Below are 72,089 nucleotides of genomic sequence, written 5' to 3' on the forward strand. Positions count from 1 at the left end.
TGAAGTGCAACATATTTTGTAATTCCCTTACATTTTTAGCTCACCTGATTCCTCAGGTGAGCTTTTGTGACCGGTCTTTGTCCGTCGTCCGTCCGTTTACATTTGTTCGTAAACACTCTAGAGGGCACATCTCTATTCCGATCTTCATGAAACTTGGTCAGAAGCTTTGTCCCAATGATATCTCGGTCGAGTTTGAAACTGGGTCATGCCGGGTAAAAAAACTAGGTCACTTGGTCAAAAAAAAGAAAAACTTTGTAAACACTGTAGATGTCACATTTCATGCCCAATCTTCATGTAACTTTGTCAAAATGTTTGTCTTAATGATATGTTGGTTGAGTTCAAAAGTGGTTCTGGTCCGTTGAAAAACATGGCCGCCAGTGGGCGGGGCAGTTTTCCTTATTTGGCTATAGAGAAACCTTGTTAACACACTAGAAGTCACAATTTTTGCCCAATCATCATGAAAGTTGGTCAAAACATTGGTTTTATTGATATCTCGGACGAGTTCGAAAATTGTCCAGATCGGTGAAAAAACATGGCCGCCAGTGGGCAGGGCATTTTTCTCTATATGTACATGTATATAGTGAAAACATGTGAACACTCTAGAAGTCACATTTTTGGCCCAATTTTCATGACATGAATAACATGGCTGCTGGGGGGGGGGCGGTTTTCTTATATTTATATAGTAAAAAAAGCTTGTGAACACTCTAGAAATAACGTTTTTTGCCCATTCATCATGAAACTTGGTGAAAAGATTGGTTTTATATATATTTCAAATGGTCCGGATCGGTCAAAAAACGGCGGGGGGGGGGGGGGGGGGGGGTTTCCTTACGTGACTCGAGAGAAACCGTGTGATCGAACACTATAGAAGTCACATTTTTTGCCTAATCATTGTGAAACTTAGTCAATAAATTGGTTTTATTGATTTCTCGGACAAGTTGGAAAATGGCTCAGATCGGTGAAACACACTTTTTAGCTCACCTGATTGCTCAGGTGAGGTTTTATGGTTTGTAAACACTCTAGCATTCACACTTCTCAAGCATTCTTTATGAAAGTTTCTGAAAGATATCAGTAAAGTTTGATAATGAGCAAAATCACATAATTAATGCCATAATTATTGCCCTTATATTGTCCAAATTTTCATTATATTATACAAAATCCTTGTAAACACTCTAGAGGTCACAATTTTGTTTCAGATTTTATGCATCTGGCTCAAAATATTTATTTTTGTAAGCAAAGTTTGATGTTTGGTAAGGGGTTCAACTCAAAATAAAGGTAACCAGGTCAAATCTTACAAAAACAAAAACACTCCATATGCCAGAGTTTTGGTTCAATAATGATGAAACTTGACCAGGATGTTTGTCTGGACAAGTTTGAAGTTCGGTAAAGATTGAATGAACCGACTCCTCTCAGGTGAGCGAACTAGGGCCATCTTGGCCCTCTTGTTTTACATATATGTAGTAACATATTTCATAGGACATTCAAATACATATTTCATTGTACAGTGTTTTAGTATTAATTAAAAGATGTATGTGATTTATAATAGTAATGAAAGTAATATGTTAATAATAATGTTATTTCTAAATGCATGCACATGTTACTATCTACTGGTATACTTTATATGTTATTATTTCTACTTTGATCATGTTGTGTAATTTCTCATACAATTCAATTATGAATAAGTTTAAACTTAGTAAATATAATACTGAAGACACGTATTCTCAATTGTGAAGTATTTTTTAGCAAAACAACAACACTAATTTCCCAATTTTAGTCAAAATGCTGCATATTTTCCCAATCCCCAGTGACCCGGCCCCATTCCCAAAATGATGAAAAAAAAACACTGTATAACATTTTGGGGCTGCCTGGCTGGTCACTATTAAGGGATTGGGCCCTCATTGGGGTTTTGTATTTCTTATATTGTACTGAACATTTTCACCATTAAAAGATATCTGCCTTTACCATACAACTGGCTGAAATTTGAAACTCGTAATTAGTTGTGGATGAAAGAAAGGAAAAAATGTGGGAGGTACAGGGGTTAATTACTACTGCTTTGTTTGTACACTACAATCAGAGATAAATCAATCTGGTGCATAAACTAGACAGAGGGTAAACTATTCGGTATGTGTTTCATATAAATAATATACACACATGTATATTCATATAGCGAACTGGACCATTTATAAATGATGTGTGTTTGCTTCCCACAATGATGAAGCTAAAACCATTTTTCAAGTGCACAATGCAAATACGCAAATGCTTTTTTAACAATCCATGTATTAATCTGAATAAGTTGTGTACACATTTGCCTATACTGGGCCTTACATTTTGGAGTACTTTTAATAACATTTCAATCAATTTCTTTCAATGATTTTGTTATTAAAATGCTAATAGAAGAATTTCATGTTTGTAGAATAAAATCTTGTTTATGGTTTTTATGTTGTGGCCTTTTCCAATAATTATGTTTTATTTGTATAGACTTAAAATGCTTGCAGTTTTACTGTGCTTTGATTTATACCTGCATCTTGCAAAACTTATTTCTACCTGTTTTGATAAGCAAAGGCTTAAAATAAAAACAGCAGCTTAAAAAAAGCGTTTGGAGATTTCTAGTGATATAAATATCAAATGTAGCTTTTGAATCTGTTATTGTGTGCTTTATGGTATTCATCTGTAATATGGACCCCCAGTGCTTTGATAGAAACAATGTAAACTGGTTGCAAGATTTCAAGCATTATGTAATGTGTTTCTGCAGGTTTTCAATGCAATGTTCTGAGTCAACTGTGTAACTGAAGGAACCTCGCTCTGGTACAACTAGTCTCAATGCATAGCGTCAAGTGTCGTCCCAGATTAGCCTGTGCATTTAACACAGGCTAATCAGGGACAATACTTTCAGCTTTTTTTCGTTCAACATATTGTAAACGAAACAACAGTCTAGGGGGCAAAGTGTCATTCCTGATAAGCCTGTGCGGACTGCACAGGCTACTCTGGGATGATACTTTACGCACATGCATGAATCCCCATTTTTCCGAGAGTGTGGTTCAAATGTAAGTGTGTTGTTGCTTAGGTCACCGCCTGTTTCTGCAGTAGTCTTGCTTCCAAGTTGATTTTTTTTGTTGTTGCTAGAATTCATTCGTCTGTTAGACAGCAGGGCTTTTATCTTTTCATGTTTCCAAGGAAACCGTTTTTACCTCATTTTATAGTTGAAACTTAGTTTTATGTTACTCCCAATTATTTCGGCGATGATAGCTACTAGTATATATGATTGCGCAATTGTTAAGAAAGCAATACCATTTTGATTTTAAAAGATTTTTTTTTGAAGTTGTGCAGGTTTTATATTTTAGTACATGTACATTCTCAGCTGTGTTACTTTGTTATTTTATCATCCTGCCAAGTTTTGTACTTGCGTTTTGTTTTATTTGCATTTTGAACGCGTCCCGTGTTCATTATTTCATTTCAATTAGTTATTAATGGTGTACAGTGCGTACTTAACTAGTATATACGTATATCCTCACGCTTTCGAGTCATTTCAAGGCACAAGTGTTGGTATAAACTTGTGTAGTGCATATTGACGTTTGTTCGTTTTGTATAAAATAAATGTGGAACATATTTGCATTGTTGTCATAAATATCTCTAGAAATGAGCCGCGTTCTGGTAAAACAGGTCTTAATGCATGTGCGCAAAGTTTCGTCACATATTAGCCTGTGCAGTCAGCACATGCTTATCAGGGACATCACGTTCCGCCTAGACTGCATTTTGTATAGAAGAGACTTTAAAAAAAATAAATCATAAAAACGGAAAATTTCGTCCCTGATTTGTATGTGTGGACTGCACTGGTAAAGGTGTGACGGCACTTCATGCACATGCAGTATGCCCGGTTTTCTAAGAGCTCGGTACAATTTAATAGTGATGTTGTATAAGTCTTAGTACAAGGACGCAAAACATGTACTTGCATACATTTCAGAGTATTGTATACTCGCTTGTTATGGGAGTAGAGGCATCTTCTTATTAGTGCCAAAAGTGGGGCTCAATAGGAAGTATTGCGAGTCATGTACCCCCTTCAAAAACTACAAACATTGGAATGCATTTCATGAGGAACAAAGCATTATTATGCCCCCTTCGAAAAAGAGGGGGTATATTGTTTTGCACATGTCGGTCGGTCGGTCGGTCCGTCCACCAGATGGTTTCTGGATGATAACGCAAGAACGCTTAGGCCTAGGATCATTAAACTTCATAGGTACATTGCTGATGACTGGCAGATGACCCCTATTGATTTTCAGGTCTCTAGATCAAAGGTCAAGGTCACAGTGACTCAAAATAGTAAAATGGTTTCCAGATGATAACTCAAGAATGCTAAGGCCTAGGATCATGAAACTTAATAGGTACATTGATCATGACTGGCAAATGACCCCTATTGATTTTCAGGTCACTTAGTCAAAGGTCACGGTCAAAGTGACTCGAAACAGTAAAATGGTATCCGGATGATAACTCAAGAATGCTCACGCCTAGGATCATGAAACTTCATAGGAACATTGATCATGACTGGCAGATGACCCTATTGATTTTCAGGTCACTAGGTCAAAGGTCACGGTCACAGTGACTCGAAATAATAAAATGGTTTCAGGATGATAACTCAAGAATAATTAGGCCTTGTATCATGAAACTTCATAGGTACATTGATCATGACTGGCAGATGACCCCTATTGATTCTCAAGTCACCAGGTCAAAGGTCAAGGTCACAGCGACAAAAAACGTATTCACACAATGGCTGCCACTACATCGACAGCCCATATGGGGGGCATGCATGTTTTACAAACAGCCTTTGTTTTATATTTTATTCCAGCTAAAAAATTGAATCAATCTGTTAGTCAGTATAAGTATGTATCAGTCAGACGGATGGTTGGTCCGTAGATCGTTTTGTGTTTGCATGATATTAAGAAAACGCTTCGTCCTACAATCATGTTAATCGATACTATATAGGTTACTTGAAAGGAAAGGACGAAAACTTGATATTGAGAGCAAAGGTCAATTGACCGTGTAACATGAACTTTGGTTTCAGCACGATGGCCTTAGAATGCTGTGACCTACACTCGTCTATAACGGAATGTTGATCGCTTGGGACGAAAAGAAGACGTTTGTAAATTTTGAGGTCAAACGTCAAGGTCACCGGGGCTTGGGTTATGCATATTTTAATATTGTAGATACAAGATCAAGAGACCGTTCATAATCATATTTTAGAATGCTGGTTTGTCTTGATGGAAGGGTGACCTATATCGACTTTTTCGATCAATACAAAAAGGGTAAAGGTCACAGGTCTTCAGCTTTTGATAACAATTGCTGAACAATTGCACTTATTGACGAATTGACCGCAAGTCCAAGGCATATATGTTTTACAAACATCTATTGATACTAGTATTATGTATACACGCTCTTACTAACCGTTGCGCAATGATACGTATTTTGATCTATTGCCAAAAGCTGAGGGGTATTGCTTTTGCGTTGTCTGTCCGTCCTTTTGTCAAAAACTTTTCAGGGCTTAATCTCATAAACTACATGTATATAAGATTTTAACATGAAACTTCATAGGTGTATAGATATCAATTTTGTGAAGTACCATGCACGAGAACCATAGCTGCACACTTTCTCAAATAAGAGTTATTGCCCTTTGTTTGTTATGATGCAACTTTTCAGGGCTATGTCTCAGATACGATACAAGAATTGTTAGGATTCTACCATACTTCAAGCAATTTGCACTCATCCAGTAACACAATTTATTTTTTTGGCGGGTGATATCAATTCAACGTCTTTGCATGTCAGACAATAAATTTCTCAGCACTGATAAGCAAATTGTTCAACAGTATATGGCATAAAGATATACGCGCATACGATGTTAATCGAGAACCTCGAACCAACATTTTGCTGTTTCACAAAACAGGTGCTGAGCTTTAAATCGTCAGAAGGCGCAAGGATATCAGATTACTGACGAAAATCGCGCGTCATCGCAAGGTTTTATAAGAAGATCCCCGCCGAACTAGTACAAAGGTACATCAAATACACGCTGAAGAGAGCCGCGTTATGAAATTGAAGCCGTCGGTTACCGGGGTTGTATAAACAAGTTTGAACTTGGTTGATAAATGAAACGATTGGGTATATGCCGTGAATCCAAGCTCTTAACATATTCCTAGTGTCGAAGTATATGTACATGTATTGGCGGAATTAGTCCGTGAAAATCTTTGGATCAAAATTGGCCTAGCTCTGTGAAAACGGGGCTTAATGCATGTGCATTGAGTGTCAACCCAAATTTGCATGTGCAGTCTGCGCACGCTTATCTAGGACAACACTGTCCGTTGTAATGGGTTTTTGTCTGAAGTAAGTCTTTTCTTAGCGAAAATCCAGTTAAGGCGGAAAGTATCGTCCCTGATTTGCCTTTGACGACACTTTACGCACACGAAAGAAGTCACGTTTTCCCATTAGTAACTGACGTGAGATTTATCATTACGCGCATTCTGAGAAAACTGTGCTTAATGCATGTGCGTAGTGTCGCTCCAGATTAGCCTGTGTAGTCCGCACAGGCTAATCAGGGACGACACTTTCCGCCTTAACTGGATTTTCGTGTAGAAGAGACTTCCTTTAAATGAAAAATACCATAAAAGCGGAAAGTGTCGTCCCTGATTAGCCTGTGCGGACTACACAGGCTAATCTGGAACGACACTTTACGCTCATGCATTAAACCCAGTTTTGTCAGAACACGACTCTTATCATTACGCGCATTCTGATCAGCCATTAACAGACACATAACATGAAAGCAAAGATTACTCAAAGGTTTTTAGATAAAAAGCAACAGAAACAAGCAATAGGCGGACAATAAAATATGAGTATAAGTCAATGAAAATAAAAACGACGACATAAAGTGTGTATTCATACGACTGCACGCCTATAAATCTACACAAAATCGAATATATATCTTAATTTGCAAATGTTACTGAGTAATGCATTTCTACGTAGGATCTGCAAACTAGTCACGTTATTGCGATTTCAGATGCCAATATCAAACATACATGTATTTTACATTTTAAGCCGAATTCAAAATTTGGAACCACAAAGAGTACACAATTAAATACACCCCAACCAATGCCCACTCCATAAATCAAAGCGTTAGCAGTCTTATTCATTTCATTCCATTTGACGCACACACAAAACTCAAAATCGGCGATCTCGATATCGTGTTCCGCAAGTTTATTTTAATCACGGATAAATGCACAGACGCTCCCGGTGTCGCTATCAAATGTTCTCATTTTCTGCATTCCTCCCATTAAAGGCAATATCTTCGGAGGAATGACAGGTCGTATCGATCTTGCGAGGAGATCCGAAGGTATTTGATCCGGGACAGAAAACGACTGGTGATTGGAATGCGTATAGTTCGGTTAAAAAATCCTGGACGGGAAAGTACGGTGATTGGAATGCGAGAATTTCGGTTACAAATATAAACATCGTTTCAGAACACGTTTTGCTAAATATTGATTGTTTATCGACCATTTTTGTTTAAGAACACGTTGCACTTAGCTTTATAGCTTAAATGACTAGTTTTGTTGACGATGACTGTGGAGAATTCTCTTCCCGTCTTCCCAGTGTGTCATGGTCGCAAACTAAAATATATTAAGCCCGAATATGAAGGCCTAGAAAATATTGCAATCTCCACGCAGAGTTGTCGTTTCTTGGTCTCACATATTTGATCCAGCTACTATTATGTTAGTTCCCGTCAAATCTCTGTGCGGAGGTTGAAAATATTGATGTTGCTTGCAATCGATTAAATTGATTAAGATTTTTACGATAATAGCTAAATTAATGTACTGATAATATTCAAAAATACGGCTAACTCAGTGGTTGGTGCAATCGCTTCTCCTCCCTTCCATTTTCCTCTTCCTCAACATAATCCTCATAAAACATGCAAGAAGTTTTTGTTCTAATGATTACTTGGTTGAGGTTGAAAGACCGTAGAAAACACCCCAGGAAACCCGATACCTTGCGGGTCGTGTAATACCATAGGGGACAGTGCTGTGCATTTTGGCATGAACTTACATAGGGTAAGTAAATTGGAAAAAGTAAATTCTTTTCAAAGTCCACTTTGAAACAACTGTGTATTAACATTGATAACAAAGGTATTGGCCTACATGTAGAAAAAATCCTGACAAATTTTCTTTAAAAAATTAGCGAAATGTGGCTCTCTGAAGTAGAAGATCGGGAAAAACGGGCCATGTTCAGGCATTTAGAGGAGAAAAAACTCCTTTAATTTGCAAGCCACTACCATTTTTAAAGGATTTATAAAACTTTCACATGTCTGCCATAACCTCTCAGCAGCATTTCTCCAGAAAACTATTTATTGTGGAGAAATTTGCGTTTTTAATGACCATGTTGGGAAATCATTGATACATGTACCATCTGGGGAAAACCAGGAAACCATATGTTGTTTCAGATTGGACTTTGAAAATTTTAATTTTTCCAATTTACTTACTCTATGTACGTTCATGCCAAACTGCACAGCACTGTCCCCTATGGTTTTACACGACCCGCAAGGTATCGGGTTTCCTGGGGTGGAAAAGAAGGCCACCATATACTGGTAATATGGCAATTCTACGTGAAACCCGGCGAACCCCCATAGAAGACAGTTTTTAGACTGAATTAGTATGAAAATTGCACATTACCATGTTGTAGGATCATGGGACTTTGTGGGGTTCCCCCTTTTAGCTTTAATGGATTTAAACACGATGGTCAGTTAGTGCTTTATTTCAAATAGCTTTTTGAAACAATTTTTCTTATGAATTTCAACTAGTTCTCGAAAGACAGACTTTTTTTGCTGCTTATGGCGATGTGAACTACATCAGAATTACTTCATTTAATACGCCTGAGTTCTGTTCAAAATTCGATTTGTACTACACGGTTATGCTTCACGGAACCTGAAATTTTGTCAACGATATCATAGATACTCAAGGATTTATTCTTTTTCCGTAAGACATCGGTACAAACTGCAAGAACAACTGTCGTTTATGCACTAAAGACTTTTGCAAATGTATTTCAATAACTTGAGATATTTGCAAAAATAAAGTTCTTAACGATGTGATTATATTCAGTCCAGCCCGTGTGTAAATCCCTGAAAACCCCGTTGATTCTGCACCCTGATATTATATGGCAATTATTAGTGAAACCCGGCGAACCACATAGAAGACAGTTTTTAGACTGAATCAGTATAAAACTTGCGCATTACATGTTATAATGCAATATTGGCTTTGTTCTAATATGGTTCTGGAAAAATCACTGAAGCTGCATAGTACATTTAAGTTTTAACAAGTGTCAGACGAGCGAACTGTGTCATTTGGTCGTCTTGTATTCACCTCCTTCTTCTCTCTTTTTCCCCAAATCGGACATAGAATTACAAAAAACGTAATTCACGTAATTAACAGACGCTCACGAATTGCTTCTTGTAAAGCAATGAATGTCGGTAATTTTGAAGTTTAGTTTTTGTTGCCTTGTCAACCGCTGACAAAGATTAAGTCCAATTAATGTTAATCGTACGTGACGTTTTAATAGCACTTAACTGGCTTGATTGCTTATGGTTATGAGCATCTAACTAAAAATTACTGACGCAAATGCCGCTTGCATACCACGAAACAGTAATACTTATAACGATATTAATGATGATAAAAATACCAATAACGATATCATTATAATGAATACTCATAAGAAGCTTAAAAAATATGTTATTATCTACTGTATTAATAGTAATACACCTTAATTTGCTACCCAATCTTTGTCTGATAACGATTTACGTCTGTGAAAGTAAGTCAAGTCTAGAGACGAAATAGTAGTAAATAAGTTGTATCATGAATGACTATTAAGTTATTAACGTCGGGCATCGCTTTCTGTCTTTTGTCCCGCCTCTGCCATACCGTTGGAAAAACATAATGTAATTAATGTTTATATAACAGGCGCAACACAACGAAAGTTACCAACTCGCAAACTTGTTTTACGAGTAAATGGCACATAAGACACCGCATCTTAAATATCACTCGATCTATTTGTCGTGTAGTTTGTGATCTCCCGTGTACACATGAAACGAACACCGTCGTCTGAAACATGCCATTTCTGACTAAGCTGGATACGAAAAGTATCAAATTGTGCATAATTTACAGCATGTCGTGAATTCAACCTGCAAACATGTAGTTAAAATGTAAAATCTACAACAAAATACTCTACATTATACGATGTGAGTGTGTGCATTTCGTTTTATAATAACTATACTGTTCTTAACAATGTCGTATAAAAGCCAATGGCCTTCATCATGTTTTTCATTGCGTCATGGTTTAACGATACTGATGTTTTCCCCTGAACCGGAATGGATACATACTAGCATTGACTTTTCCCTGTCTGTATGCCTTTCTGTCCGTCCGTTCGTCAGAGCGCCCTCACACTTTGATTCCGCACAATATCTTGAGAAAAAATAATTCTAGGGATTTACTTTTTTACATGTTGATTGGTCTTTATGAAGAAAAGGCGACTTTTGATTTTAGGTTCAATTGGTCAAAGGTCAATGTAACATGTGTCTACGGAAGCATATATGGTACACCCCAATAATATGGTCATGCCGGATTAGTTTATATCGACTTACTATGAAATAACATGGTATGTCGCCATAGTTTTGTAGGTTTTCCACCTTAATTTTACTCGCCATAACGACATTAAGTTAAAGTTTCGACGTAAATGTTTCCGGATTTTCCCGAAAAAATATTTGGTCGACATGATCTAAGTCGACAAATCAACAATGATTGGTTTTCACTCTGCTCTTTAACCTAGAAATCTTCAGGTTGTATTAGAGATTTCTATGTAAATGGTCCCTATAGTTTCAAGTTAAGTGTATCAAATATTATTGGGCCGGCCTCTGAATTATTGCTTAGACGAGACTTCCTTTAAACAAAAAAATCATTAAAGCGGGAAGTGTCGTCTTTGATTAGCTTGTGGGGACTGCACAGCTTAATCTGGGACGACATTTTACGCACATGCACAGGTTAATCTGGGACGACTTTTGACGCACATGCACAGGTTAATCTGGGACGACATTTTACGCACATGCACAGGTTAATCTGGGACGACATTTTACGCACATGCATTACGCCCCGTGTTCTCAGAGCGATTCTCATATTTATGAAGAGAGATGAAGGTGGATAGCGAACGGCCTCATGTGTTTTAGCAATAAATTCTCTCGATAGAAGGAATGCGCGGCAAGTGCACAGAGGCACGTTTTATTCGTTAAACAGACGCGCCTGCACGTGGCGCGTTTGAAGCAGACGTAATTCTTAAGTTTATAGTTTTCTGTTTGAATTTACGGAGCTGATTGTCTCATTATTGAACCGTCTATGCTTTATACTGATTATTATTGTGTTCTGAATGATATAATGATATTCACTGATATTTCTTAGTGCGGTACAGCACATCACAGTACATTAAAGTACATCTGTGCACAGTAGATTTGTACATACATAGCATAGCACAACACAAAACATCACAAAACAAATCAGCACAGATAAGCACATCATAAAACAGCACATCACAACATAGCATAGCTCAACAAAACACAGCACAATCAGCTCTGCGCACATCACATATCGGCACAGCATAACACAATACAATATACTACAATACAATTATACAAACAATAAAAAACTAATATAACAATACAAAAACTATTATGCAAACACTGCAATGCAATACTGATTATACTAATTATAGTAATACTACAATACGCAAAATACAAAAAAAAACAATATTGTAAAAACAACAAAAACAATACAGTACAATACAATACAAAACAATACAATGTTATAAATATAATAATACTAACGATATAATATAATACAAAACAATATAGTACAATACAATACAAACAAACTAAAATACAATATAATATCATACAATGCAATACTAACAATACAAAACTAATATTGCTATGCAAAATTATATTATGCAAACACTGCAATAAAATGATGATTACACTAATAGTTTTACTACAATAGACATAGTACAATATAATAAAATATTAGAGAAACCACAAATATAATACAATTAAGTGCAATACAATACAGTACAATACCTTAGAGTAAAAAACAATACAGTACAATGCACTTATGAAGTCGTTAATATGTTTGATAGAAAAATCCTACTCGAGGCGTTCCTTGGGTGTTCCTCACGTCTTTAATAAATCTGTGTGCCCCAAGCGCCTCACATTCAGCTAACATTCACTACTGGATGGCTGAATACATGTGCACGAATAATCGTTTAGAACACAGAAAGCTGCTTAAAAACGTTTATTGTAAAAAATATGAAATAAATACAAGAGCACCGCATAACGGGTGCCACGCTCGGCTGCGGGTGCAGTTTTGAATAAATGAAAGCTTGTCTGATTTATTTTAGAGGTCACAGTGACCTTGACCTTTGACATAGTGACCCAAAAGTGGGTGTGACATGTAGAGCTAGTCAAGGTGCAGCTACATTCGAAGTTTCAAAGTTGTAGGTTGAAGCACTTTGATTTTAGAGGCAATGTTCAAAACCTTGTCAAAATGTAAAGGTTTTAGCACAAAGCGGACGACACGACGACGGATACGACGAGCTGGCTTTGACATTACCTCGGGTTTTCTCCGAAAACAGACGAGCTAAAAAAGTGTCTTCATTTATAATCACCATCCTTTTTACCGGATCTTATAACAACGTAGTCTTGTTCGGGGGAAAACTGGACATGTGCCGTCACAGTTTAGCCTGCACAGTCCTCTAGAACTAATCGGGGACGTCACTGTCAGCTTTTATGGAATGTTTCGGTTAAGAGGTCTTTTTTTACCGATTATCCAGTCAAGCGAAGAGTTTCGTCCCGCATTAGCCTGTGCGGACTGCACAGGCTAATATGGGACGACTATATTTGCACATGCATTATTAATTCTGGTGTTCACAGAACCAGGCACAATTAACTTATCACTACGGATGTTCTTTAATGTGTGGATTTCTGAAATTCATTAAGCATGCTTTGTAAGAAAAAATCATTTAAATTGTTCTATGTAAACTAGCCCAAAAGCGCTGACTGTTATCTACAATACAGGAAACGAAGAATGGTCTATTTCAAACCCTCAGAGAAAATATAACAAATTTGAAAATCTACAAAGGGGGAGAACTCTACCCAATGTAATATTTACATTGTATCAGTGATTTCCCCTGTATTAAGATTCTCGAGTCAAATTTGTAATACATTTGAGCCTCGCTCTGAGAAAACGGGGCTTAACTCATGTGTGAAAAGCATTGTCCCAGATCAGCCTGTGAAGTCCACACAGGCTACTCGACACTTTCCGGTTTAATGGAATATTTCGTTTAAAGGAAGTCTCTTTGTAGCAAAAATCCAGTTAAGGAGAAATGTGTTCGTCGTTAATTAGCCTGACTGCACATGCTTATCTGGAACGACACTTTACGCACATACATTCAACAGTGTTTTCATAGACTGAGGCTCAATTACCCGGTACATGCGGATTTCTGTTACGTCTGACTCACCTGATGTTTTTGCAATAAGTGGCATTATGCAATACTAAGCTTGTTTTGCGGTGAGTGGCAATGTTACCATAAAACGATTGCAAAATCAAAGCACTGGGAGGTAAATAAGTTATTTATGATCAAACTTACTTCAAAACACCTCTGAAAAACGCAGTCAATACATATGAGTAAAATATTTGTCAACAAATGAAACAATAGCATTCCGAATGGTTAAACAGATGCTCAATCAAGTCTCCTCGGTCCTTATCCTGATGCGATATAAAGCCAACGCAAACACTTTATTCGACGAAAGTATTGTTAGATCTCTGACGTTCTTTTTGTGTAAGTTTTTTATTGTGTAAATGCTTGTACGTTACAATAACTGCTTATATCATTATACCATAAACATTATTGAAACATGATCGACTTCAAAACCAAGTAAGGTTAATTAAAAAATTTAAGTACGTAGCCTCATTCACTCTTATAATAACTTATGCTTTGATAATTTCATCAATATATTTCAATTTTTCATTAAATCGACTCTCATTATTTCACATTTCCATTCACGAAGTTGGGTATTTAAATTTCATAAACAATCTATAAAACAAAAAGCCTTTATACAAACTGAAAAATTCTTAATCCAAATTCCCAATATGAATAAGTATTCGATAAATGCTTTTCTTTGTTTCGTAACAATTTATTGTTGGATACTATTACGGGGTTGAAACAGGAATGTATGCCAGTTACATCAGTTGTACGTACGATCTTTCTCATGTAATTCGAACTTTGTTCCCTGAACATATTTTAGTTCCGCCTTAACGTGTAGGTGATCGTAAAGAAAGGAGTTTTGACTGTGACCTTAAAGGAGTTTTGAATGTGGCCGTAAAGGAGTTTTGACTGTGACCTCAAAGGAGTATTGACTGTGACCTAAAAGGAGTTTTGACTGTGGCCGAAAAGGAGTTTTGACTGTGACCGTAAAGGAGTTGTATGGGGATCAAACTATTCTTTAGCGGATTCCGCTCAAATTATAACAGTTTAATATAAGTATTGATGTGATTAGAAAACGGATTGAAACTATTGAATATTTATTATTGTTTGTCTCTAAAGATAGACATACACAATCAATCTTTGTCATTTGGCCTTTTACATCCTCATTGCGGCGTCTTTCTGATTGCAAGGCGATGATCTGAATGTAAAACTATACGATAACATGACTCTTAAACTTCTTAATAAAGACGAGATTTGGTTGATACATTTGGTTTCATTTCACTGTGCCTAGAAAAGGTACAGTGATGGTCCAACAGCTCGTTTGTCACGTGATAACCCCCTCTGACCATACACATATCAAAATCTGCAAATACACTAGTATATGGTGCAAATACACTTGTTGTGTATTCTACAAATACAAAAGCATATGCTGCAAATACACTAGTATATGGTGCAAATACAGTAGTATATGGTGCAAATACACTTGTTGTTTATTGTGCAAATACAATAGTATATGCCACAAAAACGCTAGTATATGGTGCAAATACACTTGTTGTTTATTCTGCAAATACACTAGTATAAAAGTAAATGGTGCAAATACACTTATTGTTTATTCTGCAAATACAATAGTATATGCTGCAAATACGCTAGTATATGGTGCAAATACACTTGTTGTTTATTCTGCAAATGCAATAGTATATGCTGCAAATACACTAGTATATGGTGCAAATACACTTGTTGTTTATCATGCAAATACAATAGTATATGCTGAAAATACACTAGTATATGGTGCAAATCCACTTGTTGTTTATTGTGCAAATACAATAGTATATGCTGCAAAAACGCTAGTATATGGTGCAAATACACTTGTTGTTTATTCTGCAAATACAATAGTATAATAGTATACGGTGCAAATCCACTTGTTGTTTATTCTGCAAATAAAAAAGTATATGCTGCAAATGCACTAGTATATGGTGCAAATACACTTGTTGTTAATTCTGCAAATACAATAGTATGTGCTGCAAATACACTAGTATATGCTGCAAATACACTTGCTGTTTATTTTGCAAATTCACAACTATATGGTGCAAATACACTATTATATGCACAATAGACGAAATTTAAGATCGTCATACAATTTACAGTATTTACATTCTCAAAGGTACACATACTATAAAAATACACAAATTACATTACAGTTAAATACTCCATCAATGACAAACTGCAAAATAAGATAAGTATCATTCATTTGTCTGTAGTTCTGCATCATTGTCATTAAACATATGTATCTACTTGTCGAAGACTGTGCGAATGCTCAGTGTTACAAATTATGTCATTATGAACGACAGGTGTAATTTTGTGAATATTTATCGTAGCCGACCTGATCAGGGCCCGTATCCACAAAGCTCCTTAGTTATTTTTAAGTTATTTACTTAAGTTCGATAATTCTCCTAAGGCAAGTTTTTTTCTTAAATCGTCATCCTCAAAGTTCCTTAGGGAAAAGAATAGGTAAGTTTTTGTCGCGAGCTTATTTTTCCTCAGTTAAAAATAAATCCCCTAAAGAGGCCCATCTACACACAATATCATTGTCAATTTTTATTGTCTCAATAATATTGAACGAATATTTTTTGCCCTTTAAGCGGCCCATCCACACACAATATAATTGTCAATTTCACTGACTCAATAATATTGACAGAATATTTTTTGCCCTTTAGCCATGTTGACTGTATGGAAAGTTTGACGAGACTACATATAGAAATGTATAAACATTGATTAAATATTATTGAAGGGTGCAAAACACTCGTCAATACAATTGACAATCCGTCAATAAATATTTGAGATCTCTGATTTTCTTCAATACATTGACTCAATCTTCAATATCATCCATTCACTATCAATTTTATTGTCAATCTTCATTATTGTCAATAAAATTGACAATTATATTGATTGTGGATGGGCCGCTTAAGGATGTACTTAAGTATGTTGTCAGGGATATCCCGGAATTCTCTAACATAAAAATAGCATCATGATGACGTAATATCGCATCAGGAACTTTGTAGATGTCATCCCAGGGGATGTTCATATTACCGTGGGCAAATATTTAGCTTTGCTCGTCAATTCAACGTATTATTTTGTTGTAGTTCTTGATTGTTTCAATACAACTGTCATCAAATATTAAAAGAATACACATCTATGGTTATTTCAAACGCGTGAAACGGTTCTATCATATAGCGTAGTGCATTTTCGGTCATCGGGTTTTAACTTAGTGTTGGGGTTGAGCGAGTATTTGAATACATACATTTCGTCCATTCCATCAAACACGTCATCTAAGTGGAGATTTTGCGCTTGCATTTTGTACCCGTCTTTCATGACGTTATATTTGTTAGAAGAACTGATGTTCTCTTTAAAAGAAATGAATTCCTGTTGTGGTACAACATGGCATTCTTTTAGTTTGAAGGTTACGGAATGGCTGGATCCTTCATATGATTTCGTCAGCCTGTCTAACGTAACAACGTTAATAGTTACAAGTTCAAAGTACACATAAGTCAATGTTTCCGAAAGTCGTTCGATTGGTTCTTTCGTAAAGTCAACGTGGCATATTTTCAAGCGTTTAAGGTTCTTCAATTCCGGCAGCATGTTAACAAGATCATTTGTATGTTTACATTGATGTACGTGTAGATTTTGCAAACATTCGGAATTCTTCGATAATGCCGCAAACATCACCTTTTCCGTCCATTCCGAAACGCGTTCAAGGCTACAAGTAATCATACTCTCTGTGGACGCGGTCGTTTTCGCCAACTCTTTTTCTCCAGCGATGCAGAGGTATTTTAAATGTCTACATCTACTTAGGTCTATCGCCGTACGTCGCTCTTTCAGTGTTACGTACACAAGTGTGTCATTCGACGATGCAAAAACTGATCTGAAAACATCAATGGTCGGTTTGTCATTGTGATCCTCTAAATATACCGATACGATCCTACTTTCGTTCCTTTCAACAAGCTCCCTCCATACCTCGGTGTTTTTCACGTGTCTGTCAGTCACATGGGTAAGATATAAATGTGCTTCATGCTGATTGCTTTTTGATTCTCTTAGTCCCTTGAGAATCAAGTCTTGTGCTTGCTGAATTATATGCAGATTTTGTAAGTCCTGTACACTGTTTTCTGTACCAATAGCATTTAATTTTGCTTCACAATCATAAGAAACAAAGTTCATGAGAGACGCTGAGAACGCAACTGCCTTTTCGCTGTCAATGCCGCACAAAAATTCGAAAAAAGTTGCGATGTCCTGTATTTTTAGCAAGTGTCCATCGAGATTTGCAAGTGATTTCTCTAAATTGTATGTCTGAGACACCGACGTAGCAATGTGGCGTGCAGCAAGAAACTCTTGGAATGTTTTATGTAAGAATGACAATACTGTGCCATGTTGAGCGTTCGGTTGGAGAAAAGACCTTTGGGTTAAAATCCCAACTTGTAGTGATTTTTTCTTTTCTTCTGAATTTAAGACTTTGTCAACCACAGATTGGTCAAACACAATGGATGATTCTCGTTCATGGTCAATCAGGGTGTCGAACGCTAGTTTTTGCAGTTTTTCTAAAAGATCATCTTGAGTTTTGTCATTTGCATCGTCCCGCAACTGCTCCATATCACTGCCCGATGACAACCGCATTCTTAGTTGCCCAAACAACATATCTATCATGTTCTTATAGATGTCGCAAACGGATGATCCAAGTTTTCCTCCTGTGTACCAAAGATACAGAAGTTGCATGTTGAGCACTGGCACGTTAAGACAGTGTGTCAAATTGTGTTCCTCTACTGAGTTGAAGAAATCATCTGGCAACACATTTCTCCCTGTCTTGTTGTTAAGACATTGAATAACCTTTTCTGCAAGGTCGCGTGGATCTTTCACACCAGTTATTTCGAAACGGTGTTCAATTTCGATATCGGACGACATCCTCGCGAATGCCATTTTCCACGGTCGTGTGGTTGTCAGGACTACACATTTGTCGCGCATTCTTCTCCGTGGAATCATTGTTTGTGCTCCACAAAAGCAATCACTGTTGTTATTATGTCGCCACTCATCAAGTCCGTCCAGAATAATGAGACAAACCTCTTCATCAAGCAGCCTCTGTAGAAATTGATCAGTGTATTTGGCTGGAAGGTTTGTAAGAATGTGGTGGTAAATCATCTTGTCAATATCGCATTCACGGCCACTGAAGTCCCGTAGGAACACCAAGAAAACGAATTTGAATTGACCAAGCGTTTCAGACTGAAAAAACCTGTCAGGGTCTGTAGGGACACGCTTTGAAGCCCATGCCAGTGCAGTTTTTACGCAAAAGGCTGTTTTTCCAACCCCTGGCTCACCTTCGATATAAACTTCGTTAACGATGTTGCCATGGTAGAGTAGAATGTCAGACAGGTGTAATTCGTCTGCTGAGTATGACTTTCTAAATGAATGTCTGTGGGGCTGTGATTCTCTGTTGAATTTTCCGTGGTCAAGTCTGATAACATTTGGCGTAACATAAAGGTGTTCTACCATCCCTTTTACACGCGGCGGTAAAGGATAGATGGGAAGCTGATTTTTGAACTTGATATAAAAGTTTTTCAAATCTTCTTGGAAGTCTGTAAAATAATTTGATCCATACATGCATGGATTGTAAATGTTATAAGTTATTAATGTATGTCAACATATTTACAAAAAAAACAACACAAAAATTAAAGATGATAGCGTTGTTTACAATTGTTTATTGCTCAATGTTAAACAAGTTATAGAGTTGGAATTAATAATAAACATTTCACTTATCTGCATTATTTACAATATACTGTTTGAGTTCAGGGTATTACGTTAAATTGGCACCTTCTGTCAGACGCGCGTGTTTTGTTTCTGGTGCGTCCTTCAGTGTCGCAATTTCGGTACTCATAATTTGGATCTTTGTGCTGAAGTGATGGTATAAATATTCCACTTTGTCCTCTACGTTCAATGACACCAGCTCTTTCCACACGTCCTGTTGTACATCGATACTCTGAGATTTGATGTCGAAATTGTCTTGCTTTATCTACAAACAAATCAAAACGTATTAATCGTACATTAATTGAATTAGAAAGACCGATTTAAATATAAAGAGTTCAATATATGCCACATGGTTAAGACATTAGCTGTATACCTCTATTATCTGTGCTTTTGTTTTTTTTACATGAACAGCGTGTACAACAAGGCTATATGTATGACCCTTTATTGTATAGGTAAATATCCACATGCCATTAAGGAAAGTTTTGCAACAGGAGGTAATAAAACTAATATCCAGATAAAGTTTAGTAGTTTCACTTATCCTTTATTATATAGAGATTCTAACTCATTAATGTACTTTTAATATTTGGTTTAAAAAGAGTTTTTTATAATGTTTCAAGTTTGTTACCTCATTCAGTTTACGTATTGCGTTTATGCATTCTGGAACACTGTCAGAGCGTCTTATATCTTTCAGAAGATTGGTCAACGCATTAATAACGTCATGCATAACGTCATCAGAAACTTTAGTCTGTGACGCATGTCTTATATCTCGCATCTTTTCTCTTACCTGAAAGGGTATTTTTGTTGTCAATATAAATAAGCATCGACATTAGAACGATTTTGCGTATTTTAATTTGCGGTTGAATGTATCACTGCGTAGTTATTAATGAACTGAAACCGTTGTTTGTAAGTCGTCTGTTACAACTAGTTTTCCCGCATTTTCAGCATAATTTGTTTTTGTCGGAATGAAATACAAAACTAGTACAATTCACACACACACAAACTAAATAACTTTCTGACAAACCTAGTATTGCCGTATAATATTTTATTGATAAGTTATTTAATCATATACTTATACGATTCATAATTTAACATATTTATTTAAGATGAGAATAATGACAAATTTTACAGAATATATAAGTCTAAGCCATGTTGAACAGGTCCCATTAAACTTACCATAGTACAAACGTTTTCCTGCTTGCAAAGGTCGTCATCAATTTCGTTGTCAAATTGTCGACAATTGATTATCAAGTTTATTATTCCATTGATATCTGTTTTATCAGCACTGTCTTTATCGTCGTAGCCTTTGGGAGGCAGAAAACATTTTGCGACCTCCCACGACTCTGTCAACCATTGTGTGGCATCCGTATTGCACCAAGATGGGTTTGTGTGACGGTGTAGTTGTGCTATTGCGTTTCTTACCGTCTGACAAACACCGTTTACACACTGCTTGAACTTTTGTTTGGAATGAAAGGAGCACTTTCTTTGATATATATTGCATGTGCCCTTCGCTGGACAATCAATGGCATTCGATGTTGAACAAATACCGCATGTTACATTTTTAGTTTGACGTCTTAGGTATATCTTTACATCCTCCATTACATTCGTGACGAATGGTATAAGAGCGTCCCTTGTTACGAACCCGGCAAGAATGCACTTAATCAAATTAACCATTTTGTGATCCCTGATTTTCTCTTTAAGATCCGCCATTTGTGTTGTGTCTTTGCCTAGCCAACAGGCCGTCTGTATATTTTACTGCTATTTTGTATTCACGTTTTACACACGTAATGTTGTTTCTTACTACCAGTTCTGATATAATTGCATTATATTTTACTGCACATTTCATTGCATGAAACAAGTCCTTGTTGTATGTGAGTTTCGAATGTCAAACTGTTGGATGATATAGTTATTTATGTTCAACTATGGTGATCTTTCCAGTTTATTAACATAATGAGTGATTCAACAATGCACCAAGAGCTAGGGTTGGACAATATTTTGCACGATTACTTGTAACCAGGCAGTTTCATATTTCGCAGCTGTTTCAGCTTGGTTTATTGAATAAGGATTTGTGTTACATATTTTCGCGCAAATATTCACTGCGCAGTAGCTGTTCGATTGAGTTCATTTGTTTAATCGTTCTCAAGGTTGGTAATGTCTGCAAAACAAAAACAGATTCGTTGAATATTGTTCATATTTAGAATGTAGCTTACAATTATACAAGTGAAGGCTATTACAGTATTACCAACTGAACAGTATCGGCAACACTCACAACACAAATAAAATGCATTAAAGCAACAAACCTTCCACTTTTTGTATGATATTTTTACTGTATTACGAAAAACTTTACAAATAATAGTGGTTTTGGCGAACAATATAATATTTCCATAAAATGGGTATTTTTCTTAATGTGTGAAATGAAAATCATATTATTTCAATTATTATTATAGTGGACGAAATAACTAAAAAGCCCTTAAACACTCAAAATCAAAGAATATTTCGTACACTTTTTCGAAAAATAAATTTAACACATAACAAATCAATGTTCCTTATAGCAATGACCAAATTATCAACGCTAGATGTGGTTTTGTACCTTAGACTTAACAAGATACAAAATTATCATTTTTTCTTTTTTGTGGGACAACATATTCAACACATATTCATGTACGATGTTTGTGTTCGAGTGTCGTATCAATAGATATCGCTGCAGGAAATTAAATGATATGTATTGTGTCACAGAAAAATAATAACTGGCATTTTGTATCGTGTTATGTTTATGTTTCCATACCACATAGAGCGTTAAAATTTTGGCTATTGCTATAAGGAACGCTGATGTTTTATGGGTAAACTTTATTTTACGAAATATTTTACGAAATATTCGTTAATTGGGTATTTATGTTTCTTAAGCTTCTGTAGGCACAGAGCACATGTGCATCGTTGTGTTCTTCTGATTCGACTGTGTAAACAGTGGCAGTTTGTTGAAAGGGAATCATATGACATATATATAGCAGCATTAACTCAATATGTTTCAAATATGAGTACATGTGCAAAATAAAAGCAGTAGGGTGTACATATTTGTAAACAAGGTGGGTAAAGTGACAGGGATTTGTTTAAATACTTCAACTTCTGATAAAATTAAAGAATTTGCAACTGATAAGCCGCGTAAAATGTTGAGTTTATTATAAAACAGTTAACTCTTTCTTGTTTCAACATGTTTAGTGTAGGATAAGTCACTCTGTGTTACTGTATGTGTCTATGTCTCATGTATTAGGGTTTATGTCCCTTGTCTTGTATGTGTCCATTTGCTTCTCTTGTGAGATTCAGTCCCTTGTCATGTGTGCGTCCAGCCATGTACAGTGATGTCATACTTGTTTTGTCCAGTGAGAATTTGAATTATCAAATAAACAAGATTTGTATTGGTCAGTTCCAAAACCCTTGTAAAATTCAGTGAAAATTACAGACCATGCCTTCATTTGCTTCTAGGCTGTCAAAAGAAACACTTGTTTTAACACTATTGCTGTGTTTTCTGTATCTACCAACATGGTGAGTTTGAAATTATTTGTATTTGCATCTATTTATTTGTCTGCATTGCAAATGAATCTAATTTATATGGAATATTGTATTTGTGTTTGTAAGGTAGTGGCGTGTTGTAATTCTGTTATTTTGTTTGTACACGTAGGTTTCTGTATTATATATTCTATATATATAATTCCCGATATACTTTCGGGCTCATAAACATCAGAACCTTGGAAGGGCGTTAGTTGTTTCCAACCACTATCCCACTACATAGAATTCAGCTGATAAGTCATAAAATCTTAAACGTGTTTATATCTCAACATGTTCAAATCTCGGAAAAAACAATCATTTAATAAATTCAATTTCAGTTTCGTTTTTTAACAACCATCAATATACTGGCCAATCCGTGCGTTCGTTATTTCATTGATGCTTGCAATATATAACCTTTTAATGTGAACACATCATATTTGGAAATTTTATTAGTTGTTCTTGTACACGGAAGATAAACAAGAGCTGTCAGAGGACAGCGCGCTCGACTATTCGAGTGCTTGACAGTATAACGTAAGCCATCATGGGATTATTGTTCATATTCAATAAGGTCAAGGTAATATAGTCATATTCTTAGTAGAAGAGGACCATAATTGAAACATATTGATCGCTTCTGTTTTAAATAGTTGTACTTTACGGACGATTCTGAGTTCAGGTATATTTTTTTCACAATATCTTGAACATTTGTAAAGACAATTTAACAAACTAATAAGATCCTTTAAAAATAAAGTAAATAAATATTTGTGGAGTTTTTGTACCATGTTTCAAAGAGAAAAAATCTTTCTGTGTGGGTGTGGGGTGGGGTGGGGGTGGAAAGGGGGTATAATGTGGGTGTTTGGTCATTTATAAGATGATCTTTCAAAAATAAAAAAAATGAAAAAAAAATGTGGGGGGAGTGGATTCTGGGCTGGGGCGTGGGGAACGGTTTGGTTGGAGTCCATTGTGGTATGTCAGGTAAGTGTTGTTAAAGTATGAATCAAATCTACTCTTTAATAAAGAAGTTGTGTCAATTTAATTAAAATCTATTAATTTGATCTTGAGAGTCAAGGTCATTCAAAGGTCAAGGTCAAATTCAAGTTGCCATGTACAGTACCCTCATGGAAGTAAGAAAGTATTTGACGTTTGAAAGCAATAGCCTCGATATTTAAGAAGTTAAGTGGATCTAAACACAAAATTTAAACAAGAGATGTGTTTGTCAGAAACACAATGCACCCTAATGCACCGCTTTTTTTACCTTTGATCTTGAAGGATGACCTTGACCTTGACCTTGACCTTTCACCACTCAAAATGTGCAGCTCCATGAGATACACATGCATGCCAAATATCAAGTTGCTATGTACAATATTTCAAAAGTTATTGCAAAACTTTACTATATTAAAGTTTTAAATTTTCGACCTTTGACCTTGAAGGATGACCTTGACCTTGACCTTTCACCACTCAAAATGTGCAGCTCCATGAGATACACATGCATGCTAAATATCAAGTTGCTATGTTCAATATTTTAAAAGTTATTGCAAAACTTTAATATATTAAAGTTTTTAACTTTTGAACTTTGACCTTGAAGGATGAACTTGACCTTGACCTTTCACCACTCAAAATGTGCAACTCCATGAGATACACATGCTTGCCAAATATCAAGTTGCTATATTCAATATTTCAAAAGTTATTGCAAAACTTTACTGTAACCTTAAAGTTTTGGGAGAGAATGACAGACAGACAGGCCCAAAACAATATACCCCCGATCTATCGATCCGGGGGCATAAAAATATTCAAAGTTACTTAGACATAAAAGGGCCATAATTCCGTTAAAATGCCAACCAGAGTTATGCAGTTTGCCCTGATAGTTAGTAAGTGTTGCAAGTATGACAGCAATAGCTTTGATACTTTAGGAATAAAGTGAACCTAAACACAAAACTTAACCAAAGTTTCAATTTTTTAAGTGCAAAAAGGGAACATAATTCTTACAAAATGCTTGATACAGTTGTCTGCTATTGTTTATAGGTTGGGGTCATGTTGGTAAAGAAGTATGCAAAATATGAAAGCAATATGTCAAGAGATTAAATATTTGAAGTGGTACGCAAACTTTAACATAGATTTATTAATAATATTCATATTCTAAGCGGGAGAAGAGCCATACTTCTTACAAAATGCTTGTTACAGTTGTCTGCTCATGTTTATAAATTGGGGTCATGTTGGTAAAGAAGTATGCAAAATATGAAAACAATATGTCAAGAGACATAGAAAATATTTGAGGTGGTACGCAAACTTTAACATAGATTTATCAATAATATGCATATTTTAAGTGAAAAAAGGGCAATAATTCTAACAAAATGCTTGATACAGTTGTCTGCTCTTGTTTATAGGTTGGGGTCATGTTGGCAAAGAAGTATGCAAAATATGAAAGCAATATGCCAAGTGACATAGAAAATATTTGAGGTGGTACGCAAACTTTAACATAGATTTATCAATAATATGCATATTCTAAGTGAAAAAGGCCATAATTATTACAAAATGTTTGATACAGTTGTCTGCTCTTGTTTATAGGTTGGGATCATGTTGGTTAAGAAGTCTGAAAAATATGAAAGCAATATGTCAATGGACATGGGAAATATTTAACGCTCACGGGAACGGGAACGCCGACGCCGGGGTAAGTAGGATAGCTCCACTATATATATTTCATATATAATAGTCGAGCTAAAAAGCTAACTACTGATCCCGATACGTAACCACAAATAAACCGACCCAAATGTGTATTTAATGGCCATGTTGAGGAAATGGACGCTTACTATTTGGCAAAAGCGGTGCAGTGACGAAAGGAGTAAACAATATCTTGTTAGAAATATTTAGATGGCCAACCGGAAGCTATGATCTATGATTTAATGATTGCTTAGGAATTTGTTGTTGTAAACCGCAAAGCATTTTAAGTTGTTTCTATAACTGTATGGCCAATTTTGTAAACCGTTAAGTTGTGAGGTAAATTAAAGACAATCTATTTATTTGAAATAATGCTTTTTGAGGAATCTCTATTTGAAATTTGGTAAGCACAATGCATCTAAACTTAGCGCAATAGTTCAGATATATCCGACATTTCACACGATTCGTTCTAAAGATATCTAAATCACAACCCTGTTTTATATTAAAGAAAGACCCACGGTAAACGCTAAGTCATTTATTCATTACGTTATGGCAGTACAGCATTCGTGAAAGATAAAGTGAGCCACGGAAGGCAAAAAAGGGTCTTAAGACATGATATGCGGCAAACGTAGCTCCAGACCAGCCTGAGCAATCGTGCAATCTGGTGGGGAGCTCTCCGCTATAAACTTCTGCAAGGTCGCGTTGTCTAATTAGCGGACAATGTAGGTGATGGAAAGGAGCTCCATTACCACGTACGACATAAGACCCATTTTCGCATGACGCGTCAAATGAACAGCCGTTGTTCGAAAATAAAGATTAACTAGAAATGGCGCGGCAGAGGCCGTCGCGTATCCCCACGCCGCATGTTTGACCCAGGGACGCCCCATGGTTGGTATTGGGTCCATGCATAGTTGAGATTGACCGTATTGTCATAAGAGAAGTTCAGTATCAATTATAATTTAATCGGTGTAGAAATGAAGGAATTATAGTAAAAGACAATTGTGGGTGGGTGTGGCCTATTATGGGCGAGGAGCCCCAGGGTTGGTAAAGGGGCCATACAAAGTTGAGATTGACCGTTTTGTCATAAAAGATGTTCAGTATCAATTTGGAGTTAATCGGTGTAGAAATGAAGAAATTATAGTAAAAGGCAATTTTAGGGTGGACGTGGCCTATGTGGGCGGGGCGCCCCAGGGTTGATAATGGCGCCATGCATAGTTGAAATTGACTGTATTGTCATAAAAGAAGTTCAGTATTAATTTGAAGTGAATCGGTGTAGAAATGAAGATATTATAGAAAAAGGCAATTTTGGGTGGGCGTGGCCTATGTGGGCGGGGCGCTCCAGGGTTGGTAATGGGGTCATGCATAGTTGAGATTAACTGTATTGTCACAAGAGAGGTTCAGTGTCAATTTGAAGTGAATCGGTGTAGAAATGAAGAAATTATAGTTAAAGGCAATTTTGGGTGGGCGTGGCGTATGTGGGTGTGGCCTATTATGGGCGGGCGCCCCAGGGATGGTAATGGGGCCATACATAGTTGAGATTGACCGTATTGTCATGAGAGAAGTTCAGTATCAATTAGAAGTGAATCGGTGTAGAAATGAAGAAATTATAGTAAAAGACAATTTTGGGTGGGTGTGGCCTATTATGGGCAGGGCGCCCCAGGGTTGGTAATGGGGCCTTACATAGTTGAGATTGACCGTATTGTCATAAGAGATGTTCAGTATCAATTTGAAGTAAATCGGTGAAGAAATGAAGAAATTATAGTAAAAGGCAATTTTGGGTGGTCCTGGCCTATGTGGGCGGGGCGCCCCAGGGTTGGTTATTGTGCCATGCATAGTTGAGATTGACTGTATTGTTATAAAAGAGGTTCAGTATCAATTTGAAGTGAATCGGTGTAGAAATAAAGAAATTATAGTAAAAGGCAATTATGAGTGGGGTGGCCTATGTGGGCGGGGCGCCCCAGGGTTGGTAATGGGGCCATGCATAGTTGAGATTAACTGTATTGTCGTAAGAGAGGTTCAGTATCAATTTGAAGTGAATCGGTGTAGAAATAAAGAAAATATAGTAAAATGCAGTTTTGGGTGGGCGTGGCCTATGTGGGCGGGGTGCCCCAGGATTGGTAATGGGGCCATGCATAGCTGAGATTGACCGAATTGTCATAAGAGAGGTTCAGTATCAATTTGAAGTGAATCGGTGCAGAAATGAAGAAGTTAATGTAAAAAAACATAAAAAAATTAGTGAAAATCTCTGACCCGGCCCCGCCCCAACACCCATAACTTTTGACCCAGGGGTCAGATCAAAATTCCGTCACCGCCACCGTCGCACATATTCTCATAGCTACCATGTATGTAGGTTTCAAGGTTCTAGTGCTAATATTGTAGGAGGAGCAGATGGCCAGGACGGACGGACGGACGCACATCAATACAATGTCCCCACTTTTTCTCCGAAAAACGTGGGGATAATAAACATGTAAATATTTAATCTACAAAAGCACATTTGAACACTTTAGAGACTCTGAAACATAACGCAGTTTGTGTATTTGTGTAAAAACTAACAATCAATACTTATGATAATTAGGAACACGCTTTGAATATTCTAAAACATATATCACTGTTGATAGTAAGAATACTTACTAAACGAAAGTACAACAACGAGATTCTATTTCGATGATTTTTTTCCGTTTGTCTTAATGTAGCAACCACCACATATTTTTTATGTCGCCATAATCAATGGCAAATTATACATTTTCTTAAATAATTAGTGAATACTAATCAGAAAATATACACGTTGTACCCTATATGTAAAAGAGTAAATGTTTAAATATAGAATAAAAATTGCAAAATTCAGGGGAGGTAATAAATGGATATACATTTTTGAAAGAAAATCTAACCCCACATTAAAAAGTACTATATATTGGTTTATATGCCAGAGTTATAGATTGCATTAACATATTTTACATATATTAAACATTTAACACAGAGAAGGAAACCCGGTTGGCTGCAACAGTGCTGTATACGAGTTATTTAGAACTTCCCCCTGCTGGATTGCACGCTGTAATGAATTGAAATGCACATTTTTTTATGATAATAATGAAAAATACTTTGTCTTTTTTGCAAAAAAAAACAAACCTCATTTGGAAAATGTAATGTAATAATATAATAATTTAAAGTGCATTATTGTGTAATGAGTATTTAATTTATTATACCTGCACAATATAATTTCATGACATGAAAGTTCATTCATATGACATTTTATGACAAACCATTTTTTTCAAATGGTTATATATGTAAAATAAATAGCACATGCTAATCAGGGAAGACGCTTTCCTCTTTTATTGTATTTTTCGTTTAAAGATCTCTCCCCTTAACAAAAATCCAGTTTTGGTAGAAATTGTCGTGCCTGATGAGCCTTTGCGGACTGCACAGGCTAATCTGGGAGGACACTATGCACAGGCTAATCTGGGAGGACACTTTATGCACAGGCTAATCTGGGAGGACACTTTATGCATAAAGCTCATTTTACCAGATTGAGGCTCATATATTTTTTTTTTAAATAATAACATTGTGTACATAATTCGAAATTGGGACTGTGAAAATACTAAATGTAAATAATATACACTAAATATATCAATAAAACCCCATTTGTCTACACTGTTTTCTTAGTCACGGATCACCATAGGATGGAATATAAAAATAATAATCCTGAAATAGATATAAAAATTAAACAAGGGCTGTTTGTAAAACATGCATGCCCCCCATATGGGCTGTCCGTTGTAGTGGCAGCCATTGTGTGAATACGTTTTTTGTCACTGTGACCTTGACCTTTGACCTAGTGACCTGGAAATCAATAGGGGTCATCTGCGAGTCATGATCAATGTACATATATAGTGTCATGATCCTAGGCAAAAGCGTTCTTGAGTTATCATCCGGAAACAATTTTACTGTTTCGGATCACCTTGACCTTTGACCTAGTGACCTGAAAATCAATATGGGTCATCTGCGAGTCATGACCAATGTACCTATGAAGTTTCATGATCCTAGGCGTAAGCGTTCTTGAGTAATCATCCGGACACCATTTAACTATTTCGGGTCACCGTGACCGTGACCTTTGACCTAGTGACCTGAAAATCAATAGGGGTCATCTGCAAGTCATGATCAATCTACCCATGAAGTTTCATGATCCTAGGCATATGCGTTCTTGAGTTATCATCCGAAAACCATTTTACTATTTCGGGTCACAGTGACCTTGACCTTTGACCTACTGACCTCAAAATAAATAAGGGTCATCTGCGAGTCATGATCTATCTTATGATGAAGTTTAATTATCCTAGGCATATGCGTTCTTGAGTTATCATCCAAAAACCATTTTACTATTTCGGGTCACCGTGACCTTGACCTTTGACCTAGTGACCTCAAAATCAATAGGGGTCATCTGCGAGTCATGATCAATGTACCTATGAAGTTTCATGATCCTAGGCCCAAGCGTTCTTGAGTTATTATCCGGAAACCACCTGCTGGATGGACCGACAGACCGACCGACATGTGCAAAGCAATATACCCCCTCATCTTCGAAGGGGGGCATAATAATACATGGTTTAACTTTATCCCACAGTACTGCTGCATTAATAATGATGACAAATATTGAAAATGAAATAAACATTTAATACGTTTCGATTCATTTAAATACAATTTAAATGCAACTAGTAATAGCGCGGCAGAGGCCGTCGCGTATCCCCACTCCGCATGTTTGACCCAGGGGCGCCCCAGCGTTGGTAATGGGCCATGCATAGTTGAGATTGACCGTATTGTCATAAGAGAAGTTCAGTATCAATTAGAACTAGAAGTGAAACGGTGTAGAAATGAAGAAATTATAGTAAAAGGCAATTTTGGGAGGGCGTGGCCTATGTGGGCGGGGCGCCCCAGGGTTAATAATGGGGCCATGCGTAGTTGAGATTGACTGTATTGTAATAAGAGAGGTTCAGTATCAATTTGAAGTGAATCGGTGTAGAAATGAAGAAATTATAGTAAAAGGCAATTTTGGGTGGGCGTGGCCTATGTTGGCGGGGCGCCCCAGGGTAGGTTATGGGGCCATGCATAGTTGAGATTGACCGTATTGTCATAAGCGAGGTTCAGTATCAATTTGAAGTGAATCGGCGTAGAAATGATGAAATTATAGTAAAAGGTAATTTTAGGTGGGCATGGCCTATGTGGGCATGGCCTATGTGGGCCGGTTGCCCCAGGGTTGGTAATGGGGCCATGCATAGCTGAGATTGACCGTATTGTCATAAGAGAGGTTCAGTATCAATTTGAAGTGAATCGGTGTAGAAATAGAGAAATTATAGTAAAAGGCAATTTTGGGTGGGCGTGGCCTATGTGGGCGTGGCCTATGTGGGCGGAGTGCCTCAGGGTTGGTAATGGGGCCATGCAAAGCTGAGATTGACCGTATTGTCATAACCCATTCAGCCATAGTGTCGTATATATGCGTCCAAATAATCTACAGTGGAGTTCCTAACGTCGTATATATGCGTTCAATAATCTACAGTGTGAATTCCTAGCATCGTAAATATACGACAACTTAGATGTAGCTCTGAATGCCTAATGACTTAAAAATACATTTGTTCATATTGGCATTTAAAGAAACAGCTATTTATTTGCAGTAAGTTTTTCAACCTAAAAAAATTCTTGTAACAAATACTTTCTTAATTTGGAAAATGATTTTGTTTTATCAAAACCCTGTGAAAAAAATAAGAAAATAAATAAATTAAGTCGTGGTAACTCATGTTTTTTTATAGTTATTTGTCTTCTATTTTTGTATTTTATTTTATTCTACATTTTAATTAAGTTTTAATATAAGCATATTAAGATGTTCTCATTTTTTATTTTTATTTTCATAAAATTACTTGCAATTGAAACATAACTGTGCTTATTGATGTTTGTTTTTATTATTAGCAATATCTTATTATTGTTTATATGTCATTTAATTATTAATTTTGTTTTATTTTAAAATAATTTTAAAAGATTGTTTTTATTCATTATAACAATTTCTATTTGTAAAAAGTGTATACATAGATAATAATGGTATTGGATAAATTATTTGGATATAATTCAATGTTTTTTTATTTGATAAGTTATGCAAGATTTCGAAATTTTCATATATTACTACATTCATTTTTAAATTGGAAATATAATAATAAAACATCTGTCACATAAACCGTCAACAAAGTAACAATACTTAAAAACACTATATACCATTTCACACCACTAAAAGTAACAATAATCTGATAATCTGTCAGGCATTCAGAGCTGATGAGGGTCCTAATTAGCTAGGGGTAGATAAGGCTACTACTGATAGGGGCTGCCTAGAGATAAGGCTGTAGTATGGAATGAGATAATAGAGGTTAAGTAACAATTTGAAGTGAATCGGTGTAGAAATGAAGAAATTATAGTAAAAGGCAATTTCGGGTGGGCCTGGCCTATGTGGCCGGTGCGCCCCAGGGTTGGTATTGGGGCCATGCATAGTTGAGATTGACCTTATTGTCATAAGAGAGGCTCAGTATCAAGTTGAAGTAAATCGGTGCAAAAATTCAGAAGTTAATGTAAAATAACATAAAAAATGAGTGAAAATCTCTGACCAGGCCCCGCCCCAATCCCCATAACTTTTGACCCAGGGGTCAGATCAAAATTCCGTCACTGTCACCGTCGCACATATGCTCATAGCTACCATGTATGTAAGTTTCAAGGTTCTAGTGCTAATAGTGTATGAGGAGCAGGTGGCCAGGATGGACGGACAGACGAACATCACCACAATATCCCCACTTTTTTATGAAAAACGTGGGGATAATAAACATAACTTATATGCTATATTAAATCAAATTACGTTAGAAAAGAAATAAAACGCATCGAAAAAAGTATGCGTTGTCGGCAGGATTCGAACCTGCGCGGGAAAATCACAAAAGATTTCAAGTCTATCGCCTAAACCACTCGGCCACGGCAACTTTACACTGGCTCTTCAGTCTTCGAAGAAATCGCGGGAAATCATTATGGGTGCGCGTCTTTGAAATTTGCGAATTTTACAAGAATACATCTAACAATTCAGTTTTTACTGCAAATAATGCATTACCAAAAAGTGGCAGATGGAAAACAACTTATATATGCTCAAGAACTTTAAGTGTTCTAGTTTTTCATGTTGTTTTTTTATCAAAATGTATTCATCGTTTTCAAAACCTATTGCAATACCAGTTAACAGTAGTGCAGAAATAGATATCATGGTTAGCATACATACACAGAATAAGTTTGTAATTTTAAACTAAACAAAATGATATGTAACATTAAAGTTATTTCTATTTTAGTAACATTTCAATAGGTATGACATATCTTCTATTGAGCTTGCATGACGATTAAGCTGAACGGAATTCACTGGAGAGGGATATCAGGTTTAGTCTATTTGAGGCGTATCAACGCTCACCAAGTTCATTTCTTTGTTTTATCAATGACAGGAACAAAGAAACACTGATTGTTTTTTTAATGATAAACCTATTGAAGAACAATGTGCTTATACGCTTATGGCTGCCTTTTGTATGCTGACATTTCTTTTAAATTTGAATTTCAAACTACTAAGTCATTTAAAGTGACAAACCGGTACCTTCAATGAATATGTAAAGCTATACTTGTTAAACAATAGATAATATTTTGAACCAATAATGCATTGACAATTAAGATAGACATTATAATTTCATGTGTTAAGCTATTGAGCGGAAACAATATTTTACTGCAGTAATTTTGAATTGCAAAACAAACACCATGTGCAATGCAAAGTGCCATTATAATAGCATAAATAAATATCAATTTATTAGGCTTAAACCAGTTGTGTATTATTCATTACACTTACCATATAGACCTTGAATCCAGCCATCAAACCATTATTTAGTCATTTTAATTTATTAACTATGATATAAAGTTTCACATTTTCAATGATCACTTTTAAATGAATAAGCTCTTTTTTGTTTCATTCAACTGAGTAATTCAATTTTGGGTGGGCGTGGCCTATGTGGGCGGGGTGCCCCAGGGTGGTAATGGGGCCATGCATATTTGAGATTGACCGTATTGTCATTAGAGAGGTTCAGTATCAATTTGAAGACAATCGGTGTAGAAATGAAGAAATTATAGTTAAATAACCTTAAAAAATGAGTAAAAATCTCTTACCCGGCCACACCCCAACCCCCATAACTTTTGACTCAGGGGTCGATCAAAACTCCAAATAGTGCAGGTTCGCTCATATGCTCATCGCTACCATGTGTGTAAGTTTCAAGGTTCTAGTGCATATAGTGTAGGAGGAGATAGTGGCCAGGACGGACGGGCGGACAGACGGACGGACAGCGGAGATAACCACAATATCCCCACGCTTTTCAAAAAGCGTGGGGATAAAAACAATTTTGGTTGGGTGTGGCCTATGTGGCCGGGGCGCCCCAGGATTGGTAATGGGGCCATGCATAGTTGAGATTGACTGTATTGTCATAACAGAGGTTCAGTATCAATTTGAAGTGAATCTATGTAGATATTAAGAAATTATAGTAAAAGGCAATTTTGGGTGGGCATGGCCTATGTGGGCGGGGCACCCCAGGGTTGGTAATGGGACCATGCATAGTTGATATTAACTGTATTGTCAGAATCATATTCATACAGGTCTTCACTCATAGTTCATTAGTGACTGTGTCATCTATAAAATATACAAAATTTCAATCAATAGGTACGACTATCTGTATCAATGATATTTTCAATAATTATGTAAAATAAATGAAATTTGGTACAAATAAAGTTTGGTACAAATCGTCAAATTTTGTTTCATAAATAAAACAGTTATATTCGATTGTTATCCTTAATGTTTACACAAAAACAAGTTCAACACAGGTGTAAGCATTTTAATTATATTATTAAACAAACCAATAAACTTATCAAGTGTTACAGCCTAGTTGTTGTTGTTTGTTTACAATGTAACAGTTACCTCCCTTGTTGTATTTTACCAGGTAATTCTAAAATAACAAACATAACATATACGCGCAAAATATTTCAGTTTTTTATTTTTTATTATGTAAAGTATAAATTTTTCTTCTAAATAAAACCATTAAATACTAAGAATTCGTAATAAAACAAATAAATAATTTAAAATGAAAACTTACCATTAAAAATTGGCAAAGAAATCAACGCGATCGCGAAATATGTTGGTCAAATTCTTCAAGTTTGTTCATCGTTCTATTAAATCCATGTACTTTTTATTTGCTAAAACTACGTTTTCAACGAGTAATTGACGCGTATTTTGGCAACCTACAGTGGGGTCGGTTTTCCTGAATATACAAAAACTTATCTCCCCTGAATTAGGTAGGTGCGGTGGTTGCTACTTAATGCGATCAATATGCTTAGTTCATCAATTAATAATAACATCATCACTTGTTACCACGAAACGAAAACCACAATCAACAGGCAAATCACACACTTTCTAAACTACCGCGTAAATTATCCAAAATTAGAAAATAAACTTACAAAATGAGTAAAGCACGCTGTCGTTATTCGTCCATCTACACCACAGCACGACCACATAATATGTTGTTTTACTCTTTGTGTTCAACTCACATTAAATGATTGGTTTACGCGTATTTACCAACGTGTTCTTTATTCACTACCCGTTTACTGAAAATCAGTTTATTTATTGCGCAATCGTGATACATCGACTATCTCGGAAATCGTCTGCTTATCGAGAAAGATTGATTGAGTTGTTTATATAAAACTTTCCGTTAATATGCAGTCTATGGCAGCGTGGAAGTGGTAGCGCATTCATGCACGTTGTTTAAGAACGGCTGGTTTATTTACTTTAGAATGATAAATATTTGTCAACGACGAATAAGCCGATACATGGCGCCAATTATGTACCAATAAAGTTATATCAGCAGCAAAATCTGTTCCTAGTACTATTGATATCATCATGCTCATCAAATCTGCAAAGTTAACCCATTTATGCCTAGTGGCTCTCCCATCCTTTTAAATTTAATTCCAAAATAAGGGATGGCTAGTATATTTATTTCTATATTTAGAATATTTTTTACATAAATTCCTTTAAGCAAACAGCGCAGACCCTGATGAGACGCCGCATCATGCGGCGTCTCATCTGGGTCTGCGCTGTTTGCCAAGGCCTTTTTTCTAGACGCTAGGCATAAATGGTTTAATGCAAAATCCTGCCTTTCTGAATACAAAATTAAATTTCCTGGCAATTTCCGACGCTTACGGGCATAACCACAAAAATTAAAAATAAACGCAACGACAGCAATAGCTGCTGTTGCTGCATTTATAAAGAACAACAACATCAACAACACCAGGTAATACTTATAAGTACCCCTGGTACTCTAAAGTACCCTAAACTGTACGCTTAATAATGACCCGGCCATATTCCGGGGTAATTTTAGCATATATTCCGTACCCTAGGTACCTTGTAGTATACTTAAGAGTACCCGGGGAACGTTTAAGAAGTACCTGAGCCGACAATTACCAATCGAGCTCTCGGACCACTACTAATACTACTGCTTCGACCACTGCTAGAAGTCATCTTAGTCAACATTGACTTCAACATGTCCCAATCACGCTTCCATAATTTATTATTATTTTTATCACCGTTTATTTTAGGGAGTTTCCCGTGGAAAAGGCGAGTACTTGCATTTCCGTATTTGCAATATGTTACCAGATCAACTGTTTTTATTATCGTTGTGTTGAATAAACTGGTTATACAAGGTTTGAAGATGTTGCATGTTCAATGGTGCGGAAATCAAGATTCCCTCGTGCACAGATTTTTAGGTTTGGTCATTCGACAGGCAAGCATGGTAGAGCGTTGACGTGATTGAAATCGTTATATTTTTTTATCACTTTATGACATTATATATGTATATATATATATATATATATATATATATATATATATATATATATATATATATATATATATATATATATATATATATATATATATATATATATATATATATATATATATATATATATTGGAACCAGTGTAAGTGCGTGTGTTTCAAGAAATAAAATACTATGCTTGATAAATAAGTTATTTTTGTGATAAAATGTAATGGAATATAAAACATAATTACGTTTATTGTTGATTTGATGTGTAAAAACTCACAGTGCGATGTTTCCTATTCGATACGAACGAGATTTGTGAAAATAATCACCAGCAAGTGAAGTATGAAAATGAAACTCACAACAGTCAGTGTTATTACCGGTGAAAATTAGATTACACTTAAGTTTTAATAACAACATAACAGGTCACTATCAACATAATCTAACGATTAAAATATGAATTTGTATAGCGTTCGCTAACTCCACAAAACATACATTTGTGTTCAGGGCCAATGCTCACGTCTTGATTAAGTATTTTCACCGGATGAAATCTACAGATTATACCTTATATAATTTTCAAGATATATACTCGATCAACATTTAAATGTAATATATTGTTTAAGGCATAATTCAATGTCTTTTTTGTAAAGCATTCGCATTCATATTCATAACTTAAAGTCTGATTAGCCATGGGGCATTTTTCCCATCTTTGTAAGGCGGCCTTTGCCCCCTCATTCTGTTAAAAGATGAGTCGCGCAATGTTTAAATTTGTGAAAACAATGAGTCTTAAACTTCCGAGGTCCGAACTTCTTTTAATTGTGTAAATTTAAGTTGCGAACGTCTCAACTGTGAACAACTGCCATTCTCTAAGATTAAGAAGGAAAAAGCCATCGATCTAAAATAAAACAAATAAAGTTTAAAGACATTCGTAATTATTGTGTGGATACAAGTGATGTATTTTCATCTTATTTAATTTTTAATTATAATAGTTCGTATATTTTGTAATTTGTTCCAGTTGTGCTATTAAAATCTATTTTATAAAATTTATTTTGATTTTTTAAAAATTATATTTTATCATAATAATTTTTTTTATGGGTAGTATCCGATAACTAGCGTTTATTTCGTGGTAAGTTATTTTAGGCGTATCTGTCCGCCGTGCGTATTCTAAACGAGTGTAAAAAAACTCTTACAGAAAAAAATCGCAGGATAACACTTAAAAAATCATGTCAGCGTCTCCAATATATTTGTGCGCTAGTGGCATAAACAATTATTCGGAGTCTTAACTATATGTCTATCTTGAAAAAATATTTCAATTATTATCATTTAAAATATGCTTAATTATGTATACTGAATTGTAATTCTTTTTTGACGATACTGTTTCAGCATCGTCTAAGTTATGATACCATGAAAAAATCGTCACAATGGCACCCTATGTAAAAGACCGAGGTAGTCCGATTAAGATAATGCTCGGTTCGAGAAATACCGATACCCCGTAATTACGGAAATTATATATTTTAGTTTTTTCACTATCAAACTTGGATAAAAACAATGTTTCATAAGTGATTTTTTATTGTATTTTGCAATATTCTATATAAATATCCGCATTATTTTGATAATTAATCAATTTTAAGGGGGATTTCGGAAGATTTCTGGGGTTGCGGAGGATTTCGGTAATTACGGGGATTTCGGTATTTCTACACACCCCTCAAAGTCATACAACAATGGCGGCGCCCATGAATGTTCATACTCGTGTCAAAACTTTCTTACAGCATACATCGGCTTGTTTGGCTATTTAGAAAATGTCATTTAGGATATATGAGTGATTTGTTAACTAAATTTCCGCTAATGTCAACAATGGATTGAATTCGAAGGATACATTCGATGTGAATGTAGGACTTCCTGGATCTTAAGACTTGACATATTTACTGGTATTTTTAGTTATCAATTTAAGTCACATTTTGCTTTGGAAATTGAATTCGAGCATTTTGCGACTTATTGAATGACTATGATACTCTATATCAATTTATACATGGGATTTGCAGATCACAAAGATGTCCTGAAAACATTGATTACTAAGTGAGTAAGTCTTTACTTATATTACGGGTTTGTATTATTTCTTTTTTCTATTTTAGTACAGTCGATTGGTGTATAGCAGATTTTAGTGAGTAACGGATAGGTTAAAAGTTTTTTGCAAAATACTTTTATTTATGTAAAGATTTATAGTGAATACAAAATGCCTTTCATTGTTCAGTCGATTCATGTTTTAGTTGACGTTTATCAATGTTTAACTTACAATTGTTTCATTTTTCGAAAGCAAAACAAGGTCACGTTATGTACCCACCATTTTTGTGACGAAAGGAAATGTGAAGACGTATGATTTCCTGAATTTTGCAGATTTTGTTTGGTAAACATTATGTTCATTGATGTAATATTGTAGTATAATGTGTCCTTTCTAACAGTAAGAATGCTAAAAAAAAAATTGATGCGTACCACATAAAATAAGCATGAGAGCTGCAACTCGTGATTAAGTCAATAACGGACATGTGGCGACACATATTCGGGAATGTGGGGATTGTCTGAAACTAAATGAAAACTCAATTGAAGTTGTCCAATACACATGTGGGTTGGCGCGTTGCTATGATATTTATTAGTAAAAACATCATTTTGAATAAAAAATAATAAAATTATAACGAAAAATCGATTTCTCTGAAAACATAGTTTTCACTATCAAATCTATACATATAACAAGGTATTCAACTCAAAACGAACCGAATATAGGGTGCATAGCTTTAAACATGCATTACTTCTTCAATTGTGCAGCAATTTCCACGAACGCGGTCTTATTAAACGCAGAAATGAAATTCCTTTTCTGGAAATGTACATATCTTGCAATATGTTTTACAAATGCTGGGTAAAAATTCAAGAAATAACACGATACAATGTAATCCGATAAAAACCTAAGCGATCCGGTAATTGCTGAATCAGTTTACCAGGAAATTTGCGCTGTAAACAGAAAATATTTGTCTGAATTTTAAAACCGCTGGCATGTTTCAAAAGAAAAGACATTTGTCTTTCGAGGTTTAAAGGTTTAGTTACTGAATGCATGGTGTTTACGTTGAAATGAGACTCGAAGTCCTTAGCTATCAGTTATACACCAATCGACTGTATTAACTATTATTTTTAAGTCAAATGAACTGTGTCATAGTAAAAGAGACATTAAGGCGATTGTGGCCAGTTTGGATCCAGATCAGCCTGCAGTTGCTTGAAAGCTGTTTGCTTAAAAGCGGTTTTCTGACAATAACAAATAGTTTAATTGGATACTGATTAGACTGCCCTTTCCCTGTGACCTGGCTCAAATAATAGTATTGTCATTAATCAAATGATTTTATTTCATTAATCAAGGTTTTTTTAGCTCCACTGGCCAGAGGCCAGCGGGGCTTATGTCATTGTCCTGTGTCCGTCGTGCGTGCGTCCGTGCGTTTACTTTTTTAAAACATATTCTTCTCCTAAACAACCATTCCGATTCTGATAAAACTTCTCACAAAAGTTCCCGGGGTGAACCTCTTTCAAATTTGTTTAAATTATGCCCCTGGGATCAAATTTGACCCCGCCCCGGGGGTCAATAAATTGAACCTTATGCTTATATAAAGCCTTTTTTGTGCAAACTTTAAAAATCTTTATGTCAATAACCATTGGGCCTATTGCTACCACATTTGGTATGTAGTGCCATCTAAATTATGCCCCTGGGATCAAATTTGACCCCGCCCCGGGGGTCACAAAAATGAACATATGCTTATATAAAGCCTATTTTGTGCAAACTTTAAAACCCTTCTTTTCCATAACCGTACGGCCTAGGGCTACCAAATTCGGCATGTAGTGACATCTAAAAGTTCTCTAATTAGATTGTTCAAATTATGCCCCTGGAGTCAAATTTGACCCTACCCGGGGGTCACAAGAATGAACATACGCTTAAATAAGGCCAATTTTGTGAAAACTTAAAAAACCTTCTTGTCCATAACCGTATGGCATAGGGCTACCACATTTGGTATGTAGTGACATCTAATAGTCCTCTACAAAATTTGTTCAAATTATGTCCCTGGGGTCAAATTTGACCCTGATCCGGGGGTCACAAAAATGCACATATGCTTATATAAAACCTATTTTGTGTATACTTTAAAAACCTTCTAGCCCAAAACCGTAGGGCCTAGGGCTACCAAATTCGGTATGTAGTGGCATCCAATAGTTCTCTACTTAGTTTGTTCAAATTATGCCCCCCTGGGGTCAAATTTGACCCTGCCCCGGGGGTCACAAAAATGAACATACGCTTAAAAAAGGCCTATTTTGTGCAAACTATAAAAACCTTCTTGTCCATAACCGTATGGCATAGGGCTACCAAATTTGGTATGTAGTGACATCTAATAGTCATCTCCCAAGTTTGTTCAAATTAAGCCCCTTGGATCAAATTTGATCTTTCCCCAGTGGTCACAAAATTGAACATATGCTTATACTGGACCTATTTTGTGCAAACTTTAAAATCTTTTGCCCATAACCATTGGGCATATTTCTCCCAATTAATTTTATCATAAACTGCATGGAATTCGAAACTGAGTCTGATGATAACCACACACAAACGACGAACACCTGTGAAGGTAAGTTCAATAAATACCATACGACTATGCATTTCTAACAGTAATTGTAGAAACATTTCTTGATCTATAATTTTCCTTAATAGATGTTCGTGTTTAAATAACAAAAAACAAACAAAGAAAGTATTTTAGTATTTTTGCTATGAATTTTAAACTGCAATCGTATCGATTCAGGCAAGAGACGTGTTACGAAACATAAGACATGCTTCTGAGACGGATATGCCAGATTGTGAGATGTTTCACGTCATTCAAACGCTGAAAAGTCTACTCAGTGACAAGAAGTGTTTGATTGGTCTCAACGAATGCCAAGCTGCACTTATTAAATTAGACCAGGTGGGTGTTACAACCTTGCATATACAGTTATATTCGATCAAATATAAACATTTAGGAGTGCGTTTCACTAAGCTGCGTACGCAAATAATTTCCGTAAATATTTGCGTACGCAAATCTTTGTTCTCAAAAACGCGTTTCACTAAACAGCGTAAATTAACGCAGTGCGTAAATTATGTCGTAAATTTACGCCAGATATGTATTTCGCGTAAATCAGAAAAATTGGCGTAACCTCCCGTTGTAAAGAGGCTGAAACCTGCATATTAGGGAAAGCGTACCCTTCCGTCGTTTTAGCATTGTGTGTTGTTGATGTTGTACTGAGATTCTTAATTCTCATTTGAATTTATTTCAGCTAATATGTATACATCTGGTTTCGATTTTGTGAGGGCTATTCTGCAGCCTGATGATCACAAGGTGATATCATAATTCTCACAAAAATCTATTCCAAATATTTGGTAGTGGTATTCAGTATATGAACCATACATTGCTATTCATCATGTTTAATAGTAAATTGAATCTACTCCAGCTTATATGTAGATGTCTGGTTTCAATTATGTGAGGGCTATACTGTAGCCTAATGATCACAGTGTGATATCGTAATTCTCACAAAAATCTATTCCAGACATTTGATAGTGTTGTTCTGGGTTATAATGTGTGTGTTGTTCAGATTTTATAACCAGGTCCCACGCCCCTTCACGGAGTCATTTTAGCTGGACCTTTCTGGGTTATAGTTAGACAAGATACAGGTTATATTATTCTTTGACTGTTTTGTCCCTAATTTCCTACATGTATATTTATCCTGATTACCTATTTACCGGGGATGTAGTTAGTCGAGATGTGTGTAGATAGTTTGAGTTTTATTTAGTACGTCATTGGAGAACAAGTGGCACGGGCACGCGGTTTATTATCACGCTTTGCAAGGTACAGGTTTTGTCTGTATACGTATTTTTGATATTCCGTTATGTTAAGGGAGGTAATTTATTCAAGTAAACGCGATATTTTAGAATGCCTTTTTATATCGCTTATTTTATTGCTTAAATGTGGATATGCAGCTAGTTTTAAATTTAATTCCACCAGAAAAAAAAGTTCGGAGAAATAAATATTGAGATCTTGTTGTAGGTAAATATGTACGAAATACATTCGTCACAAGCGCTGAGAATCGGCTCGGGGCGCCATTTTGTCTTTGCTACATGTTATGAAATTCGTCTTCAATGTATAATTTGTTTTGCCTATTTTGTGTTATTGTAACATATTTTATCAATATATTACAATTTAACACATGTAAACAATCGTATAATCTCGCTTTACAGAAGATACTGTTGCAGACGATTACTTTCTTACGCGTCTGCGCGCACCTGACAGGCTAAACAACACTTAAACGCAGCGTAATTTTTGCGCACATTTTAGTGAAACGGCGTACGCATTAATTTACGTTCGGCGTAAATTCTGTGCGTAAACCTAAAGTTGCGTAAATATACGCTATGTTAGTGAAACGCACTCCTAGATCTGCATATCACAGTACGTATTTATGCAAACCTGTCTATGCTATTGTATAAATTATGCATATTTGCCATTAATTGAACTATTTCCATCATGCATTGACAGCAATATCGCCGGGCTTAGATTTATCGAAGTATGTTTAGTATGGGAGTTTATCATAATTCTACAGCGAATGCTTTCGTATAAACGTTAGCTCATTATTGTCGTTAATTTTAGCACGCATAAAGTCGAACGATATTTGCAGAACGCCATGTAATTCAATGCAACGCCATACAAATTGACGATCTTTGTTGTAAATAATAAATCCAAATCATAGCTGGGAACCCAACGTTTTTGTTAACATTTCATAAACATAAAGTACATGATCAGTAAGACGAAGATTGGATAAATAAAATATCTTATGGTCGGCACAAACGTTCAATTCGGTCGGGTAAGTAAAAACAAACAACGGCTTAAGGCCCTATTTCACTTTAAAACAGATTTATCCTTTCATCAACGTAACAGTGGAAAATGATTATTGAAATTTTCTTTATAGATTAAAGACAGCGGTTTAAATATCAAATCTGAGGATCAAACTCGACAACAAGAAGTTTTGCAATAGTTGAAAAACATCGAAAGCAGACTGGACGATCTTAACGCTATAGTCGAGGAGCACGGAAAAGACATCGAACAACTCAAGGCCGTTGCTTCTGTAACCCATCAAGAAACACACGAGAAAATCTGTTACGACATAAAAAGTATCCCTTTAACTAGCCGTAACTATTGCAAAATACTGCAATGGTAACACATGACTAGTCATAAAAACATTTTCAATCATGTATACAATTATTTTGAATCTTTAGTTATCTTTATGTTTTCAGATTTTGAAAAAGATCAACGGGCATTCTACAAAAAATTCAAAAGTTCCATTCCGATGTTTCCGCTTGTACCAGAGGTAATCGAAAAGATAGAGGATATATATGTCACACCAAATATAATACAACTCCGCCGCGGAAAACGAGAACGAACGCATTTTTATTGTCGAAAATCACGAAGACGAGTCGAATCAACAGAAAATGTGGCCCTTCGTGACATTCTTCTTCACAATGAAAGAGTTGTTTACGAAGTGTATATAGAAGGAGAACCCGGTGTAGGAAAAACATCGTTTTGTATTCAGATAACGTCCTTATGGGATTTAAATCAAGACAGTTGCACAAGTAATAAGTTCTTCGATCATGCCTCACTGGCACATTTTAGGTTCGTGTTTTTGCTGTTTTTGCGCGATTGTAGCGATAGGAAATGTAACATTGGGACAATGATCAAACGTTATATAATGAGTAAATTAAAACCAATTTACTCGTTTGAATTTCTGCTGTAAAGTATGAACGAAGAACGATGTTTAGTAATTCTCGATGGACTTGATGATTGGTGGCATCAAAATAAGGAAACATGTGAATGTGGTGCACAGAAAATGATACCCTTTCGAAGGATGATGGAAAAATGTACTATTTTGACGACCACAAGACCCTGGAAAATGGCGTTCGCACGAATCTCTGATAATGTAATTGATAGGCAATTCGAGATAACTGGTGTCAAAAATCCGAAGGACCTTGTAAGATTGGCTATAACATGTTTCAACAAAAGATCAGACGAAAAAACGCAGGAGCAAGATTTTATACAAATAATTGAAAGTCGCAACTTGATCCATTTGACATCCTTGTTTTTAACATGCAAATACTTTATCTTTGGTGAATGGTTTTCAACTTGGGGATTCGGTGAGTAAGCTTTACAAAGGCATGATAGATATGTTGTTATGTCAGGTTAGGCTCGGGAGTTCAAGTGGCAATTTCTTAGACTGGCAATCAGAAATAAACGAAAGCACAGGTGCGCTGCTAGGCAAACTGGGAAAGTTAGCGTTTGAAACATTGGTCAAACATGAACGAGAATTGTCAATAGTATTTGACCTGAAAGTAGTAAATGCAAACTTATCAAAAGAGGAAAAGATATTGGCTCTGAGGATTGGAATTTTAACCCAACGGCCATTCCGTCTGGAAAGTGCAGTTTTCTCATTTTTACATAAAACATTCCAGTAATACCTCGCCGCGCGACATATCGCTTTTTCGACGCCGACTCCTGATAGCAAAGTGAAGACCCTTGCAAACCTTCAGCAACAAATGATCAACATAAATGACGTTGAAGTATTTTTTAAATTCATCTGTGGTATCAATGGTCATGCAGCTACTGTATATTCGGAATCGCTGATGGAAAGTATTTCCAGAGAATGCGGAAAAATATTTCAGACAATTGGTACAGTAAACAGTGCTCAAGACTTACAGAATATTGGTCTCATTCAACAAGCGCAAGATTTGATCCTTAAAGGGTACACAGAAGCTGCAAGCAACAAAGTGGATGCCGAGCTCTATCTAACACACTTTACCGACAGAAACATAAAACAGAGTGGCACCTTGGAACTTTGGAAAAAGCATGTGCAGATGAACCAAAACAGAATTGTCTCCGTACATTTTGAAGAGAACCATGAAACGGAAATAACTGATATTCTGATATCAGTTTTTGCGCACACGTTTGGCTCTTTGGTCTATGTAAGTTTAAAAAAACCAGCATGCAGAAATTAACTTGAGTCAGTGTACAATGGTGAAATATATCTGTATAAAAAAGGATGCTAAAACATTGGCAAACTCAAAAAGTATGCTGTCTCAATCGTGTTTCCGAAAAAACAGAAATACACATGTTAGCTTCATTGAAAGAGTCAAAGCGCTTGCAAAATCTACACATTCATCAATGTAGAAATGTCGACGGACTCGTTAGCATGTTACCGTCTTTGGGAACATTGTTACGTTTGAAAGTTTGCCATGTGGACTTAACAAAGAGCCGACTGACTCGTCTCTCTAAGATACATTTTATTTCAAAACGTAACAATCCATGCAGAAACTCTGGAAACAGTCACAAATATTTTATTAGACTCCAAACACTCAGTAACATTCAAACGTAAGAATTAAGTACAGTTATTCCATATGATCAGTTTGAGGCGTTCAAAACAATGATCAAATCTTCAGAGAGATACAATGTTTAAAAAGACGGGTACAAAATAACTAATGTAAACGATGTTTTCGCCGGTGACGATGAGATACGCACCTTTAAATACTCGGTGAATCCTTACATAAGTGAACAATTTAACCATGATGAAGAAACTGATATTATGGATACACACTAGTGAATATTGTTTTTTGCTGACGCTAGAGTACTTTTAATATTATACGTGTTAAAGGCGTATTAGGTATGTGATGTTATTTTGATTCCTTATTTACATTTAACACAATTAATGTATGTCATGTTTAACAACGGTAAACACTTAAAAGTTGCAGATTGGACCTTTATGTGCTTCAAAATGTATACCTAAACGGCAAAGTCGTCCAGAAATGTTTGAGTGACTTTACCCAGAACGCGTTTGCGTCGTGCACGACGTAAACAAATGATTAATCACATGTTCAGCAATATGAACATTAAAGATCACTGTTGAAGATATAGGTGGCCTTGCCTTATCACAAACTGAAGTTGCTGACTTAGCAAATCGGCAACACATGCATTTATTTAATCAGAAGATGCATGGAGACAAATGTGATAAAGATCTATGGAGACTAGCCGGAGCATGTACAGTTAAAATAAATATGTGTCTAAAGATTAAACGTATTTGCATATCTAAAGATGTCTTAACTGAGAAAAAGGCACGTGGTGTCCTTTTTGCATTTACATTTGTTCAGGTTGAGCAATTAGAATTGCTATAAATATTTTTAAAATTTGACGTGTGTACCTGCATATAGGGGAAACTACTGGTACAACACAAATATGCCCTTTCGTAGCGTTATTCCTATAAGTAGAATTCGTAAATATGTTATTTTTATTCTGCGGTTTTGAAAATGACCATGATTCATTTTCTGTTTTGTATATACGAGCCTGCGTTTCAAGAAAGTTTGCATCGAACAATTTGAGAATATTATTTTTGAACAAAGCATGCTTATTGAATGTCATTAATCCACGTCATTGAGAACACCCGATTAGTTAATTGATATAAGATCAAGAAAAAGAGGGTGGTGATTATAATGGAGGAGACATTTTTATTTCCTCGGTATAATGTTAGCAAACTTTTCAAAATATATTTCTAGTTCTAAATGAGTTATTGTTTGCATGTTTGCTATGTTCAGCTTATTCGTAGTGATTGTTATGTGTTTTTGGCACAAACAAAATGATTTAAGACGTGAGGAATGACATCAAAGCGCCTCAATTTTGACGTCGCTATCATACATATTTACAAACTCGTATGAATTTAAGTTTTATTAATAAATAATGTATTATTAACTGAAGGAATGCGTTGGTGAATAAAGCCCGTATACTTGTATTTTAAAAGATTTCATTACAAGTAATTGTGTTGAAAATGCTAAATATAATTCTTTGAACAAAAATCCCATCTGATGAAATTTCCCATGTAACTTCACTATCTAACTAGTTTATATTTTAAGATGTCGTAAAGTATCTTGTGTTTACACCAATACATCGGCCTTTGATGAAACCAGCTTGATATTAAAATAGCAAGTACTGTTTTGAAACTATTTGCAATGGATCCTGATGCTAATGTGTAACCAATACTTCTTACTATGAAGTGACATAACTTTTTCAAAATACCTTAAAGCCACATAAATACTCAAAATCAACGAATTGTCGCAAAATAGTTCGTGAAATAAAGTTAACCCATAGAATCAGTGTTCCTTATAATAAGAGACACAATTTCAACGTGAGATGTGGTATGTGAACATAGATGTAACGAGATACAAAATACTCGTTTTTTTGCCACAATATTCCATGTCAATTTCCCGCGACGATATCCGATCATTTACGAGCGAGCGCGAGACTGGCTTTGGGCAGCGTCGGAATAACGATGTTTTAATGAGAAGCGTATGACAAGCACCGTTTGACAACAGTAAGTTGTTTATTGAATTATGTCTGAGTTATCATTGTTAGATGGTTAACATCAAGTTAAAGTTTTTCTTATGCATGAGAAGTTGACCACAAGAGCATTCGCTCGACATTTTAAAAATGTTGTTTAAAAGCCATCATAACGACAAAGATTTTTTTAATAACCGATATAAGACGGTAATGCGAAACTTGTTTCGATTCTGTCATAATTTCCTAAATACCAGTTTACTTAAAATGAGAACTATATTTAACTAAGCTTTTCTCGGGCACGGGACTACTTTTTGCGTTGTTAATGAGCAGTGGTGCAATACATTTTCAAATCAATTGAAAGTAAAATGCACTTAAACATTCTAACTCTTTACCCCGCAGAGCTTAAATCACGTGTACTCAATGGACCTAATAGAGATAATATAAGCAGAAGACAGAATTTTGTATCATTTATTAAATATTTTACTAAATATGAATGCCCGTTGCCATTTTAATCGCCACATTGTCACGCACTTATCAGTATGTGAATTTTACCTGCGTTGTAAAAGAAACTCAAAATTGTCATTGTTCAGGAGTAAGTGTTTAACTATGGAAGCATTCATTACCCTTCTCCTCTTGACGATTTGGACGGATGAGTCCCAACAAAATGTCTTGCAAAATAACGATACCACTGACCCTTTTGTTGAAATGATGAGCAAGATGACTGAAATGACGCGCAAGCTGACAGATATGCAAGAAAGGATGGAGGATTTGGAAAATTTCATTCAAAACGGCTTGATTGAAATGCAAGAAAGGATGAAGAATTTGGAAATTTTGTCAAATCAAAATGGATGCCATAAAACATGCGACGACAAGGATCAGAAACAACTACCGATTCGAGGTTCTTTAAATATTTTATTACTTAGTTCTCATAAATAAAGACATTATAATTAAACACAATACGCGTTTATATAATATATTGGTATATTATAAAGTGGCACATTAAAGCAAAACATATTATCACAGTTTTAAATCATTTGAAGAAATATGAATGACTGACAACATACAACAGAGTAATTTTAATTTTGGAATTAAAAGCATGAGTACATCTGTATAATATTGTAGTTTTTCTTACTGTTTGATGGAACACTATATTGACTGTTTGATGGAACACTATATTGATACATGACCATGCTTTTATTCTTGAGTGTACTCAAGGAACAAGAGCCGTGAGCCTTCCGCCAGTTGCTTTCAGTGCGTTTCTCGATCACAATATTACACTGGGTCCGGACCAAATAATTATTTTCAATCGAGTCCTTCTTAATGGAGGAACCGCGTACAGTGGCAATTCTGGTATGTTTGCCTACCATTAAATGTGTATGCTGTCGTGTGTATGCTATCGGCCACCACTTTAAATGTACTCTATTTAACACGTTTATCTGACTGTTTAGATAAATTTATAAATCGAATATTCTTCTTCGTGATATATAAGAAATAGAAAGCCTAACTGAGGGCCCTATGGCAGAAGAGTGACCAGCCAGGCAGCCCATAACAATATATGGACCGAAACGAACATTTGTGTGCAGATAAATGTCAATAGAAATAAACAAAAATAATATAAATTCCATCAATATTTATCAGTTACTATTAATAATATGTACCGATTTAAAACAAGAATAAACAATGTACATTTAAAAACACATTTTAAAAGACGACATTTTTGTAAACAAAGGAAACAGAACTCGAAAAATCTTTGCGTTGTAAAACTTGTGCAAATGTTACAAATAACTAACATTCTAGCGGGCAATATAAGATGCGCGCGCATCTAGTCAGCGGGTGCTATACTGTTAAGCGCCCGCTGACTAGATGCGCGCACATCTTGACCGACCGGGCCCTATTCAAAATAACGGACCTGTGTAGTGTATATACGCAAAGAATAAACAAATTTATGTGAGGTTTAATATAAATTAATAAAAAATACCCGGTAGTGCTTAAACTGGCGGTTTTATCTTATTATCCCCGCCGAAGGCGGAAGAATGCAGTTGTGGCACGATCCGTCCGGCTTTCACACAATGTTTACGATTATATGTCAGAAATAATACAAGATTTCAACATAAAAGTTGAACGCTACGCAATCGACCTTTTTTATGCATACGTCACCCCAAGTTAGTTTTGACATAAAAGCGTTGGCCAAGTTTAACGGCAGCGCATCAGACTGGGTATAATACTCGATGCTGCGAGGTAGCGATTTGTTTTTCCTGCAAAAAGGATGTCGGTATGTAAAGGTAGAACAGCACATTTTAAATAATAATAACGCATTTGTTCACATATGATGCGCGTATTTATAAATTTAATGATGTACAAATTGCAAAACCTCTGCGTTTCCATGACAACACCATCTCTCTGAATACTGTACCAATCTAAGAAAACGAGACAGGCAAAATTAACAGAGACACTTCCACCCTTTAGCCAATTTAAACGAGACAAACCTATTCGTTTTCACGCGAAATCTTTCACTCCGAACTTCTGAAGTAGAAAGTGGACAAACTTCATTTTTCCATTGGAATTGACCGAATTCGTTTCAAGTTTCGATATGTCTTAGAGTGTGCATTACAGACGTCACCGCATATCACAAATAACACGCATGTAAATTGTATCAGTAATACCTGAGATCAAACGCTTTCTTTCATTAAAAAACAAATCAAAAATTCAAAATTTACCCATTCAGGTGAGATTGTGCGTGTTGTTATCTATGTACGTTTTATGTATGTTTAGTTTACTTGTGAGTGTGGGCATGTGTGTATGGGAGTGGGTGTATTTGTGTGCGCGTGTGTGAGTGTGGATGTGTGCGTATGGGCGTGCGTGTGTATTATTATCTTTATTATTATTATTTTTTTTTTTGCATTTTGCTTTGCCTACGTTGTTGTTAATTTTATTGTGAATTTATGTTGTCCTCATGTGCCTACTATGGCGTATTGGATAGAAATAAACACCTATATATATCAAAATACTCATGCTAAAAAACAAGGAATTAATCGATTAGCATGATTAGTATTGTGAGACTGTTGGCTGAATATTAACGTCTCAGGACGACGTGAACATCTCAACCCGCCTATTCAAGTATAAACATTAAAGCTTTGTTGATCTGTATATTTCAAGGATCGGAATTGTAACACGCGCATCAAACAATTATTCCACTTAAAATGTCATATATTTGTGCGACTTATGATTTTTAAATCAACCCAAAACGAATGTGTTACACCAATTAAATGGACACGCACAAACACACACACAAACACACACACGCACACACACGCACGCGCGCGCGCGCGCACGCACGCACGCACGCACGCACGCACGCACGCACGCACGCACGCACGCACGCACGCACGCACGCACACACACACACACACACACACACACACACACACATACACGCATACACACACGCGCACGCGTATGTACATACAGTATGCTAATTTAGTAAAACAAACGCTTAAGCAAACAGTCAAGCAACATGTGCTGATTACATCGAGTCTATTCGTTTAATATCGCTTAATGATATAACTTAAAAACAACAACAACGGAAGCTGAACCAAATACATGTACAAAGTTGCATGTTGAGTATAGAATGTGTCATATGCAATGCAGCATTAGTTGACCCAATCGGGAAAGAGATGTCTCTATTATTCAATGACAAAATGTAGAGTAATAAATAAATAAAAATGGGCAAGACCGCATTTAATATAATGACCATTAATAAATCATGTTTGATGTACTTTAACTTAATCTTTACTCCCAAAACCAGATTTGTGATAGGCATCACATTTAAGGAACACATCTATTCCCAATCTTTTCGCACATTCTATTTTTCCTAATCTATAATATTCGTAATACAATCCCATTTCTGGAGGTGGTCCATTTTCGTTAATAACGGTTCTGCCGTGAGTTGTTGCGTTCATATTCTGCTGCTGGGAAGTAGTACCATTGGCAGGATGTGAAGCTGCGACTCGGCGAGATTCACTCAAATTAGAATTGTAAGTCGGTCCTATGTTTTGGCTACCCGGGCTTTCTGGCTGGCGGTACGTCGGAACGACTGAACCAGAATCAACAGACTGTGTTGTTAAAACGCTATGTTTTGCGCTACTTGGAATGTTGATGACAGTGCGTGCGCTACCTTTATTTGAATCACCTTTCACAGCTTGTGAATCTGTGTGGCCAACGACTGCATTCCTTTTAACATGCGCATCTTGAAATGAAGGTGTGTCGTTGCCCGCGAAACCGCTTGAGGTTGTGGCAGAATCATCATGGTTAGTCGACACATTTGGCTCACCCTGATTAGGCCTACTTTCCGTTCCAGCTCGAGTACCTAACTCAGGTTTCTTCACTGCTTTACACCCCTGTGCTATGCCTTTAGCAAGCAATGCTCCTCCTTCGTTCAGTAAAAGTACAGGCCAGACAAGATACTGCATGGTTACTCCTTTTTGTGTGAATGGCTTATAAAGGTCAACATTGAACTCTGCATTTTCTTGTGGTGTTTCGCCAAATACTACCGATGGGTCTTGTGCGTTCATCAACCAGCAGAGTCTGACACACTCCTCAACGTACTTCAAGATTTTTGGATCTTCGGTATATATTGGATACTTCGAAGCAAAAGCCTGTTAAGAAACAAAATATCAAACTATTAATTTAGCATAAAGAAACAGATGTCTGAAGATAATAAAACACGAATATTCTTTTTTTTTTAACTCCGTTGGGATTTATTTGATTTTATGTGTGTATTACCTCAAAACAAAATTTTACAAAAATAAATAAAATGAATATGCTATTTTTAAACTCCGTTGGGATTTGATTTCATGTGTGTGTTACCGCTAAAACCATTTTTAAAACAAATGTTATAAAGAGCTGTACATGGTATTAAATTACTTATACAATAATATATATAACAATCAGATTTTGCAAATGAATATTATATAAAAATAATGTAGTTCTGAATATACCTTGCAGACATTGTGTACGTTTATCTCCGTTGTATGTTTTCTGATCACCTTTATCATTGCTTTCAGTTCAGCGGCGTCGGAACGTTGCATTTCCTGTAACATTGTAACATGAGATAGTACATCCACCAGAGGTTCGTGACGTATGCTTGCATCGAAAAAATTAAGGGTATATGAATGGAAAAAAAACAATAGTAAAAACTGCATTCCCGGAAACTATTCTAGAATACGTGAACATGTTTTTTTCTATTATCCTGTATACTTTCGTTTACACCGACTTAAGTACTGTGTGCTAGTTTTGCATCTATATATCGATAAGTAGACTTTTTTGTAATTGTAATGTTCTCGTTGATTGTCGAACACTCGTGTATTAAAGTGGCAAACCGTTGCATCAACCGTGCGATACAACCCACCGGTACACCATATCCATGTAAATGTCGGTTTCTTTTACACTCACGTTTTTATAATATGTTCACGAAATGGTTCACGAAACATAAATTTGAATTTAGCAGCTACTTTATTTCAAATTTATACATCACTTGATCCTCATCAGCAAAATTTTATTAAACGACGTCACAAAATCCATACATTAAACTGCATATTTAACGATCTAACGATAATACATCTGTGATGGAATAAAACAGGATATGATGAAGGGCCACAAAGTCTTCTTAGCCCAAATCTATTAACATAAGACAATCACCTCCGTTTGCTGCATGTATGCTACTTGCTTTAATTGACGGACTTGCTCAGATGCTTGTTCTGTACAGAATCGATGCACCCTCTACAAAACAAGTGAATGAAAACATAAATAATTCATTTACACACTTATATTGACATGGTTTGCATAAATATGTTTTTCAAAACCAAAATCAAAATAGTACGATTGTGTTTGCGCTGTCATCAGGAAAATGTAAACTATTTGAAAAGTATGGTATTTTTTCCTTTAAACAAATTTATTGCTAAATGCGTTTTTCTCCACCCTTTGGCGGCCATATCTTTAAATAAACAAAAACACACTTGAAATGGATGTCGTAGTGGGTCATCAGAGAATTATTGTAATACTTAGATTCTGAGTATTGCAGGTTCAAGTTCTTCAGGTTCAGGGCAAACCAATGAACAATCCGTTTAATTTTTGTTTACATTCGCCGGACGGGTTTACATATGCGTGAGGATGAAGGCCTTTCACATTAACAAATTGCAAACATCGACGACGACTGACCACGAAGACATTCCTGTTCAGAGTTCCAAACGTGGGCAATAACGTGACATATCATTTAAAAAGCTCAAAACATTAATTAATCATCCGCAATAGAAACAGTTAAAATAATAAACTATTGGGGAATACAAACCATTTTTTGTTAATTGGTCCATACAACACTTTGACATAAGTGATGATTCTGAGACAACGTGTCTGTATTGTTAATAGATTTTTATTGTAGTCCATATCCATATTTTAGTTTAAAATTGCGAAAAGAAAATGTTTACATTAAAATCGTGTTCGACCGTTTTAAAACCAATCATCATGTAAAATATGAAAGCTCTAAAATGAATGGTAATCAAGATATTGAACGGTCAACATGTGTGACAGCGAACAGACGGATGAATAGACCGGAAAAAAACAAAGTCGCCCCAGCTGAGGGAAGATTATTCATCTGTACTTGGATGCGAAGAAGTCTGAACTTTAAAAACTGTCGGACCGGAACAAGTGGACAACGCGCTCCACATCTGGTTAATAAATTTAAAGCACCAATACACAAAAACTAACAGACATGTGTGATCCAACATTCTTCTGGTTGAATCAATATATGCAATTTCTATATCAACTTGCCAATTAACTTGTTTTGATATCTTTTGCTTTCAGAGCTTAGCTCATGTTTAGGTTGAATGTTTTAAACTAAGTGTTATGAATACCCTAGAATGTGGCATCGACCAACCAAGGCCAGTCTAGAGTTTGGAATGTGATAACCATAACCATTACGTTTACAACACCGTGTGAATTCAAAACGTGAGAAGTTTCGTATAAATAAATTAAAAACTTAAGAAGACATTACACAGCTGTGACGAATCCCCCCCCCCCCCCCCCCCCAATTCGCGCCACATGTAATATGTAGTAAGCTGCGATACCGAAACAAGATGGCTAAAGGCTCTAATGTGCTCCCAAAGGAACCCTACTGTTCTGATGGTGAACCCTTATAAGGCAAATTGTCACCCAACCACCAGCAGCCATGTTTTAAACTGACCGGAACCATTTTCGAACTTGACGTATTGGCGTATTATTAGAACAAATATTCTGAGCAAATTTCATAATGATTGGGCTAATAATGTTGATATATAGTGTCGAGAAGTGTTTACTATAGCCATGAAAGGAAACTTCCCCGCCCACTGGCGGCCGTGTTGTTCAAGGGACTGGAACCATTATGGAACCCTGTCAAGATATAATAAGAGAGAATTTACTGAGCAAGTTTGGGTAAAAAATATTATTTTACTATATCTATATAAGAGAAACTGCCCCCCCCATTGGCGGCTATGTTTTACAACGTACGGAACCTTTTTGAACTTGGATGTTTAACAAAGGACGTGCGAAACATAAAGCGCATTTTATAAAGTATTTGGACGGCGTTTTCTGTCGTAAAACGCAACCAGTTGATTATATTATGTGGGACTAAACACACCTTGGTACAAAGTTCCTAATTGATTTCAAAATCACAGGTTTTGAAGAAAATATTGTTTAGACATATTTGTATACAACGCTCTAGATGCAATCTAGCAGTGAAGCAGACAACTATTTTATATGTATTTGAAACAAGAATAGCCAGAATCATTTGTGAGTCAAATCGATATTGATCAAGACTATCACAGGAATTTGAAACTTGTAAAGCATTTGTTTTATAAATCATGTGGTTATTTGGTGCTTTTTCAGCGGATGTATTGCAATACATTTCTTAAGGTCCATCAAACAAATGTGTTTGATTTTGTTTGTACAATCTAACCTTAGGTTTTGAAGAAACTTTGTTTACAAAAGGCACCTGTTCTGTGTTTAGCTATGGTGCGCATCTTTACAGAGCTCCCCATGTCATAAATATTGACAAAAACTCGCCTTGTCAACCGAAAGGTATCGTTAAGCTATCAGTCTATGTCTGTTGTTGAAAATCTAAGTGAAACAATATTTGTCGATAAAAATACAATATGCTGTTCATATGTACATGTTATATCCAGAGATGTTATAATAGAAAAATCAAAAGTACCATCAGGCATTTTAGGAGTATTTGTACTGAATCCGTGTCATCAAATTTTTTCTGGAGCTCTTCGAATGCGTCTGTCCACTGATTGTCATACAGTTCCTACGACAATAATAGCAAAATTATAAATATTATATTTAATTTGAATCATAGTCAAAAAAGTAAAACTGGTTCTTAGAGGTAATGTAACCCTTCTTTACATGAATATTGTAAGCCGATGTTGCCATATTACATTGTTGTCTTTCAGATATTTTAGCAACAGGAAATAAAAAAAATATCCATACATTTTAAAAATAAAAAATAAACAAAATGTAAAACGATGGAAAGCAATATGAAGTGTCCTAATTGAAAAAACGCTAGTCTCATATAACAATGTAAGAGAAACAACCACATATATTTTACGAATAAAGACAGCTTAGATCATTAATTAAATTGAGTGTAAAGCGGTATTGCAGTAAGATTACTGACCAATCATAAATCGGTTACTGATAGGATTCAGTATTTACAATTTGACATTACCTTAATAAATTGAAATGAAAACAATTACTTATAAATAAGGTAAATTGATGTGTCATTTTATTTCATATCGTATAATTAATAAATGCATTCTATAACTGCAATAACTGTAACAAACGGTGACTGTACCGAGTGTTTCTCAGCCAACTTCGTCGGTCGGTTTGAGTCACTAAGATCAGCAATCTGTGGATTGTTGTCAGTTAACCTGTCGCTCAGCAACTTACTTAACCTGTAAAACAAGGTTAACATAGCGCTATAAAATGACAATCTTTTTGAAAAATACAATTTATACGAACAAATGATACTTGCAAAGCAAATGCTGTTAAAGAATAATATATATAAATATGTGTGAGAGCTGATTTTGCAAGATAGTTTATCCTATAACGGTTCTGCACTGTAAACATTTACATGTACCTTGATTTGCATTCCGACAATTCTTGCTTAATCGTGTTGTTTTCTGTGTTAAGGGCATCAATCCTTTCCCGCAGATTTACTTTGTCGCCAGATAATCTGTCTACATCTCCTTTGGCAAGTTTCAAGTTTTCATTTAATTGTCTGCAACCCTCTTTGTATTTCGAAAGTAACTGATAGGCAGTTTCGTATTTTTCTTTGTAACCCGCTTCTGAATTTCGATGATGTTCCAGTAAAGCATTTAAACTCTGGACGTTTGCCATGGTTTCCTGCTTTGTAGACTCCAGTGTTTTGTGCAATTCGTCCACAGTCTTCAGCAGCTGTTGATTGCCTTGCTCTGTTTCAAGTAACTGTTTTAAAAGTGGTTAAATTTTAGATAAAATTATAACTTTTTGTTGACAATAAATATCCAATCGCTATGCATGATTATCTTTATGCGCTATTAATATTAGTGCCATATATAATTATTTCATTAAACCATATCGGTCGTTGTTTAATTATCTTTGAGACTACTATTTCCTTGATCTAGTGAGTGGTCGGCGCCTCGGGCGACTATATATATATACTATAAATACATTTCCCCTGTTTTTCGTTAGGATGAAAACAAATGTATACTGGTTCTTCGTTTTTAACAAGTGGCGAGTGTAAAATATCATACAATGGACAATGTCAGTTTATATCGTAACGGAATTAAGAGAGGACGGATTAGTTAAAGAATATATGTTGTGTCGGTGGATTTCAAATGCGACAAAACGACAATACACAAACAAGAAAAAACGACAATGTCATCCTTGAAGTATTTACGCATATATTTGGCGTTCTGTCTTTCTCTCACGTTTGAACCCTAAAAACCCATATACACGCCAAACATTGGTGAAAGAAGGAAATATTGATGTGTCGTGTTGTCGTTCTGGTGGGTAAAATCTTTGCGCCTTTGATTTGTAGTTCTGGCGTGTTGGCGGGTGTGAAAGTCGCCAATAAGCGGACACTTAAAAGACAAGTACATTACTTTGTTTTTTCGGTGGGTTTATAAGTCACTCAAGCGTGTTTTTGTGGTTGCACCCTTCAAACTCGCCAACACGCCGGAGCGATATAACATAAATCAGCCACCATAGGAAAATAAACCAGTCATACTACTACAGCAAATTTCCGCCTCGATTGAAAAATGGCTTGATACCTCTCTGGTAATATTTTTATATTACAATGGAATAAGATGGGTTTCGTTACCAGTCGTTGAACAACCAGGCCTCTTTGGGAAAATTAGCAAGTGGATTAGATTTGATGTTATGCTGTATGCGTCAATTACATAGTTTTTTAAAAAAATAAATAAAAATAATTAATTAAAATGAAATAAAGTACTTTATCGTACCGATTTGATATCAGACTTCGCATGGTCAAGCAAATCTGACAACTTATCTACCGCGTTTAACAGATTTTTAACCGGTTCTAGTTGCAATACACTTCGTGGACTAGTAGAGTCTGCATCTACCAGATTCGCTGCTCCAGATGTTTGCCCTGTCGTTTCCGGTTTTGAAGAGAAAGTTACTCCCATGTCTGTTTGCTTGTTCTTATCAGCTCTGCATAATATAAACGAAAGTCAAATAAGAAATGCACGCCGCAAAATAAAAATAAATAAAAAGTTTTAAAGCTGTTTCTTTGAGTCACCTAAAAGAACATTTCCACACATTGTATACAATTACACGAGTAATAAAATAAAAAAATATGTAAACTATATATCATTTAAATCTTTGTCATTAAAAATGAGAGAGGGTATATGTTTTTGGGTTTTCATTAATGTCATTAACAGGGCATGTAATAAACTCCTCTAAGCAAACAAGATTTTTTTTTGTTAAACATGTATACCCCAATCTTTTAATAATTGTTAAAAGAACTCAATCACTCAGACTTAGAAAAGCAATACAAGTCACCATATGGCTGGAACATTCTTTTAGTAAACACCATGTCAAACAGTATCATATATTTGAAAACAAATCTACTTCTGCCACTTACATAATCTTGCCAGTTAGAAACTTAAGTGTGCAATTTTCGGATTGTGTTTTATCACAATTGAAAAACTTCCTAATGAATGTTTTATGGACGTTAACTGTACTTAAATGAATGTTATACATATTAAATTCAATGTTTCAAGCCAACTTGACATTGATAAATGACCTGTTCACCTCAAAATCGATAGGTGTCCTTCTTTACTCACAAGCAACAAGCCTACACATTAGAAGATGGTCGTTCTAAGCGTTCTTAAGATATCGTTCGGAAACGACATGGTGTATGGACCGACCATCCGACCGGTTACGTATCGACAGACATGTGCAAAGGAATATAGCTCCGCTTCTTCGAAGGCTGAGTGGCATAATTACTGAAGTTAAACCAGTTTTCAATTGACAAAATAAAATACCTTTTGTCTGATGACATTACGTAAAGCAGATTTTGTCTAGTTGCTTGGTCCTGCAAAACTGAAACAACGAAACTTTTTTGAAAATAATCTCTATAAATATGCTACTGCTTTCTAAACATATGTTTTGGTTTGCATTACTGTTGTCGTTAAAGAGGCTACATATAATACAAACTTTTTCAACGTAAACCTAATACGGAACGTGAAAATAAATTTCATGCAAATGCATATTTATCATGACTAATCTTGAAAAGTGGCAGATAGAGTATATCGGGCGTGCGTGTTCTCGTTGATAAATATCGCCACGCTTTGTTATCTTATACAAGGTAAAGCTAAATTAATATACGAGTATGTATTAAAATTTAAAATCGAAAGAGTTAGATGCATAGTTAACTAAATATGTTTACAAATCACTTACTTTGGTTGTCGTTTCTATAGCCAAAACAGCTATACTCATAGAAACACTGAACATGATAACACCTTGCTCTTACTTTGTATCCTATTTTGTGGACAATTAATGCAAAATCATGTGAATGAACTAATTAAATATCGAATACCATTCAGTTGTGTATTATTTATTTCGAAAAACATTTGAGTACGAGCAGATATTAGTCTTATTCATAAGACGTGCAAAGAATTTAGAGATACTTTTTATATGGGCTCTATTCTTTGGAACGTCTTATCGGCGAAGGACCAATTACGTGGTGGAAACCAGAAAGTTTAAATTTTTATCAATTTGCGTAAAATTGCAAAATAACATTACCAACTCGTTAAGTTTTAGTTCAGAAGTCCATCTCTACCTCAAATATCATCGAATTGAAGTTAGAAAGGCAATTATTCTTGAGTTAAACGTCTGCTTAAATCGCAACACAATTACTAACCTCACGCAATGTTTTGAAACACATTTAAATATCAAACAATCAGAAAAAATGCGGTTTGTCGACACCACAGTGTAACGTGTACGTGTAATTTGTCTATAAATGTCATATAAGTAATTCATCAGCGAGTGAATTCGGAATGAATACGCGCACGTCTACTATCGTTTTTTACTTGAAACATGTGACAAATAGTTCTAAAGTTATATGTTATTCCATAAAACTGAAATGATAATACATTTTAGCGTTGCTACGTACAAAAATTGCCTGGTCACCGTGTGTCTGAGATAGAATACTGAAACACGGACACTGACAAAAGTGTTTCGGTTAATAAATTCAATATATAAAATATAAATATAAACACACGCATATGTTCAAAACATATAACGTGCAGTATCTAATCACTCTTCTTAGTTTCAGCAGCTTTGTATGCATGTCTTTTTCACACCTCTGTCTGTGTTGTTATATGTACTTACATTCTACGTTACACAGGACAGTATACTGTACGATCTGTATCACTATTATTTATTTACCGTATAAAAATAAAAGATGTTATTTATTTCAGAACTTGCAAAATTTTAATTGTCACGTTAGAAAAAACAAGGCTTGTCACCATAGGATGACATATGTCCGCTTTTTCCACATTTTTCTAAACCTAAACGCAAAGTGTTTTTCCACATTTTTCGAAACCTAAACTCAAAGTGTGACAACATTTCAGACAGACATACGGACAGACAGACAGACGGACAGTGCGATCACTATATGCCCACCTTCGGGGCATAAAAAAACAATGCTTCAGAAAAGAATAATAACATCGCTTTACTATATAACGCTCGGCGCTCACAACAGACGAACGCAAACTGTGTTTTCCGCCGTTTATTCTTCACACCTTTAAACCGCCGCATGGTTTACATCCAGGCTGCGTTATCGATAAATCTACACAGCGAGCGAATCGAGAGATATTGAACATTTGAATAGTGGTTGCATTTAAATTGCTCAGGCGTGCAAAATTCAAAGTGTCATTACATAATTACATTATCGAGAAATGAATTATCTACACAGGTATGTCAATATTATTTCAATCCGTTGATATTAACTGTCTGATATCGGGGCTTGAATGTTGCCCACAAAATACTTGCGCAACAATATAGACAAAGAAGGAAAACGTTCCACCATTGTTTTGGGCTTCCCCCCGTTGTACGCTTCAAATTTTACCCATATAAAAAGTAGCTATATATTTGAGAGCGTCAACAAGTTGGACTAGAGCAGATATTGAAGTAATGCTGATTGCATAAACGCTTTTGAAAACGCACACATACTAAAACATGAATGGTAAACATGAATTAATACTCTGAACAGTATATTTATTTGATTAAGAAAAGGCAACTTACACAATTCACATACCTTTATTATTCAACGCAAAACACAATACGTGCTTTTTGTTATGTATACGTTTTTCAAAAACCGTAAAAAATCGAAAGAGAAAGTATAATTTGATACATGTCAATTATAATTTTTATAAATATGAATTTTCAACTGTTGGCCAGATACTAATAATTGCTTCCTATATAACATTTGTCATCTCTTTGTATTAACCTGATAATTTATAAAACCTCCATCAAAATGAGTATACAAGAAATATGTTAAAACGAATCATCTCTTGAATATCTGATGCACACCACACTCATCATTTTAAAGTTATTGCACGTTTTCGTATGACAACGTTTAGATAAAATAAAAATGTTCGTTGGTTCAAATTGGTAAAGAATGTATTTGGTATAAAAAGACAACGTTAAAATCGAATACCTCTTATTAACCAATGCAAATGGGAACACCCCAAACAAAGATAAATATCGAAAAAACGAAAGAAGATTGCTTGTTTACTCTCGGGTGATTTCATAGAAAAGACTCTCTATCGGAAAAATGAAAATTCAATGCATATCCAAAGCTCTCTTATTACAAGGGTCGTTGGTTTAAATTTTAACTCTGTAATGATTGTGATAGTCTGTTGTACAAAACATAATGTGTAATTATATCGTAGTTAAACTACTTGAATCCTGTTAACCAAACGATTCGAGTATAATTGTTATGGAAAGACAACGTTTAATTATAATACCGAGAGTTCTTTAAATGCAGTTATTTACTGTATCACAAACTTTTCTCGACGTATATATCTTCTGTTCCTCTACTTATCTGCTGCAAATGGAAACAAGTTACGAACAAATAGGCCTCAATATCAAAATGGAAAGAGGAAGTAAATTATTTGTTTGCTCTCGGGTGATTTCATGGAAAAGACTAAGTATCGGAAAAAAAGGAAAGTCAACTCATATCTAAAAGCTCTTTGCTTACATGGGTCGTTGGTTCAAATTGTAACTCTGTACTGATTGCGATCGTCTGTTGTCCAAAACGTAATGTGTAATTATGTCGTAGTGAAACTGCTTTAATCAGGTTAACCAAAAGTAACAAGTAAATTTGATATGAAATGACAACGTTAAATTCTAATACCGAGAGTTCGGTAAAGGCATGCATTGTACTGTCACATACAATCTTAGGTACATAACAAACCTTTTTTTGACCTTTGTGTTATCTGTTCCTCTAATAATCCGCAGCGAATGGAAACACGCCCGAACAAAGCTACATATCGAACAAATAGACCTTAATATCGAAAACGAAAGAGGAAGTAGATTGCTTGTTTGCTATCGGGTGATTTCATGGAAAAGACTCACTATCGGATTTAACTGAAATACAATTCAATTGTTTACGTGGGTCGTTGGTTCGTATTGTAACTCTGTTACAATTGTGATCGTCTGTCTTACAAAACAGTATGTGTAAGTATATCATAGTTAAACTGCTTCAATCAAGTTAAACAAAAGTAACGAGTAAACTTGGTATGAAAATATAACGTTAAATTCTAATAGCGAGAGTTTTGTAAAGAAATAATTGTTATGAGTCTAGAAAAGAAATCTTTGGTAAATTACAAACCGTTTTTGACGTATGTGTTCGCTACCTCCAGTTATATACAGCGTATAAAACACACCCGAACAAAGCTACTTACCGAACAAATAGGCTTCAATATTGAAAACGATTGCGGAAGAGTGATTGCTTGTTTACTGTTGGGTTATTTTACGGAAAAGAATCACAATCAGCAAAATAAAAGTCAACGCATATCCAAAGCTATCTACTATATGTAACACAATTTTGCGATTTTAGCACACGTAAGCTCAACGTACTCATGGTGAGCTTTTGTAATCGCCTTTTGTCCGCCGTTCATCATTGGTCTGGAATCGCCAACATTTGCCGAGCGAACGTTCTACATGGCACCATCCGTTGCCCAATAATCACGAAACTTTGTCATAACATTTGTCCTAATTATAACCCAGCGGAGTTCGAATGCGTTCACGTTTGGTGAAAAACTAGGTCACTAGGTCAAATTATAGAATAAAAGCTTCTTCATACTCTTTAATCCACAAGTTTTGCCTAGTCTTCATTTAACTTTGTCAGAAAATTTGTCCTGGAGATATCTCGGTCGAGTTTGAATCTGAGTCAAGAAAAAAGTCACAAGTCAAATTAAAACAACAGCCTGTGAGCACTCTTGAGGCCACATTTATCGCCTAGTTTTCATGAAACTTGGTCAGAAACATTTTTTCCCAACAATACTACGGTTGAATTTGAAACTATGTTACGTGGGGTCAGAAACTAGGTCACATGGTCAAAATAAATAATAAAAAAGCTTGTGAACAATCTGAAGGCCATAGTTATTGAAAACTCCTCATTAAACATGATCAGAAATTGGTCATTAGGTCAAATTAAAAAAGGCTACAATTATTGTTCAGTCTTCATGAAACTTGGTTAAAACTTGGTAAAAACATTGGTCTCTATGATATCTCGGCCGCGATTGAAACTAAGTCACATAGGTTAAAAACTAGGCCACTACGTCAAATAAATAAAATACTTATGAACACTCTAGAGGCCATATATATTGCCCAATCATCATGTACCTTGTTAAAACAAATGTCCCTATGATATCTAAGTCATGTTCGAAACTGGGTCAAGTGGGTTCAAACTAGGTCACTAGGTCTAATTAAAGAGCATCTACCATAATGATATATTGGATATATTCGAAACTACTTCTCATGGCACCAACAATAAGACCGCTTAGTCACTTTAAATAAAAGGCTTGTGGACACTATAGAGACCACATGTAATAGTCCGATATTCATGAAAGTTGGTCAGATCGTTTGTCACAACAATATGTTAGCCAATTTTGAAACTGGTTCACGTTGAAGAACACAACTAGTTTAGTATGTCAAATTAAAGAAACAGTTATTGAATACACCAGAAGTTAGATTTTCTTGCGCAATCTTCATGAAACTTGTTCAGAAAATTTGTTTGAATTATTTTGCCCCTAGTGCGAAAAGGCTAAACTCAATTAAAAAAACATTGCCGCCATAAGGCATGACCGTATTCCTTATGTGTGGCTTTGTAAATCAATTTTAACACCTTTGAAGACACATTTTGACCCACTTATCGTAAAACTTGCTCAGAACATAAAAACATTTGTGCTGTTATGATATCTGGGCTGATATCGCAAACGATTGTTGTTAATTTAAAAACATGCCTTCCCGGTGTTTGGAAAGTTTCCCTTAAAAGTCTGTCGTACAACCTTGTGTACACCAACTGCTCAGAACAGTTTAGTTCCTTGGTGTCTCAAGTGAGAACCTTAGGGTATTTGGTCTTCTTGTTTGATTTTGTACTGAATGTTGTTTTTTTAATGTCACTCAACACAGAGCATAATTGTTATTTTTTATTGATCAAAATGTATTCTTAGTGTTGTCCCAGATTTTCGTATAAAAATACATAGCTCTGTAAGTAGAAGCACAATTATTACACATTTCAACTAAAATACAATACCATTTTGGCATTTGAATCAGATTTATGAACGTAAAAATTGTGTTTCGTAAGAATTAGCCTTTCTTTTTTCGTATAAATATAACTAGATCTTATTATGTAAATATTGTCTCTGATATTCTGGGACAACCCATAAGTATAAAACATCGTTTTTAACAGTCAAAATATCATATGAGTAAAAGTGTTCAAAATAAATATATCAACATTAATCTTCTAAAACGAAAATGTTAGGTAACATAATGTTTGTCCTATAGTGCCTTATTTGCGACATGCGTTGTTGAATGTAGACGTAGACATTAATAAATTGATGTATCAACAACCAAAATTCGTTTTTTTAAACCTAAAAAAACTGTTTCACCTTTTCGTATATTAGACATAAAATTATTAAATTTTAAAGGTTTATACTATAGTGTATGAAATCCTGATGTTTATACACAGTGTGGTCATAGTTCACCCATAGAGTATCTTTCAGTAAAACAAAATCAAATATGTTCAATATATTTACATATGATATGTATATCCCTTCATCAATGCAATAGGTAAGGGTAACTCTTACTTTTCGAACATTTCCGTTTGAAAAAGTAATTCTGTATCCATCGGACACGATATTGTTCTTTGTTTGTCCGTAATATTAGAGTAGTTACGGAATATGGTATTTATTAAATTGATTAACAATGGGGATTACCATAAAAATACCCACACTAAAATACCAAAACTCGTTTACATTTTTATATCTATTTTTAAAGGGATACATAATCTTTCCTGAATATGATTCATAGACATAAGTTTTTTATGTAATACCCACTTTTTACCGAAAGGCATTTTCGTTATGGACGCTTATTAACTTACCATGTACATTTTAATTTACATTTATCATATACACCGCATTTTCAAACAGTTTTCAGTGGGGTGTGTTTTTAATAAATTACCAAAGTAATTAACAAAGATACTCCTTTTAATAAGTAAAAGGTACAATCTGCATCAGAAGAATAGTTGTATATTTTCTAAAAAGCAGTACCTTTGAATAATGTGATATTGTGATAGGCCTCATCAATGGCCACTGGACATCCTAAGCATGGAGTCAACCAGTTTTGTCTTCACCGAAGCCTTTGCGAACAATTCTTCAACAAGGTCGTCCACATGGGCATTTATAACACGCTCGTTAATTTTACCTGATGGGTCAATCATATCACGTCTCAACTCGTTGTCTGTTTGATGGCTTTTGCAAACTGCTCCTGTATATTGTTCTGGAGAATATTGATAACTATCAGAACTCATTTGTGAATGCGGTGTAGATAATAGTTTTTGTCCTACGATCTCTTCATGCCTGTCATCGTAGACCGGTTTAAGCACTTGTTTTTCTCGCCCATAAGCAATACCCGTGGAATTGTTATGTTCTTGAACATTTCTTTTATATGAAGAATCCGACGGTACTGAATCTGTCTTTTGCTGTCCTGCTCCTAAAGCCTGTCTGACTTCAGGAGGTTATCTGCTTAGATCATATGGTAAAGGCTGGCCCATCATCTGCTAACCAGGCGCTTTCTGTTCTCTATGAATGGACACGTTGTAGTTTCGAACGGAATACCCCTGCGCAACACCCTTCGCGAGAAGTGGACCTTCTTGTTGTAGCAACAATGCTGGCCAGACGACATATTTAACATGAGGTCCGGAGGATGTGTAAGGTTTGTAAAGTTCAGTGCTGAAATCTGAATTTGAGGCTGCGGCATTGGCAAAAACTACCTAAGGGTCTTGTGCACTCATAAGCCTACATAGCTTCACACATTTATCTATGTATTTTCGAACCTTTGGACTGGAGAAAAGGTCTGTATTCTGTGTACGTGTTTTCAGAGCAAAGTCCTGAAAGTTAATATGTAGTAGAAAAGAAAACTATCAGAAATGTAGCCAGTATTTGCAAGAAATGGCACAATCAATAAAAATCTGACTTCTAACCTGGCAGACAGCTTGTATACCGAGCTCTGCTGTGCGTTTCCTAAAGTCCTTAATTTGTTTTCTAAGTTCCGATGTCTAATTTTTCCGTTCAAGCTGAAACACATCGACAATGCATGCACATACTTGCAAAATATTCTAATTCTTTGCGATTAGAACCCAATCTGATTTTCACTTGCCACAATACTGTAAGATAAAGTTGTATTTGACAATCCAGTACATGGGTAGATTTGAAAATGCATCTTGATGGGATAAAGAGAATACCAGCTAAGAGTCGAATGCATATATATTAACTTGCTCGTCACAAAAACAGAACCACTCGCTCATATATGGACGTTACAATGACCTATCAATCTCTATACTTACTTATTGTTTATTGGTCTAACAAACTTACACAAACCCAACAATGTATATATATATATATATATATATATATATATATATATATATATATATATATATATATATATATATATATATATATATATATATATATATATATATATATATATATAGTTTCAGATTGGGTAAAATGGTGGGTCAAACGTCCATTTTACCGCCGTATTGTTGGGTCTTTAGTCGATTGTCGGGTCCCAAAGTCGATTATCGGGCACTTGGACCCGACAGTTGAAGACCCACTTAATAAAAGGCTGCTTAACATCCTCATGACTATTTTTTAATTCAAATTTGCATATGTAATTTTACTCGAATTGTCGGGCCTATATCTCCCATTCGCAAACATTAGATCAAACTCCTCACGGCAGTTACTTCCCTTGGGCATCTTCTAGAATAAGGGAGGCCACTGAGCCCTTTTCGGAAAGTCGCATATCTCCCCTGAGTATTCTCCGGAATTGGAGGTTCTCAATCGCTGGCATTCGGTACCCCTCGCAGATTATCATAATACTTATCCGATGTTTGACGGAAAGGGCCGAGAATGTGCGATTGAATCGCTGGGTAGTATTGATTTCCAGTAACAATGGCGTCGAATGAGAAAGAAAACGATCGTTATCTGTCTGACATCGAAATTGACAAATTAAGTGTTGCACAATTGAAGGATTATTTACGATTTCATAATCATTATGTGTCAGGGAATAAGAATGAACTTGTCTTGAGGACAAAAGGCGTACAAAAGCTAGGATTAAATGATCGACAGCTGCACAGGAATGCGGAAGTAAATTATGAAAAAAGGAAAACAGAAAAACTTTTTACGCCACTCGGTGAAAAGCTGCCACATCCAGATGTATTAAAAACGTTGAGTAGTGACTTAATGGACTTTCCTACATTAATAGATGACATCTACAATTATTTTGTGCTGAAAATGAACACACAAAAACAATTGAGATCAAAAAATTGTATTATGTTTACAGACATAAACACAGTATTTTGTACCATGACATAAGTGACAAATGGGAACATTGTTTTGTTAAATGCAAAGTATTACCATCTCTACCGAGTGCAAATGTGAAAGAAAACCCAGATCACAGTGTGTGGCTCTGTCTGTCAAAGGTCACTGGACAGGTTCATTCAGCGGAATGTAATTGCACAGCCGGGTGAGTGTACACAGTTTTTCATATAAGTTCTTGCAATATTGAAACGAGGTTATAAATAATTTATCAAGAGACATGCCTCTGTTACAATCCTAGTTGCAATAATCCAACTCCCAGCTATATTTACCCTCTGGGTTGTGAGGTGTACGAATGTACTCATAAACCCTCAGAGCATTCAAGAAGAACTAGTAGTTACGATCCCCGAATCGGCATTATACCAATCATTTTCATAGATCTATATACTGGTCACAAGCTATTCTCGGGATGGACCAGTTTCTGGGAAATTTTCATCAAAATTTAGATGCTCGAGCAAAAAAAAAAGTGCAGTTTGAAAGTATGTCTAATTATTATGTTTATATATTTTCAGGAGCGGAGAAGCATGTATCCATATTGGTGCATTTATGTATGCCCTTTCTGATCTCACTGCTAAAAAGAAGGACGGCACTCTAAGATCAACCTCAAAAAAATGCGTGTGGGACAGATTTAATAATCCCCGGAAAAGAAAGCGAACGCCTAAAAAGTCTAGCGAATTTACATTTCGGAAACATACCTTTGAGTCAAAATTAGAGCCAGTCGAAAATAACACCAGAAAAGAACTTCTTGCGATTTCTGTAAATGAGAACAGTTTCCGTTCAAAACTCGAAAATATGCAACCCAACAGCTGGATGGCTTTTGAACTTTGTAGAAGAGAAGGAAGAGGTGAAATTACCAAAGTTTATAGAAATTGGATATAACTTTAGTGATAGCGTAGATCTGAATAGTGAAACTGTGAAGGATAAAATGTCGAAAATGATGGATATGCTACAAATGGATGAACTTGAATGCCAAAGTATTGAAAAATTAACCAGAGGTCAGGGAAAGAACGTACTTTGGGAAGATGAAAGAAAATTACGTGTAACTGCATCCAATTTTGGTGAAGTAATTTTACTGAAACAAGAGACTGAAAGATTTAAAAGAAATTGAGTGCAATCTTTAAAGAATAGTAACAAATATGAATTTAAGATCACAATTGTGAATTTCTCGCAAGCTTACCCTTGCTCCTAGAATATGTTTTTATAATTTTGATGTCTCACTTTTCTCTAGAGATTAACCCTTTACCACTTAGATATGTATTTTCAAGCTTTTGTAGTTCCTTAAAAAGTTAAATGTAATAAAGTACCTTTATTACTAAATTTAAGTTTTAAAGGCTTCATTTCCAACCCTTAAATACTGATGAGCAGCAAACAGTATAAAACCTGAACAGACTGCGAGTTACTAGCATGCTGTTCTGGTTTTATGCTGTTTTCACTGTGCTTCCAAGTGGAATAGGGTTAAATAACAAAAGTTAACGCCAGATCAGAAAATAATTTAAGTAACAACAGTACAGGACATCATTGAGGTCCCTCCTTTTTTATGTTTCAATAGTCATTTAGCTCTACAAAGCATATAAATATTGTACATAAAAGTGTATGAATGTATAAATATTTATCAACTGTTCATATTATGAATTTTACAGTAGTACATGTAGAATGCTTTTCAACGATTTGTGTACGGTTCATTAATACCATCACAACGTGATTGTCAATTGTTATTCCGCTAAATTGATTTGCTCTTAAAATGATAAATCATAAAAAGAACTTTTGCTATGTTATTATCCATCACTTATTACCTTACCTGTGTTTGGAGAAAAACCGAAGGGTTTACGATAATAATCTGTTTCAAAATGTTAAAATGATATGAAATTAATGAGTGGCAAGCATGAACCAAATTAAGAAAATCAACACAGAGGTATCAACAGCTGCATCTTATTAAAAATCTGTGCACAATGCTTTTTGTCCAAGTATAGATCATTTCAGAACCCCATTGAGTTAATAGACACCTTGGAAGCTTTGCTGGTATGACTTCTGCTTTACATCTGACAAGTACTCTGCAGGTGTTGCTACTTGTATCAGAAATCTTGGTTTTAAACAAGAGCTGTCACCATAGGATGACTTATGCCCCCTATATACGCTTGATAGAAGTTATGAGCATTTTCCCAAACCTAAATGCATATTTCGAAACCTAAACACGGACCCTAAGTTTAAGGTCAAGGTCACAGGGGTCAAAGTTTGTGTGCATATGGAAAGGCCTTGACCATATACACATGCATGCCAAATATGAAAATGCTATCTGAAGCGACATAGAAGTTATGAGCATTTTTCGAAACCTAAACGCAAAGTGTGACGGACAGACCGACAGACAGTCCGATCACTATAGCGACATAGAAGTTATGAGCATTTTTCGAAACCTAAATGCATATTCGAAACCTAAACGCGGACCCTTAGTTTAAGGTCAAGGTCACAGGGGTCAAAATTTGTGTGCGTATGGAAAAGCTTTGTCCATATACACATGCATGCCAAATATGAAATTGCTATCCAAAGCGACATAGCAGTTATGAGGATTTTTCGAAACCTAAACGCAAAGTGTGACGGACGGACAGACCGACAGACAGTCTGATCACTATATGCCCTCCTTCGGGGGCATAAAAATTCTTGACGGGTTTATTGCTCCCAATTATAAATTAACTGTTGATTAAGTCTTCAGTAGCAGTACTAAACCTTAAAGACAAACATTTACTTAGGTATACAAAAGAAATCTGTGTTTTCAACGCTCTGTGTCAATTAATGTATGTAAACTTGAATCCAGTACAATATTTATCAGAATTTCAGTCTTATAATTTGTTTGGTCTTACAAAACTGCTTTCAAGCAAGAAAACATGTATAAATATATTGGCACAAACACACAAACGCAGAAACACAATTTTCTTTTTTTGCCTGAAAATGTTTGTATGGAATATGAGACAAGAAAATAATAATCAGTAACAATTTTATTTTCACAAATGAAAGCTGACTGTAAAATGTGAAATTAAGTATTATTCACATAATTACATAGTATATTACTTATACATACATGCAATGGTCAAACACTTCTAGTTAAATTGTATACTGAATTTCTCACAAAGTTCACTTGTTCAGCTTCTTATCAAACTTAATTTGTACTAGTTTTAAGGAGCCACTTTTCCAGTTTATATTAGCATGACTATTTTCAGTTTATAAACACACTTTATTTTCCGGGGACAGGTTTTTCGTGCTAACCCTGCTTTCATTCCAACACTGACCTCATCAAATAAACACTCAAAAGTTCCAGCAGTTGGGATACCAGTGTAGAACAACACCTTATCGTCATCATCCCTTATATCCTCAAAGGTGAAGCTAGGCCGATCCACTTGTATCCCAACTGTCGACGTTTCAGTAGAAGTCTGGGTTGATATACTTCTGGGAACTCTCGTATCGTCGGTTTGAGTAACCACAGAAATCAGCTCCAGTTGCACTTGTTCACACTGATGACGGATTATGGCGGGTACTGGTGTAAACCTTCCATAGTCATGGAGCTGAA

At 35.6% G+C, this 72,089-nt stretch overlaps 2 protein-coding genes, 1 long non-coding RNA gene and 1 other non-coding gene across 6 annotated transcripts; 1 reads left to right on the forward strand and 3 right to left on the reverse strand.

Annotated features, from left to right (window-relative positions):
• Positions 1–11,447: 11,447 nt before the first annotated feature.
• LOC127847199 (uncharacterized) lies at positions 11,448–35,273 on the reverse strand. Of its 3 annotated transcripts, none has more exons than XM_052378935.1 (5): positions 35,056–35,273; positions 20,503–21,481; positions 19,955–20,113; positions 19,396–19,594; positions 11,448–19,160 (listed from the first exon to the last, which is right to left on the reverse strand). In XM_052378935.1, the coding sequence occupies exons 2-5, from the start codon at positions 21,034–21,036 to the stop codon at positions 16,744–16,746; spliced, it is 3,309 nt and encodes a 1,102-aa protein (XP_052234895.1). In that variant the 5' UTR covers positions 21,037–21,481; positions 35,056–35,273; the 3' UTR covers positions 11,448–16,743. The 3 variants fall into 3 exon arrangements, with proteins under 3 accessions (XP_052234895.1, XP_052234896.1, XP_052234897.1); XM_052378936.1 differs by lacking the exon at positions 35,056–35,273 and adding an exon at positions 34,695–34,944; XM_052378937.1 differs by lacking the exon at positions 11,448–19,160 and having other exon boundaries at positions 19,298–19,594.
• Trnas-uga (transfer RNA serine (anticodon UGA)) lies at positions 32,432–32,513 on the reverse strand. The gene has a single exon. It is a non-coding gene; the product is annotated as a tRNA-Ser (tRNA).
• A 16,334-nt stretch (positions 35,274–51,607) lies between the features above and the next one.
• LOC127849026 (uncharacterized) lies at positions 51,608–63,277 on the reverse strand. Its single transcript, XM_052381750.1, has 9 exons — positions 63,256–63,277; positions 59,402–59,459; positions 58,358–58,565; positions 56,992–57,338; positions 56,707–56,806; positions 56,068–56,163; positions 53,523–53,603; positions 52,823–52,915; positions 51,608–52,480 (listed from the first exon to the last, which is right to left on the reverse strand). The coding sequence occupies exons 2-9, from the start codon at positions 59,416–59,418 to the stop codon at positions 51,608–51,610; spliced, it is 1,815 nt and encodes a 604-aa protein (XP_052237710.1). The 5' UTR covers positions 59,419–59,459; positions 63,256–63,277.
• A 5,147-nt stretch (positions 63,278–68,424) lies between these two features.
• Positions 68,425–70,291, forward strand: LOC127847223 (uncharacterized). Its single transcript, XR_008033865.1, has 2 exons — positions 68,425–68,678; positions 69,043–70,291. It is a non-coding gene; the product is annotated as an uncharacterized LOC127847223 (long non-coding RNA).
• The last annotated feature ends 1,798 nt before the right edge of the window (positions 70,292–72,089 follow it).

Source organism: Dreissena polymorpha, chromosome 10 (assembly GCF_020536995.1).
Source record: "Dreissena polymorpha isolate Duluth1 chromosome 10, UMN_Dpol_1.0, whole genome shotgun sequence".
Taxonomy (NCBI): domain Eukaryota; kingdom Metazoa; phylum Mollusca; class Bivalvia; order Myida; family Dreissenidae; genus Dreissena; species Dreissena polymorpha.

Coding starts and splice junctions, on each gene's coding strand:
- LOC127847199 (XM_052378935.1), bottom strand. CDS start 21,036: ATGGCGGATCTTAAAGAGAAAATCAGGGATCACAAAATGGTTAATTTG. Junction 20,114..20,502: donor AGGAAAACGTTTGTACTATG/GTAAGTTTAATG, acceptor ATACCCTTTCAG/GTAAGAGAAAAGATGCGAGA. Junction 19,595..19,954: donor CAATACGTAAACTGAATGAG/GTAACAAACTTG, acceptor ATTTGTTTGTAG/ATAAAGCAAGACAATTTCGA.
- LOC127849026 (XM_052381750.1), bottom strand. Junction 57,339..58,357: donor CGAAGTCTGATATCAAATCG/GTACGATAAAGT, acceptor CTTTTAAAACAG/TTACTTGAAACAGAGCAAGG. Junction 53,604..56,067: donor TACTCCTAAAATGCCTGATG/GTACTTTTGATT, acceptor CTTGTTTTGTAG/AGGGTGCATCGATTCTGTAC.